The following is a 57,500-nucleotide window of genomic DNA, read 5'->3' on the forward strand; positions in this document are numbered from 1 at the left end:
GTAGACTATAATCTAGCCTGTAATCTAAACAAAAACCAAGACCAATTGAAATAATTGGTTATTACTCAATTAGACACTCCAAGTAATATGCCCTGAATTTAATTACTTTTTTACCCAGCGCAGTCTATAGTCTGAACCAAGACTATATTTTGCGCTGTAGAATAGAGTATTCTCTTCAATCCAAAACTTCTTTTCATTGGCGAATTATACACTACAAGAAATTGCAATTGGCAATTGGTTAGTTAGTTAGTTAATTAGTTAGTTAGTTAGTTAGTAGTTAGTTAGTTAGTTAGTTAGTTAGTTAGTTAGTTAGTTAGTAGTTAGTTAGTTAGTTAGTTAGTTAGGTAGTTAGTAGTTAGTTAGTTAGTTAGTTAGTTAGTTAGTTAGTTAGTTAGTTAGTTTAGTAGTAGTTAGTTAGTTAGTAGTAGTTAGTTAGTTAGTTAGTTAGTTAGTTAGTTAGTTAGTTAGTAGTTAGTTAGTAGTTAGTTAGTTAGTAGTTATAGTTAGTTAGTTAGTTAGTTAGTTAGTTAGTTCGTTAGTTAGTTAGTTAGTTAGTTAGTTAGTTAGTTAGTTAGTTAGTTAGTTAGTTAGTAGTTAGTTAGTTAGTTAGTAGTTAGTTAGTTAGTTAGTTAGTTAGTTAGTTAGTTAGTTAGTTAGTTAGTAGTTAGTTAGTTAGTTAGTTAGTTAGTTAGTTAGTTAGTTAGTTAGTTAGTTAGTTAGTTAGTAGTTAGTTAGTTAGTTAGTTAGTTAGTTAGTTAGTTAGTTAGTTAGTAGTTAGTTAGTTAGATTTAGTTAGTTAGTTAGTTAGTTAGTTAGTAGTTAGTTAGTTAGTTAGTTAGTTAGTTAGTTAGTTAGTTAGTTAGTTAGTTAGTTAGTTAGTTAGTGGTAGTTAGTTAGTTAGTTAGTTAGTTATGTTAGTTAGTTAGTTAGTTAGTTAGTTAGTTAGTTAGTTAGTTAGTTAGTTAGTTAGTTAGTTAGTTAGTTAGTTAGTTAGTTAGTTAGTTAGTTAGTTAGTTAGTTAGTTAGTTAGTTAGTTAGTTAGTTAGTTAGTTAGTTAGTTAGTTAGTTAGTTAGTTAGTTAGTTAGTTAGTTAGTTAGTTAGTTAGTTAGTTAGTTAGTTAGTAGTTAGTTAGTTAGTTAGTTAGTTAGTTAGTAGTTAGTTAGTTAGTAGTTAGTTAGTAGTTAGTTAGTTAGTTAGTTAGTTAGTTAGTTAGTTAGTTAGTTAGTTAGTTAGTTAGTTAGTTAGTTAGTTAGTTAGTTAGTTAGTTAGTTAGTTAGTTAGTTAGTTAGTTAGTTAGTTAGTTAGTTAGTTAGTTAGTTAGTTAGTTAGTTAGTTAGTTAGTTAGTTAGTAGTTAGTTAGTAGTTAGTTAGTTAGTAGTTAGTTAGTTAGTTAGTTAGTTAGTTAGTTAGTTAGTTAGTTAGTTAGTTAGTTAGTTAGTTAGTTAGTTAGTTAGTTAGTTAGTTAGTTAGTTAGGTAGTTAGTTAGTTAGTTAGTTAGTTAGTTAGTTAGTTAGTTAGTTAAGTTAGTTAGTAGTTAGTTAGTTAGTTAGTAGTTAGTTAGTAGTTAGTTAGTTAGTTAGTTAGTTAGTTAGTTAGTTAGTTAGTTAGTTAGTTAGTTAGTTAGTCGTTAGTTAGTTAGTTAGTTAGTTAGTTAGTTAGTTAGTTAGTTAGTTAGTTAGTTAGTTAGTTAGTAGTTAGTTAGTTAGTTAGTTAGTAGTTAGTAGTTAGTTAGTTAGTTAGTAGTTAGTTAGTAGTTAGTTAGTTAGTTAGTTAGTTAGTTAGTTAGTTAGTTAGTTAGTTAGTTAGTTAGTTAGTAGTTAGTTAGTTAGTTAGTTAGTTAGTTAGTTAGTTAGTTAGTTAGTTAGTTAGTAGTTGGTAGTTGGTTAGTTTGTTGTATTGCTACTGTAGAGTATTCTCCTCAATTCCGTTATATCCTTCAATTACTTGATCATATCCTTCTTCATTTAACAATTAAAAATAACACAGACTATAAATATTTAATAATACCAACCACATTTATAAATAAACAACATACACACTCAAAGGCAGATACACCAAAACTTACATATGTATGTACATTCATATCAAATCCATAAAATTTAATGAGCGTAAAACAAAGAAGGAAAACTAAATAGTAAATTTTCCAGAAATCTCGTTTCTTTTTAGTTTCCTTCCTTGAAATCTATTCCAGTTTTTAAAGGATGAAATAAGTTTACGCTATTTTACCAATTAATGACACGTGCATTTATTGGAATTAAGAAAACAAACTACTATGCTACCCACATAATGGGAAAGTAACAAAACCAATGCACTGAACTGAATACGAGTACAATTGGGAAAGATGAAGGTAATTAGAGAATAAAGTATAAGAAATGAAACAAAGAACTTATTGTTTGATTAAAATGATAATACAAGCACGCAAAAGAAAGAGTGGAACAATTAAAATGGATTTTTTTAACATTTGTATTAGTGGGTAAGTGTTAGTGTTTATCAGTGATGGGCGACACGTATAAAACACCGGTAAAGTAAAATGCTTAACAGTTACTGACTAAATTTGTATTTCCTCAAATTTTCACGCTTTTTATATATTTGCAATAAGTACCCATGACTGGTTTATATATTTAGTTTAAAAATAGTTTATGTTAGATTTTCCAAGCCAAATATTTTATATGTATGTATGTATTAATGGTGTGTGTGTTTTGGTTATATATTTTCACTTCGTTTGATTTGGGGTATTAACTTTAAGAAATTAATCTTTTTAATGAGTTTATAAGATCAAGAAATGAAATAATCCCCAAAAAGGAAATAATTCTGTGTACAAATTATACTTAAGAATTTAAATTTTAAACCGTTTGGAATGCAATTAAATAAAATGAGTTTAATTTTAATTTAACTTTTGACTATTACACTAGAAAAACAAACAAATGAAAATATTATATAGAAATGTTCCTATAATATAATAAGATGATGAAAGGTGATAAGAGTTATTTGCTATAATGTTTCAGGTTCCGATTTTCAGCTACTTCGAAAGATTCTCCATTTCAATAATGATGGATGCACTAATTGAATTAATCAATTGAACCTCAAATCCCTCTCTTTGAGAACTTGAAAGTAAGTTTGAAATACAAATTTGTAAATCAGTCAGACATGTAAAAAAAGGAGTGTCCAGAGATACCATTTTTGGTTTGATGTAAAATAAATGCTACTGAAATCCATGTTAGCTTGTTGATAACTCCATGCCAAATCAACATATGATTTAGAACACAGTAGGAGGTAATGAGTAAAACTCAAATCCTCTCATTACCCAAAAAGGAAGACGCTAAGAGTTGTACAATACAAAACGAAGAGAGATTCTGTACTATCGATAGAAAATATTATTTCGCCAATTCTCTCATGATAGTGAACCTCTACCTACCATAATCATATTGCCTGAAGGCCTATCGGAAGAGTTTTATTTTTTAAATTGTACTAACTTGTTCCTAGTAGTCCAGGGAAAGAGTTTTCTTTTTTAAAATTATACTAAGTCATTTCGGATAGACCATTAAATTTTACTTTCTCCAACTTCAACAGAATAAGTGTTACTATGTGAGTAGATTGGTTTACAGAGTCGAACCTAATAGCCTGAAAAAGAGCTTGCAAAGCAACAGTGGTAGCTTCTTCGCAATCAGCGATCGACGTAACCCGGATTACATTATCGCTCAGTTCAATTATGATCTGGTGTATAAGAAGATGATTTAAGTGTTCTGGGGAATGTTTATGGAAAACGTTAGGTCGCATATGTGTCCTGCTCAAAAATTGTATCTGTCATTCTTTCGAAACAAGTCGGCGATCTTATAGGAAAACTGTGGGACAAAACTGAATGTTGTGTCTTAGAAATCGTTCAGTTAATTTAATTATAAAGCTCAAAAACAGGTTGCACCCGAACTAAAAAACCACCACAAATTCTTGACAAGTCTAGGGAGAAGGGAGGATGAGGATGAAAGTGATCACATTCCAAAAGAAATGTCTGCTGGAATACTCGGTCGCTCAGGAAGATTCCATATAAAATAGAACTGCCTTTTTCGAATATGATCAACAAGACATTACTTCGTAGAGCATGCCATAAGCTTTTTAATAAGGACATACGACTGGACAACTTGTTAGCATACAAATAGATTAAAAAAAATTTTCTTCTTCAGCGGTAAATCGTGTCTTCGTCGTTTCAAGTTGCATACAATCAATCTAAAAATTACTTGAGGCATTATTCAACTCACACTTCTTCAGCAAATTACCTCTCAGAGAGAAACATGCTGAGAATCTCTTAGATACTCTCACCCCTTTTATATTATTTTGATATTAACCACTTGATTTTATCGTGTGTAAAAATACAGCATATGAGGATGACTTAGCTATGACTACAAATTACTATCATCTACAAATGCCTTCAAACATCTCTGAAACATTACATTCAATGAAGTGGTAGTGCTATCTTATAGACGTGAAACTAAGACTCTCTAAGACTCTCTAACAGTGTCAAAGTATATTATGTCCAAGCGAGAGTTCTAAGAATAGCTCCCACAAAGGCGTTGTATGTTATGCTCTAATAGATCTTTTAGTCAAACAATTGATCATCTGCTCCAAATTCTGATAAACTTTAACTATTTAATGGAATACCCCCCAGGGGAAATAATGTGCTACCATTTACATCTTTTAACTACTGATGGTCAAATGTATCCACGGCCTTTCCTTGGAATGATTTGACAAGGGATCGAACCTAATAAATCTTTAAGCTAAACAATTGATCATCTGCTCTACATTCAGATAAAATTTAACTATTTAATAAAATGGCCCCAGGGGAAATGATGTGCTACCACTTACTTCTATTAACTGCTGATGGTCAAATGTATCCTCGGCATTTCCTCGGAATGATTTGACATGGTATCGAACTAGAGAACAGAAACAACGTAGAGTTTTGAGGTTAATTTCTTACCGGTTATTGTAAATATCCCTTCAGGATGCACGTGGTGGCTGTGGTTTAAATCCAAATTTGAGGGAAGAGAGACAGATGCACGGTAAAGACTATAATTCGGGATAAGTTCGGTGCTATTGCTGAGACAACAGGTAGTCCACAGAAGAGTCACTGTGGGATTAAGCGTTGGCAATGAGTAGGTGTTAAGTGCTTATGATGCGGGATATATATACGGTTATACGGTCCTTACCCACCCGTATACCTAGAGTGAGTGTATTGGATGTTGTTCTCTATCTGTGTGTCGAATGAATTTGTGCTGGGTTGAATGGTGATTGGAGGAAGGTATTTTATACTTACAAGTGGTACCATTGAATTTTAGTTTATTTTCCAGGTATGTTCAGAGTTTACACTTCTTCCGGGGGTCATACGAAAAACATTGATCTTATGCCTTCCTTCAAAAGGCTGAAAATGGATCAAAAGCAATGAATGGAATGGCCACTGAAAATGTATTAACCATGGTAAGCTTATAATGACTCTTGCCAAAATTATCTGAATAGGGATGAAGAATAGACGGTGGAACATATTATCTGCTACTGTCCAGCCCTAGAAACGGCTTGAGACCGAACAAAGGGTTTAAACTACTTAAACGATCTATATGATCTTATTTGAGAATCGGTCAAAAAGGATGGGAACTTCAAATTCTCACTAAGCTGGTTGTAATCATCTATCAATCTTCTATCTTCTCTATATATATATATATATATATATATATATATATATATATATATATATATATAAATGAATGTGTGTTTGTTTGTTTGTATGTTTGAACGTTATAGACTACTAAACGGCTGATCCGATTTTCTTCAAATTTTCACAGCGTATGTCTGCATGTCTGGAATAGGTAAAGGGCTACTTTTTATTTTGGAATTCCAAGTGGGCGGGGTGCCACGCCCATATTAAGAAAATATGATATGCGTATATTTGAGATAATATAACAGTTGGAGTCCTCAAATTTTGTAGGAGCCACTTTAGTGTCAATATTATTATTTAGGACAAAAAGTAGGCGGTCTAGCATTAGGGGCGTGGCACTTCTCATATATATCAAATACAAAAATTCGTTTATCTTAGAAACTATTACAGTTAGAATCTTCAAATTTTGTACTTATAACTTTAACATCCATTTAAACATTTTGGGTAATAAATTGGCGGACTACCCATGAGGGGAGCGGCACCTCCCATATTAATTAAATACAAAAATTCGTTTATCTGGGAAACTAATGGAACTAAATTCTTCAAAATTTGCACGAAGAATTTAAATATTCATCTGAACATTTTGGACGAAAAAAAGCGGTTTTTTATCTAGGGGGGCTTCTATGTGAATTAAATAGAAAAATTCGTATATCTGAGAAACTATTAGAGCTAAAATCTTCAAATTTTACTTGAAGACTTTTGACATTCATCTGAACATTTAGAGTATAACGGGCGGACTTTCAAAGGGGAACCTTGCACCTCCCATATGAATTAAATATAAAATTTCGTTTATATGGGAAACTAATAGAACTTTATTCTTAAAATTTTGCACAAATTATTTTAATATTCATCTAAAAGTTTTGGGGAAAAAGTGCGGGCTTTCATTTGGGGAGCTTGAAGCCCTCACTGAGAAACTATTAGAGCTAGAATTTTAAAATTTTACATGAAGAACTTTGATATTCATGGGAACATTTAGAGAATAACGGTCGGACCTTCAATGTGTGGTTTGGCACCACATATATGAATTAATTACAAAATTTCGTGTATCTTGGAAACTCTTATATTCTTCAAATTTTTCATAGATAGATAGAAACAGCCGATAGATAGAAACAGGCGAACTTGCTTGACATCTCTTATATGTAACATATTGTAAATCTGGAAAAGTATTGTAGTTAGAATCTTCAAAATCGTTAAGTGGGTTTTTTATTTATATGCTTTTAGGGTAGCAAAGCACACTGGGTATAGCTAGTCATAATATATACATACGTTTCTACTCACTGATGTGTTCAACGTTTCTACTTTCTTCCTTTTCTTCTATCACTCTTTCCACTATCTCTATTTTTCTCTTTCTTACAGTTATCTATTCTTGTAAAGAGATCAACCCAAGTAATGCTGCATCAGCTGATCGATAAGAAACAACTTGTTAAAACCTTATTTAACCATTTGCAATAAAAACTACTGTTTTTGTATTATTTCTTAACACAGCTTTATTATTGTTTTATTAATTACTTCTTTTTTTCATATTTAATTTTTTTTTTTCTGTTCATTTTTCAATATATAACTAAATATCATTATTATTTATAATTTATGTTAAATACATTATTTATTAATATGTTCGGTCTAAAATTTAATTTAATCATTATTATTATTATTATTTCATTGATAAAAACTACTTTAGATAAAGAAGTTTTTATTTTGTGTGTTTTTGTTGTTGTTGTTTTGTCTTTAAATACAGTTTCTGCTTAGATATAAAACAATTTATCTTTTGAGTTAGTTTTATTAAAATATTTATTCAAGTATAAACTATTGAATTTTGGTTTTAATTAATCTACAAGTATGTTTTAATTCATTTATTATTAATCTGTTGCTGTTGTATGTATTTTCTAAATAGATTTTTTTATATGTTTAGGTATATATGTATGTATGTTTTGGAGATTTTTGTTTTGTTTTATTAAAAATAATTTATTTACAATTAACAATTAATTTAATGTTTAATAATAATTAAATACTTAATATTTTATAAATTCTTAAGTTTTAATAAATTTATTACCAATTAGTAATAATGTATTTTTTTATTTTTTTTTATAAATAGTTTTAAATTTAAAAATTAGTGGCATTTTATTTAAAGTATTTTAGTTTTATTTTTATTTTTTTTAATTTTTAACTACATTTTAGAGTCTTTTTTTTGTTAGAGTTACCTAATTATAAAATTATTTCTATATATTAGAGATTTATTTAGTTATTATAATAATTATTATAAAATTATCTATATACAATAGGTGTTTTTTCTATATTTAATTAGGATATGATTTATTATTTCCAGGAAATTTATTTTGTTTTTGTCATAGAAAAATTTATTTAATTAAGTAACTACTTATGTACAATTTAATTAAAAACTCATTAGTTAGAGGGATTTAAAAAAAATATTGTATTTTAGATTATTTGTTGGTTGGTTTTTATTAGTTGTTGGTGTAAATAAATAATTTGATAATTAAATGGCAGTTAAATTGTTTAGTTTTTTTCGAACAGAAAATATAGTTTAATAGCTATTGAAAATATAGTAAAAATTATTGAATTTGGACGTTCTGTTTAGAGATTGTCTATATGTGTTATATGTGTTGTTAGAATATACATACATATGTATTGAAACGGATACGGATATGGTAGTGGGATTAGGAAAATGATATGGTATTAAAAATTAAATGTTATCATTCACTTTCCAGCACAGGCAATCATTCAATAGTGTTCAAAAATCTTTTAAAATTTGTCTAAATTTATATGTTTCTAAATGAATTTTGCAAAAATTGCAATACACTCTTAATCAAAGTTTTAGATTGATTTATGAGAAGGATACCTAGCACCAGGACATGGACATTAATCGGATTCTCATACGAATATTTGCTTGGTAATTATTACCAATACAAAGCTATTTAATTATAACATCCAACACCATCAGTATAGGAGCAAATATGAACCGATCCCGATAAAATGAACTGGATAGATTTATATTTCTATAATATTTTTGTCTGTACTAAATTTCATTACAATAACAGTGAATTACGGATATTCAAGTCACTTTGTGAAGGGGGCTTTGAATGGGGGCTAGGGACAAATGGGGTCCGACCATTTCGAAATTAGCAAAGGTCATCAAGGCTTATATAAAACTGAGAGATACAATTATCTATATATATATAAAATTCTAACGTTACTGACTCACTGACTGATTCATCATCGCACAGCCTAAACGGTTGAAGCTAAAGAGCTGAAATTTGGACACGAGATTGGTCTCCCACCAAAAAGATCCACTAAGACGGTATGTTTAGAAATTCGAATGTTTAGGGGATAAAAAAGGGTAAAAACGGATAACCTCTTATCTCCTAAACAAGGAAAGATACAAAAACAGTTTAAAGCTTATTGTCGGTTATTTGAAAAATAAACGGACAGGTGTCTGGTACTTTTTCAAATTCGGCCCCTATAGTAAATAAACTGATAAAAACTGTATTTAGGTACTTTTTTGCACCCCATGTATCCTTTAAAACTTCATAATTTAACGAAAAAATAAAAATAATAATTTAGTACTTTTTGGATATTCGGTCGTTTAAGGGCTGAAAATTTTACCTATTTTTGATACTTTTTGAAAAAAAAAACATTGTTTCCTATGTATTGATTTGTACATGTAATTCTTCGGAATAAGATGTTTATTACTTCAATGGGGGAGAAATAAGTACCAAAAGGTGGAAAAAAGGGAAAATTGATTTTATTCAAACTCATTGACCAATTTTAGTAAAATTGGAGAAATTGGTAATTTAGTAACACTAAATATGCCAACTAGGAACTCCGGCACAAAGGAATATTTTTGTTTTTTTAGTTTTTTAACTGGTACTTTTGAGTTTTCTATAATATTGAACCTAGAAATATGAAATTAAGCATGTAGAGCCCGGAGTAAATGAGAATCTATAAAAGGGGAGTTTTTTGTACTTTTTTGTCCTTCGACTGGTACTTTTCGTTCTTCAAAATGTTGTTTTTGAATTTTCTATAATATTGAACTTAGAAACTTGAAATTAAACACGGAACATATAAAAGGGGACTTTTTGGTACTTTTTCGCTCTTCAAAAGGTACTTTTCCTATTTTCTATAATATTGCATCTAGAAGCATGTAGAGTCCGGATTAAGTGAGAACCTTTAAAAGGCGGACTTTTTGGTACTTTTTCGTTCTTCAAACGGTACTTCCGAATTTTTTTAAATATTGATTCTAGAAACATGAAATCTCTAAAAGGGGACTTTTTGATATTGCAGATATACGATCAAGGTAGCGAAGTACACTGGTATAGCTAGTATTATATATAATTATGAGCTCAAAAGCTCTTTTCGGGGGGGGGGGGGGGTGTTCTGTTGTATGAGGGTTAGGTGAAATAATGGACCTATTTTAACCATTTTCTAAAGGATTCCTTAGGTCAAAAGAAACGTGCACATCAAATTATCTTAATAAATTCCTATCTGTACTTTGATAACAACGTTTACATGGACACACGGACAGTCGGTCGGACGGACATCGTTAAATCGACTCAGAAAGTGATTCTGAGTCAATGGGTAACTTTAAGGTAAGTATAGTACTAATATTTTAGTGCGTTACAAACATCAGCACAAACGCATAACACCCTTCCCACTAAAGAAGCATTTCTGAGGAGTTATTTTAACAAGTTTTTGTCCTAAGAGTACTAGTCCTATTTAGCGATATTGCAAGATCATTCAAATAATCTATACAAGACAAATAATTCAAAAATACAAAAACTCCAGTCGAGCAATAGTTCAACATTTGGAAGAGTGAGAGAGAACGAAATGCAAAGCCCATAAACATGGTAAAAAGAAACCTGCTGAGGTATTGTAGAACACAATAGTAACAAATGAATCCAACTATGAAATAAGTATTAATATGTAGTCCGACTTGGACGACCATATTATATGAGATATAAAACTGCCGTTGTATAGGGGTTACGTAAAACAATGTACCGATTTTAATAATTTTCAATAAGCTTCGTTCTTGGAGAACGTGACACATTTTTAAAATTATCTTTAAAATTGCGATCTGTACGGTGCGCACAAAGTTTGCGTCGACACACAGACGGATGGACATAGATTAATCGACTCAAAATGATTCTCATCCGATTGGAATACATTAAGATGTATGTAGGACCATCCCCATTATTTGGGTATAAGGTTTAAAAATATGTTGAGGGATTATGAATCTACTATGCATTGGTATCACTAAGTAGTATAAACTAGTCTTTTAAAGTACTTTTTTATGGGCCTCGGTGTTATTTTGGCAAACAAAGTGATAATCTTCTCAGGCCCACATCTTACTCTCTGAGGGAAAGTTGCAGCTCTTGTCATAAAGAACAAAAATTGCGAACATACATATAAAATCCAAAAATCTTCATCTTCAAGATCAAATTCGCAAAAAACTTTAAAAATTCGATTTGTTACGTGTTAAATATATAGTGTTTGTAGTCTTTCTCTAAGGCGTATACTTAATATTCGCAATAGCAATAATTCATTAACACGTATACGTAGAGGTGTCGTTAATAACAACAGTGCAATTTTACATTGCAAAAGCTAACACTTGAAATGAAGTGATTAAAATTCGATTTTTTTTACGTGTTAAAAAATATTTCTAGTGCTTCTCTATGGCGTATACTTAATATTTGTAATATCAATAATTCACGTATACGTACAGGTGTTGTTAATAAAAACACTGCAACTTTACAATGCAAAACTTTCCACTTGAAATAAAGTGATTAAGATGATGTTTCTTTGATTTTATATGTTCAAAATTTTGAACAAACTTGCGAAAATGATCACTTTTGTGCAAAATTAAAACCGAGTCCCCAAATCTTTGGGGCCCATAAAAAAGTGCATAACTTTGAACAAAACTGGGAGACACAGGTGATCTTTTTTATCACATAGTGGTTCATCGGCTGTGTGTCTGGCATTATTTAGCACTTTCATAAGCTTGCGACGCTGGTTTCATTGTTCATTCATCCTTCCTACAACTGAAACTGAAATTTTTCTAACGCAGTGACCAATTTGGACCCATGTACACCATGGCAAGAATTGTTTCTTGTCATGGAATCTGTGTAAACGACCCTATCTATGCCCATCTTTTTAAAGCCTATGTTTCCTATGCTTAGCTTATGGCTTAGACCACTATGACAACAGGAAATTCTTATGAATGTCTTAAAATGACTCTCATTAACCTTAAAGGTTAGTCCTATCGAATATGGAAGGACTTTTCGTAATACCTAGTAAAGAGATTATTACTAGGTATTACAAAAGCCTGAATATCAGCTTCCATTCATTGGCCATTGACATAGTTATATTAAAGGAAGAGAATGAAATAGAATTCCACCAGATCCAGGAATAATCGGCATTAACTGTCCAAAAGCATAGATTACTCTTTTATTTCCATGGTCTCTTTTGTTTCTAACTATAACTCTTTCTATTTTGTCGCTTACGCCATTGGTTTACAATTACTGAGTCCTTGAACTTCAGAACATATTAATGAATGGTATTTATGCCTTCGCTTTTATTAAATCCGCATTTCATTTTCACACTTAAGAAAGATTGTATTAGAGCATTTTTATAAAATTCTATTCTATCCTCCCTAGTCCACTAGACATTATTTGGTAAGTTACAAAAACTAAATTCCTTAAAATTTAAATTAATACCATTTAATTTTTATTACTACCATTTAAATAATCGCTGATAAGCAACCAATCCACTAAAAGTGATAAAAACTGTCTGCCTAAAGAATAAAAATAAAATAAATTTAGCAAGAAATTAAAATTTTTGCGAGAAAAAAAAAAACAAAATAAATTTGTTTAAACAAAAAATCGTTTAATTTTTGTTTTCATTCCATAAAATAAAACTTTAATGATCAATTTTTGTCATACAGAGAAATCTTGTCAATGTCACAGACACTCTGACATACACACGCACAAACATACACAAATCTTAACATAGTTACATACATACAAACAAGTTATTTACACACATGCACTCAGTGTCGCATACTGGGACACATACACTTATCCAGAGAGACATACATTAAAGAAAAACATACTTAAACATAAAAAACATTTTAACACACAAGCACTCTCTCGCTCTCCTCTCACACTTTCAATTATCCAATGACAGTTACACTTTTTTTTGGAAAACTTGTTCGTTTATTTTTTACAAGAGTGCTTTTTTTTCTCTTTGAGGGAGTGAAATGGGGAGGGCTTTTCTTTTCATTTAAGTTGTTTTGTTTCACATTTTCTTTTGCTTTGTTTTTGTTCATGTTTCTGCAAACAATATTTCACATAAGCGCCTAAAAATGAACATACTATTGCTGCTGCTGCCACTGCGGATGGTGCAGCAGTGTCAGTTTTACTACAGCTGCTGGTAAAAATAAATTTAAAATTACAATGTGGAACAACTCAGACACAACTTTCGGGCACACGCTGTGTCATTAAACAATCCTTAATGGCCATGATGTTAATGTTATCGTCCAGGTCAGTGGATGAATTACACGATGTTGTTGTTGTCGATGGTGCTGCCGATGGCAGTGAATGTGAACCCAAAAGTAGGCCAACACCAGTTGTAGAACCCGGTGTACTGCCACTACCACCACTCAGAGCAGAAGTTGTTTGCGATGTTAACATCATGGTTGAGGGCGAAGGATGACCCGTATAATGGCCATGATTGCCACGACTACCCAACGTATTGTGATGATGCAATGTACTGTGATGAAGGTTAACACGACCTATGCTGCCGCCGCCCATCATGCCACCCACAACATTGCTGGCATTTGCATTTGCCGACGATGACGATGCAGCGGAGGGAGAGCAGGTGGCTGAGGTATGATGTAAACTTGACATGGCTGTGCCACTGCTGCTGTTAATGAGACTATTTAATATGTAGCCACCACCCGTCCCAAGACCGGGTGGTAGTGTACCAACACCGCTGGAGTGCAGTTGTTGCTGCAAGTGAGTGGTGGCTGCTATAGTTGATGTTGAAGCTAAAGATGTAGGTGAACCTATTATGTTGCCTACATCATGCATTAAACCAACACCACCACCTCCACTAGAGCCTGCAGCTCCAGTACGTGATATTGTTGTTGCAGTTGCATGTAGCAATGCTGTACCGGATGTTGTAGCTGCCGATGCTGTTGTTGCTGTTGGTGACATCATTGAGGCAGATGCCAAAAGATGGGTGCGTGCGTTGATTTGATTAAATTGCATGGGTATACTAACTGCAGTCTCACTACCAACTCCACCATTACCACCCGTAGGATTCTGTTGCATCATGTTTGTTTCGTAACTTTTGGTATGTTGCTGCTATTTAATAAAGATTCCCGCACCCAAAAAAATAAAATTGAGAATAGCACCAGGACATCAGCAAATGGTCGTAAGTAGTAATTGTAATTGTTGTTGTTGTTTTTATTACAAGAGTTGATGGCGATGATGATAATAATGATGTTGTTGTTGATTTCGATGGTAACCATGTTTTTGTATGCCAAATAATGTGCCATTTATTCCATTTACAGACAACGGCAAGCATTCAATCCAACCATGATTTCATATTGTTAAATTCATAAAAATTACGAAAAACGAGGAAGGAAGCATGAAAATAAGAGAAAAAGAAAAAAGAAATTTCGTTAAGGTTTTGTTTTTTTCTTTCAGTGTTCAACATTTTTACGTAAAACAAATTTGCTAATTTTTGTCTTTTGACTTTATGTCCTTTATTTCTGTTCGTTTCCTGTGAAATGTGTATAATTATAAACGAAATGCATTTGTATGATGAGTATGTGAAAGTTAACTTTTTATAATGTTTAAAATTAAGTTTGAGTTAAGGAAATGGCATATGGTGAATAATGTTGAATGAGTAACATTTACTCATGGTATTCAGAACAAAGGCTTATTTCTGTTTTCTGCTAGATTCGCTGCAAATTTTATATAGATATTTTATTGAAAATATATTAATTTATTTTGGAAATCTGTTTCTAACAATTTTTTTTTTTTAAATTTTAGAAAATTTGCCAAAAAAAATGAAAAAAATTTCTTAAACAAAGATATTTTCAAAAAACTTTGTACTAAAAGCAACATTTTCAGGGGAGGGGCTTGGAGCCCCATATGAATTAAATACAAAATTTGTATATCTGAGAAACTAACTGATAATCTTAAAATTTTACATGAACAACTTTGACATTCATGTGAACATTTAGAGAATAACGGGCAGACTTTCAGTGGGCGACTTGGCACCTCCCGTATGAATTCAATTCAAAATTTCGTAGATCTGGGAAACTATCAGATTGTTCAAATTTTTTCGTAGATTACACTCTTTATTAGCGTATGGAAAAATTGTCGAACTTGCAATAATTACCGTGGTATATCCCATATGTAACAAATTGTCCCATACAAAAATAGAAATTTTCCGAAAAATTTTCTATAAAAATAGAAATTTTCCGAAAAATTTTCTATAAAAATAGAAATTTTCCGAAAAATTTTCTATAAAAATAGAAATTTTCCGAAAAATTTTCTATAAAAATAGAAATTTTCCGAAAAATTTTCTATAAAAATAGAAATTTTCCGAAAAATTTTCTATAAAATAGAAATTTTCCGAAAAATTTTCTATAAAAATAGAAATTTTCCGAAAAATTTTCTATAAAAATAGAAATTTTCCGAAAAATTTTCTATAAAAATAGAAATTTTCCGAAAAATTTTCTATAAAAATAGAAATTTTCCGAAAAATTTTCTATAAAAATAGAAATTTTCCGAAAAATTTTCTATAAAAATAGAAATTTTCCGAGAAATTTTCTATAAAAATAGAAATTTTCCGAAAAATTTTCTATAAAAATAGAAATTTTCCGAAAAATTTTCTATAAAAATAGAAATTTTCCGAAAATTTTCTATAAAAATAGAAATTTTCCGAAAAATTTTCTATAAAAATAGAAATTTTCCGAGAAATTTCTATAAAAATAGAAATTTTCCGAAAAATTTTCTATAAAAAATTTTCTATAAAAATAGAAATTTTCCGAAAATTTTCTATAAAAATAGAATTTTCCGAAAAATTTTCTATAAAAATAGAAATTTTCCGAAAATTTTCTATAAAAATAGAAATTTTCCGAAAATTTTCTTATAAAAATAGAAATTTTCCGAAAATTTTCTATAAAAATAGAAATTTTCGGAAAATTTTCTATAAAAATAGAAATTTTCGGAAAATTTTCTATAAAAAATAGAAATTTTCGGAAAATTTTCTATAAAAATAGAAATTTTCGGAAAATTTTCTATAAAAATAGAAATTTTCGGAAAATTTTTCTATAAAAATAGAAATTTTCGGAAAATTTTCTATAAAAATAGAAATTTTCGGAAAATTTTCTATAAAAATAGAAATTTTCGGAAAATTTTCTATAAAAATAGAAATTTTCGGAAAATTTTCTATAAAAATAGAAATTTTCGGAAAATTTTCTATAAAAATAGAAATTTTCGGAAAAATTTCTATAAAAATAGAAATTTTCCGAAAATTTTCTATAAAAATAGAAATTTTCCGAAAATTTTCTATAAAAATAGAAATTTTCGGAAAATTTTCTATAAAAATAGAAATTTTCGGAAAATTTTCTATAAAAATAGAAATTTTCGGAAAATTTTCTATAAAAATAGAAATTTTCGGAAAATTTTCTATAAAAATAGAAATTTTCGGAAAATTTTCTATAAAAATAGGAATTTTCGGAAAATTTTCTATAAAAATAGAAATTTTCGGAAAATTTTCTATAAAAATAGGAATTTTCGGAAAATTTTCTATAAAAATAGAAATTTTCCGAAAATTTTCTATAAAAATAGAAATTTTCCGAAAAAGAGAGAAATGTTTCGAAAATTTTCTATAAAAAAATGTTTCGAAAATTGTCTATATATAGCGAAATTTTTCAAAAATTTTCTATATAAAAAGAAAAATTTTCCGAAAGTTTTCTATATAAAAATAGTAATTTGAAGAAATTATAATTTCTTTTAAAACTATACTTTTTGTTAATGGAAATTATGCTTTCATTAAGATTAAGTAATACAGCCTGTTATCTTAAGTGAGTAAAAAGGTTGTATACGTTATACTTTAAATTTCGTATTGCTCATACGTAAGAAATTGTAGTACTTCATACTTAAATCGTTTGGAGTTTTTCAAGTTGTATGTATTTATATAGCTTTGTGTATTTTCTCAGTTTTTTGTTAAATTCTCTTTATTTCATATATTTTCAGCCAATTAATACATATCTAATTGATCAGAAAGAAATATCTACACTAGCTATAAAACTCACAAATATTTATCATATTCATGGAAAAAATATTGAAAAATTACTACAAAATCATGTTTACATCATAAAATACTTAATAAAAAACATTTCCATTATTACTTTGTCTAATATTCCTTCAAAAATAGACAAAAAAAAAAAAAAAAAACAATGAATTTTCCTAAAAATATGCAATAAATTGGCAAACAATCACTTGAAACTTTTATATGAATGAAAACGTATATATGAATAGCATTTATTTTGCATCACATATCAATGAATGATAAGTAAAAATCTATTATTGTTTTTGCTCTTGCCATAGTATTGGTCGCAATAATAAAAAATTAAGAAAAAACAACAAAAATGTTGAGTGAAAGCAAACGAAAACAAATAAAAATTCATATAGATTTGATATTTTTCAATTATACTTACATTCGTACTCGGTGACCATTTCGATGTTGATGTAAAGTGATGGTTAACACTACCATTTGTAGCAGTATTTGGAATGCCATTTCCAACACCAACACCACCGCTGCCACTAACGCCACCAATACTGGCATTAGCTGAACTGGTAGAACTGCCACTTCCTACACTGCCAACTGTATATATATGAGAAAGTATTTTTTTGGTGGGATAAAAACAATGAACGAATGACGTAGATGAGAATGATTTTTTGGGTTTTTTTGGTTGAAATAAAAATGTGTGATGGGGTTTGAGAATGATTGGTTTGTGATGGAAATTTATTAAATTTTTGTGTTGTAATGCAAACGAATGCAACAAACAATATAGCGAACATATAAACGTGCAACATAACATGTATTGAGCACAAATTTTAGAAGATTTGATTTTTGGTTTTTAGAAGGGCCAACAAAAAAGAGGCCAAATATAGTATGTATATGAATACATGATTTTAGTATTTGTTGGTATATAGTTATATGGATTTTATATTGTGTTTTTCGTCCCGTATTTTCATTTTCATTTCAGTTATAGGTTTTTCAAAAAATCAAAAAAGAAATCATTGAGCGTATGTGTGAAGTAACCGACCATTCAAACAGACCAACCAACCAATCGACCATACGACCAAGCCAAACAGTAGCAATGGTTTGAAATTTGTCAGTATTGGTTGGAATTGGTTAAAATTGTTTAAATTGGTTTACAAACAAAATTGAATTTTTGTTGTTGTTTTTGTTTTAATTTTAATACCAGCAAACATTGATATATACAAATGTTTTATGCCAAATGCAAACAAATACGCGCGCAAAAAAAAACATAGAAATTTAGCAGGAAGCGGTGTTTATTGATTTTTGGGCGGATATTTTTTTTTATATATATTTCGTTTATTTGAAAATATGGTAAAATTTGTTTGATTAAAATTTTTATTTGTTGTGGCCATATGGTATTACGAGCATGTGTAGGAAAGAAAAAGAAAAAAAGAGAGCAAGAGATAGAAATAAAAATTAATTAGTAAATTTAGTGTCATTTGTTGTTAGCGTATAAATTTTATTTGATGCACGTACCGTATTGTGATGGTATAACATCTGGGTCACGTTCATCTTCTACCAGATCTTCGGAGGATTTTGATTTAATATCTGTATGCTGCCAACGAGGTTTTTCAATGCCGCCCTATACAAAAAGAAGATATAAAATATTAATTTTATAACTAATAATAAATATATATAAAAGTATAAAAATTGGATAAAAATAGATTTTTATTAGTATAATAATACTTTTATGTGGCTGACAAATTTTTAGCATAATTTGTTAAAAGGACATTTTGTTGGCAACAGGAATTGAATTATTTCCTTGTCTTAAAATGAATAGAAAATTCCTTAACATTTTGTATAAAAATAAAGTTTTTAGAATATTTTTAAAAATTTTCCTTTAAAGAAGAAAAGTTTTCCAAACAAGCAATAGAATTTTGTAAAAGTTTTCTATATAAAGCAAATCTTGTAAATATTTAGGTTAACTTAGATTCAAAAGGCAGACACTTCTGATCAAGAGTATATCATAGGTATTAGTTATTGTTTCTAGATTTCAACCTCCTGATTTCATTAGTTAATTAATGAATATGTTCAAGACTTATCCCAGATAGGTCCTCCATAAAGAATGGCAGTGTCAGATCAACCACCTGATTTCATGATTAAGACTTATCCCTGATAGCTCTTCTATAGCAGAAATAAAGAGAGTATCAAATTAATACTCTCTATTGTAGAGTAAATAGGATATAGTATTCCCTTTGACTTAACTACAAGAGCATGTCTTCCGACATAGCACAAAGTCTGGTGATTACTTATAACAGTAGTATTATTTGTTCAGTGCAGAGTTGAATATGTTCATGTTAGGTTAGGTTGATAGGAGGATGTATCTACATCAAATCCGAAGAAATACACCTAGGCCTCTATCGGGCCTGTTGTGCGCTCCTTTTCATGGAAAACGTTTGTTGGTAAAAACAAAAACCTTATATAGTATTTACTAAATGTATTATCGTCCGATGTTCAGTAAGAATTTTCCAATCAGTGTTCGTAAGGGATATTATATCCGGAATAATATCACTTTCAAGATATTTGAATCTAATTTTGGCGATAGCCTGACAATGGCAAAGAAAGTGCTCCAGATTTTCAATGTCCTCTCTACATGCTCTATATTCGTCTGAATCCACATGTCCAATTTTGTGTAGGTGTGCCCGTAATCCTGTGTGTCCACTCAGAATACGTAATATCATACTCCGCTTGACCAAGACATTCTATCTGGGATCAGTGTTTTAAGTTTTCCGACATATTTTGTCTGGTATGCGATTGTGTTCATGTAGTTAGATTTGAAGGAGCTTCTTACAATTTGTAAGAATGATATCGTATAGTTACTATCTAATCTCATCGTTCATCATCAGTTCATTAACCATAGAGCTAACACGGTACTTATTGTAACTTGGGACTCATACTCGCGACATGACAGATTGTCTCAATATCTGGTATAGAGATACCAAATATTCTTTTATAACACTAAAAGGACACTCGATAAATTTCTAATAGTAACTTTACACTCAGTCTTTCAGTCTTGGTCTCTATGTGATGGTAGAAGGTCTCATAGTTTGTTGGAGCTTTTAAGAATTAGGCTGCATCTAGTGGTGGTCACATTAGCGGGGACTATGCTAGAAGACTGAATCCTCCATACAACGATTTCTGAAGAAGTTGAAGATATAATCTATATATATATATATAAAAATGAATGTGAGTTTGTTTGTATGTTAGTATGTTTGAACGTTATAGACTACAAAACTGCTGAACCGATTTTCTTGAAATTTTCACAGCGTATTCCTGTATGTCTGGAATAGATAATAGGCTACTTTTTATTTTGAAATTTCAAGTGAGCGAGGTGCCACGCCCATATTAAGAAAATATTAAATCCGTATATTTGAGATAATATAACAGTTAGAGTCCTCAAATTTTGTCAGAGCCACTTTAGAGTCAATATAATTATTTAGGACAAAAAGTAGGCGGACTAGCATTAGGGGGCGTGGCACCTCCCATATAAATTAAAAACAAAAATTCGTTTATCTTAGAAACAATTACAGTTAGAATCTTAAAATTTTGCACAAATAACTTTAACATCCATGTTAACATTTTGGGAAATAAATTGGCGGGCTACCCATGAGGGGAGCGGCACCTCCCATATTAATTAAATGCAAAAATTCGTTTATCTGGGAAACTAATAGAACTAAATTCTTCAACTTTTGCACTAAGAACTTAAATATTTGTCTAAGCATTTTGGATGAAAAAGATCGGACTTCTATCTGGGGGGGCTTGGAGTCCCCATATGAATTAAATAGAAAAATTCGTATATCTGAGAAACTATTAGAGCTAGAATCTTAAAATTTTACTTGAAGAACTTTGACATTCATCTAAACAATTATGGTATAACGGGCGGACTTTCAATGGGGGACTTGGTACCTCCCATATTAATTAAATACAAAATTACGTTTATCTGGGTAACTAATAGAACTAGATTCTTCAAATTTTGCACAAATTACTTTAATATTCATCTAAACATTTTGGAGAAAAAAGGGCGGGCTTTTATCTTGGGGGCTTGAAACCCCCACATGAATTTAATAGAAAAATTCTTATATCTGAGAAACTATTAGATGTAGAATCTTTAAATATTACATGAAGTACTTTAACATTAATGTGAACTAAGGTGACAATCTATATATTTCTAATAGCAGCTTTGCCATCAGTCTGTTAGACTTTGTCTCTATATGATGGTAGAAGGTCTCATAGTTTGTTGCTGCTTTCAAGAGTTAGGCTAAGACTATTGGTAGCTATACTGACAGAACACTGTAAAATAAGTGCGCAAGCTAGAATACTGAATCCTACATACAACGATTTCTGTTGAATATTTCTTTTGTCATTGCCCCGCAGTCTCGGATATCAGAACAGTTTGGCGCTTTCATGAGTTAGACAGTGACTGTTGGTAGCTATACTGAGAGGGCGCTGTAATGCTAGAAGACTGAATCTTCCATACAATGACTTATGTAGAAGTTTCCATAACGAATACGAGAAGTATAATATTGAACATTTCCTATGTGACTTTCCGGCGCTTTGATCTTTCAGAACTGCTACTTTTGGTAGTCCTACATTGTACAGTGGATCTATCTAGGATTGATATGAATAGGATAGAATCCTTTGTATGTATCTATGGTTTAACTGCGTGTTAAAGACGGATATGTAAATGGGTTGAGTCGCGGTCCAATTCAGGACCACGGCAGTCGACTCTCTTGTCGACTGCCTCAACAACCTAACCTCTAAATACATATATATGTACATATATACCTCGATATGTCATAAAACTTTAGTCAATTCGCTGCTCGTTTTATGAAGAACAATAGTTAGTTTGAAAAATAATCTAGTCCTGAAGAAGCCAAGTCAAGTTATTTTGCATAGTTTTCAGTGTGACTCCATTCAACTTCGACTCCACTCATAATGGCACTTATTATCCCAATACTCAATATTGTTAATGTGTTTGACAGTCGTCACTCAGTCCATAAGAAGAAGGTTACCACTGGGTACAACATCATTAAAATCGCAAAATGCAACAATGGAATACACTCTGTGTGATAGAGAGCCTTCAATATATCCAAAAAATATAGCATGAAGATTTGTATTAACAAATTTGCTTTTGGTATTGGCATGACGCGAATTTGAGTTAAGTTCCCTAGTAGTGTAGTTTATCATAAATCTACACCAATAACCCTTTCCTAAGTTTTAAGTGGGAAAGATTTCAGACTAATTTAAAAAAAATCTCATAAATTGAGAATAAATAAATAGAAAAATTTCGAAGCGTTTTATGGTTTTCACATCAATTTAATTTTATATAACTTCCATTAATTCCACTTACTCCCATTCCACTTATTTTAACAAATTAAATTTCCAAAGGTGTTTTTCCCTCGTTATATTTTCATTATAAAACTCATTAGTACAATATGAAATGAAACGCTATAATAATTTCATATTTACGTGTTTATTTTTATAAACCTCATATTTTTAAAGTCATAATTTTCATTTGTGCACTGCTGTCAATCATGTATGATTTAAAAATAAAATATTCATATGTATACAATAACTCCCTTTGACCATATATGTCCTTCACAACAAAACACTCAAACACATATGTATTGGAATTTCTAAATCAACAAGTAAACATACAAGCAATCTGTAAATGTGTATGTTTATATGTGTTTTACATACGCTACAGATTGTAGATATAAATAACAGAAAATATATATTGTTACTGTAATACATACCTTATATACATCACCCGTTTGTGCCACGACAGCTGTGGCTGTTGCTTTTGTACCATGCTGACGATTGCGACGTAAATTGTGTAAAAATGTCATCATGAATATTTTCAAAGCTATAGCCAAACTAATAATAACAATTGTAAGGACACTCCCCACGATAACGGGTGACAACGTCAAGGATACATCATCATCTATAGAGTTTTTTGTTTGTAGTTGTTATTATTATTGTTTTTAATATGAAAACAAATACATATGTAAGTATACATATATGGGTGCGGGATCATCATAAAGGGAAGAGACAATAGTAGTAAAAAGGAAGAGAGAGAAAAAAATTAAATTGAATTGTATGATTCAACATGAAAAAGTATAAGAGTTTACATATGATATGTTATTGTTGCTGCTGTTGTTGTTTTTTCTTTATTGTTGCTGCTGTCATTGTATAAAACCATTATAATGGCAGGTTTGTGTCAGTCAGTCATTCACTCACTGAGACTGTTTTTGTGTTTGTGTGTACTATAAGCCTTTACTCGTCATAGATGTTTGACATGTTGTGGTTTTAATATTGCACAATGGCGTGTTTTCAATTGTTAGAAAAAAGGACAATTTTATAGTAATATATTAGAGTATGAAAACTTTTTTTTTTAATTCATGTTTTTAACCAGTTCCAATTTCAATAGTTGTTTTTACATATACGTATGAGTAATATACAATTAGTGTCATATTGGAATATTACTCATACGCCTAATTAAGAGAAAGATAAAACGATTTCACAGTTTATAGTTCGAAAATCAAATGATATACATACATATGTATAACATAAAGTAATTTTTCCCGTATACGTATGAGTAATATGTAATTAAAACCATTTTTGCATAATACTCATACGCATAATTAAGAGAAAAGTGAATATATTATTTTATAGTTCATAGACCAGTATATAAATACATATTTAAATTAGTGCATAGACTAGACAAAATTTTGGTCCACGGACTAGTTAGTAGACCACTCCAAAGGGTATTCAAAATACTATTTTGTATAGTATTCCTTGAGTAGTACATAATAACTAATCTAGTAGACTTATCTAAAGACTTGTACACAGACTACGTCATAGACTAGCCCATAGACTAGCTCACAGACCAGTCCACAGACTACTCCACATACCACTCCACAGACTCCTACACAGACTAGTCTACAGACTACTTTACAAACTAGTCCATAGACTAATCCATAGACTACGCAAGAGATTAGTCTTTCCGCCATTTTTAATTTTTTGGTCTTAATTTTCCAAGTCTTCTCCAGAAAAACTCTCAATAACTAACCGATATTTTTTTAAATTCTCCTCCCCATTGTGCACACTTGAGTTTACATTGAAATTTACTGTTTGTTATTGTAGCGATTTTTTAATATTTTTCACACAACATACATACACCGTCAATCATAAAACCACTTTTTTTATTAACCCACACATCCCCACCTACACAAACTTACGTTTACAAATAATTGAGCATACAAACACAGTTATACACTCACTCCTTCTCCGACACAAAGCAAACAAACCTTTATAAAATGTAAATGGGTGTGTGTGTGTTTGTATTTGTTTGTTCATTTGTAACTTGTTTACATTTGTTTTTGTATATAACCATTGTTTGTCGATATTGTAGTTGTTGTTGCTGTTGTTTTGACATCGTTATATTTTGCATCACAATCAATAAAAACAATCATAAATCATAGGAAGGTTGTCAACGTTTGTTTTTTTGTATTGGTTCTCTCCTCTTGTTTTTATTAATATTTTGTTGTTGTAGCTTTTGTCTTTTTGCTATTTTGCGTGTCACCGTTTTGTTTGTACGTGCGAAATTTAATCCATTTCAAATTGTATCCTTCACTCTTTTACCCACTTTATAACAACATACGCAATTTTTCCTCCAGCTGGCATATAAACATACATATGTACCTCTGGATATGTACCTACATATGTATGTATTTTCACCATAGGTGTTCAATTTAGTTTTTGTTGCCGTAATGCTGAGTGTTTTTTCGTCATATGAAAAATATGTTTGTTTTTGTGCTTATACATGTTTTGTTGACATATGAAGCCATTAGTATAGGAGTTATATAGGAGTAGCAATAAAGGTTCAGCCGAAATTTGTATGTATAGTATGTGGAACTACAGCGCCAAGTTGTTGAAATACAAACATACGCGGTAAACATGTAAATTATAACCACAAAGTTCAGTTACTATATATGGCCTAACAAACACATATTCATATGTATGTATGCAACAGCACATGCACCATCTTGACATACATATTTCATATTGGGTTTTACGGCTAAAAATTGGTGCACAATAAGAAAATGTTTAATATTGCATATTGAATTTTAACAAAATATTTGGTTTACATTTTTATGATTCCGCCGCCGAACTACTGTTTAGCTTAAAGCTTTAAAAGCTTTTTTATTATTAAACAATACATTTTGCTAATACAAGCAGCTGTTATAAACATTTACTTATTTAGAAATAAAAAAATATTCTTTTAAACATTTTATACAATTTATTGTTTAAAATTTTGCCTAAAGGTCATCAATTGTTATTGATATTAATGTATTTGTCGACTACACTTATTTATAATGTTATTGAGAGATTATTAATATATTTGGTTAAGTATGAAAAAAATATATATATTTTCTTAAATAAGAAAAAAATAATAATAATAATAAGATGGTTTGAGCAACAAAGAAATTTTGGATGTTTTTGGTTTATTTGTATCTATATATATCAACTGATATATTATTATGAAATGGTTATTTCAAAAAAGTGCTCTTTTGTTAAAACTAGCAATTTCATGAGAGAAGATTTGAAATATTGATTTTGTCTTCAAATATTGCCTATAAAGTTTGCTTTGTATTGAAAATGGTAAATAGCATACAATGGGTTTTTATGTACCAATACTACTCCATGAAGATTGTTATCAATCTCTACAAGTTCTAGAAAGATCATTGAAAAGAATATCTATCGAAAAAGCAGACACCACCTCACTTTAAATGGCTAAAATGTTTGTATTTCTATTTACTTCCAATCCACCCTTTCGTATAAGTAATATTTTATATATGTGTATTTCCAAAAAAATATTACGTATACGTATACAGAATTTTTATCATGTCAAAACGAATTGAGACTTAAAGTTTCATTTTTTCAAAATCAATTTCATATACACAGCATGAGTTCTTATAAATGCTTAATATATGTTGATTTTGCAATGCTTTAACTTAAAGGTCAATGAAGGCTTAAAATTAAGATTTCTCAAAAATCTTTCTAAGAATATTTTCAATATTTTTTCTTTTATTTTAAAAATAGTCTTAAATTCCAAAAATTATTACATGTTTCCTGCTCTTTCCTTGATTACATGTGTAACCTTAACCCTTGTACAAATTTAAATTTATTTCCGTTTTACAAAGCACACAACAATCCTTATCAAAAATCTAAATCCTACAATTTATCGTATTTTTACTAACAAATCTTATCACATACAACATGTCCTGCTCAACAATTTAAATATGTTGAAATTTAGTTTTTTTTACATTTAAGTTGCTTTAATATTTATTTTTGCTTTAGTATTCGTTTTGCTGATTGCCAAATGCTTGCGGCAAAATAGAAAACTAAATGTATATTTGCAAATAACCCCAAAAAGAGAAATGTAAACAAACATGACGATAGAGAATGTAAAAGAGAAAGATGCAAGGTTTAAAGTAGGAAAAAAAATTGATGAAAAACTACACCCAAATCAATCTTGTTTTACCTAATGGCTTATTTTACAAACACAAAATTCTTTTTAAATGCCAACTTAAATATGCATATATGAAAAAATACGTGGGTAGAGTGATAAGTTATAGTATAGTTATATAACTAACTAACTAACTAACTAACTAACTAACTAACTAACTAACTAACTAACTAACTAACTACTAACTAACTAACTAACTAACTAACTAACTAACTACTAACTAACTAACTAACTAACTAACTAACTAACTAACTAACTAACTAACTAACTACTAACTAACTAACTAACTAACTAACTAACTAACTAACTAACTAACTAACTAACTAACTAACTAACTAACTAACTAACTAACTAACTAACTAACTAACTAACTAACTAACAAACTAACAAACTAACAAACTAACAAACTAACAAACTAACTAACTAACTACACTAACTACTAACTAACTAACTAACTAACTAACTAACTAACTAACTAACTAACTAACTAACTAACTAACTAACTAACTAACTAACTAACTAACTAACTAACTAACTAACTAACTAACTACTAACTAACTAACTACAACTAACTAACTAACTAACTAACTAACTAACTAACTAACTAACTAACTAACTAACTAACTAACTAACTAACTAACTAACTAACTAACTAACTAACTAACTAACTAACTAACTACTAACTAACTAACTAACTAACTAACTAACTAACTAACTAACTAACTAACTAACTAACTACTAACTAACTAACTACTAACTAACTACTAACTAACTAACTAACTACTAACTAACTAACTAACTAACTAACTACTAACTAACTAACTAACTAACTAACTAACTACTAACTAACTAACTAACTAACTAACTAACTAACTAACTAACTAACTAACTAACTACTAACTACTAACTAACTAACTAACTAACTAACTAACTAACTAACTAACTAACTAACTAACTAACTAACTAACTAACTAACTAACTAACTAACTAACTACTAACTAACTAACTAACTAACTAACTAACTAACTAACTAACTAACTAACTAACTAACTAACTAACTAACTAACTAACTAACTAACTAACTAACTAACTAACTAACTAACTAACTAACTAACTAACTAACTAACTAACTAACTAACTAACTAACTAACTAACTAACTAACTAACTAACTAACTAACTAACTAACTAACTAACTAACTAACTACTAACTACTAACTAACTACACTAACTAACTAACTAACTAACTAACTAACTAACTAACTAACTAACTAAACTAACTAACTACTAACAACTAACTAACTAACTAACTAACTAACTAACTAACTAACTACTAACTAACTAACTAACTACTAACTACTAACTAACTAACTAACTAACTAACTACTACTAACTAACTAACTAACTAACTAACTAACTAACTACTAACTAACTAACTAACTAACTAACTAACTAACTAACTAACTAACTAACTACTAACTACTAACTAACAAAACTACTAACTAACTAACTAACTAACTAACTAACCTAACTAACTAACTAACTAACTAACTAACTAACTACTAACTAACTAACTACTAACTAACTAACTACTAACTAACTACTAACTAACTAACTAACTAACTAACTAACTACTAACTACTAACTAACTAACTAACTAACTAACTAACTAACTAACTAACTACTAACTAACTAACTAACTAACTAACTAACTAACTAACTAACTAACTAACTAACTAACTAACTAACTAACTAACTACTAACTACTAACTAACTAACTAACTAACTAACTAACTAACTAACTAACTAACTAACTAACTAACTAACTAACTACTAACTAACTAACTAACTAACTAACTACTAACTAACTAACTACTCCTAACTACTAACTAACTAACTAACTAACTAACTACTAACTAACACTAACTAACTAACTAACTAACTAACTAACTAACTAACTACTACTAACTACTAACTAACTAACTACACTACTAACTAACTAACTAACTAACTAACTAACTAACTAACTACTAACTAACTAACTAACTACTACTAACTAACTAACTAACTAACTAACTAACTACTAACTAACTAACTAACTAACTAACTAACTAACTAACTAACTAACTAACTAACTAACTAACTAACTAACTACTAACAACTAACTAACTAACTAACTAACTAACTAACTAACTAACTCACTACAAACTAACTAACTAACTAACTAACTAACTAGCTAACTAACTACTAACTAACTAACTAACTAACTAACTAACTAACTAACTAACTAACAAAATAACTAACTAACTAACTAACTAACTAACTAACTAACTAACTAACTAACTAACTAACTAACTCACTCACTAACTAACTAACTAACTTGATGAATACCTCTACAGCCAAACGTTTTGTAGATACAGCTTAAGCACATCATAATGATCACATTCACTTCAGTTTATCACTAAGCTATCGTTAGTGTTCAACTTTAAATAATGATTTAAAGCTAAACTTCCCGTGTATCAGGCTTCCTTGGCACACAGTTTAAGAGCAAATATTATCTTAAGGAGTTTTGAAATTTGCAAAAATCTTTGACCCAAACCATACCACACAGTCCACGTAACACTTATGAATGAATCACTGTAATGACAACAACTTAAAGGTAGTAAAGAATATGGAGAAAAAAGTCCGCAAAAAAAAAAAAAAACAAAAATAAACATGTTGCCGCAAGCAAAACAGAAACAAAATCAACAGCTAAGGAAAAGAAAAACGAAAGTAGAAAAAAAAATTTTTTTTGCCAAGATACCAACTAAAAACAAACATTTCTGTAGGATATCAGGTGCTTAGTAATGTTTTCTTTTAGCTATAACAACACGAACGAACAGCAATAACAACAGCCAACCACATTACTCAAAAACACCTGTCGAATCTAACATGTCATCAGGTAATCAATCATTGTCTCGTGGCTCAAGAACGTATACAAAGTTACAAAAAGAAAAATCCAAGAAAAAAATCACTTGCGTACATACATAAGTATAATCAGAAAGCTGACATTATAATGATGAAAATTACTGGAAAAAATGTATGTATGTGTATGGAAACACCTTAAGGCATTAGACGCCATAAAAAGTAAAAGCAAAAACATGTGATGACAGTTGGTGATACAAGAGGCAGCAGCAATATTTTAACATAAAATTTAGATTTCATCATTAAGAGTTTTTTACTTTCTACTTACCATTCTTAAAGGCTGTAGAACCAATAATGAAATCAGCTATGGGATAAGCAGGACTACGTCCTTTTTGATTGAAGGCATAGATGCGCAACTTTAATGAATTATTTTCTTGTGTCATTAACGATGTCAATGAATCTAAATTTTCCAAAGAAAATTGCGGCTCCTCGGGATTTGTAACGTTAAATCTGTAAGAAAAATAAAAATGTATAAAGATTAAAACAGTTTCCTGTATTACATCCTTTTCACACTTTTTCATATTTTAAACTCAGATAAATTCATGATTTTATCATCATTTTAACATCAAATCAATTTCCCTTTAGATGTAAATTCTGTTTGAATTTATTCTTATTATCTTTTCTGTTTTATAAGGAAGTTGTTGCTGCCGTTTTTTTGATATTTTCTTAGAGTCCTGCATAATATTTTTATGATTATGATTTCTATTTTATACAAGCTTAAAAAAACTTTATTATTTTGGGTTTGATTTTTATTTAAATTTTCTTTTTTACTGCTTCTGTGTTCAGTAAAATTTAACGATTCTGCCTTATTTTACCATCGACCACCAAAAGATTATCAATTCAAATTTTATTTGTATTTTATGGTTAGAGTGTTAGGTGGTGTCAAACATCCGGTTACTGAAACAGTGGATTGCAGTGCAGTGAAAAATATCAAAACAAACACCTCTAACATTTACCCTATACATACATCCTCTACTATGATCCCCTAACATAACAGAAGAATTCAGAGAATATAATTCAACACCTACTTATTTAGTTCTTCTGTCCCACTGTATCTGCTAACCAAAAAACTAACAACATAAACATAATCAATAAATATTAAATATTTTTTCTAACTTTTTAAGATTTTTCTTTTTCACCATTTTCCCTTTTCAAACATAATTTTGCTTTCACCAAACCACAAGTAGTATTTGAAAAACACTTTAAATACAATAACTACGATTCATTTGTGGTAATGGTTTGTATTAAAATAACATTTATATGATGATATTTTGTTGTTGTTGGTTTTCTCCTTTTTTATTTATTTATCATTCAAGAGGGTTTCATTTATTTTATAGTTTTTGTTCTGTAATTTGATAAGCAGAGCAAAAACGAGAAAAACGAACATCGAAAATATTTATAATCAAAATGAGATTATTGTTTTTATTATCTTATGAATATTTTTGGTTAAATTTTAAAAAAGGGTGTTTTTAAAACATCACTGGAGGAATTTTTAGAGTTTGGTTTGGATTCTCATAATAAACTTTAGAAATTATTGAAAATGATTATATAGAAAATTCTATAGTCATAGATTTATAGTCAAGACAATAGACAAGTTTATAGTCAAGAATATAGACAGGTCTATGTCTATAGTCAAGACTACAGACTGGTCTATAGTCACGACTACAGACTGGTCTAAAGTCAAGACTATAGACAGGTTTATAGTCAAGGCCATATACAGGTCTATAGTCCAGACTATAGACTGGTCTATAGTCAAGACAGGTCTATAGTAGATTATAGATATACGGTCAAGGTCTATAGGCAAGACCACATATAGGGTTACAGTCATGACCACAGACAGGTCTATAATCAAGGCTATGGACAGTTCTATAGTCAAGACTATAGTATAGAAAGTTCTATAGTGCAGACCATAGACAGGTATATACTCAAGACTATAGACAGGTCTTTAGTCAAGATTATAGAGAGTTCTATAGTCAAGACTTAAGCTATTTCTATATTTAAGACTGTAGACAGTTCTTTAGTTAAGACTTTAGACACTTCTACAGTCAAGACTATAGGCAGTCTAAAGTCAAGACTATAAAAAGTTCTATAGTAAAGACTAGAAGACTAGTTCTATTGCCAACACTATAGACAGTTCTATATTCAACACTATAGACAGTTCTATAGTCAAGACCATAGATAGGTCTGTAGTCAAGACCATAGACAGTTCTTTAGGTAAGACCCTGGACAGGTCTATAGGCCTGTGTATGGTACACAGACCTATAGCCAAGACCATAGACATAGTCTAGATTATAGACAGGTCTACGGACATGACCATAGACAGGTTTATAGACAAGACTATAGATAGTTCTATAGTCAAGACTATAGATAGTTCTATAGTCAAGACTACAGACAGTTTTATAGTCAAGACTATAGACAGTTCTATAGTCAAGACTATAGACTTTTCTATAGCCAAGACTATAATCACGACTATAGATAGTTCTATAGAAAAGACTACAGTTAGGACTATTGATGGTGCTATAGTCAAGACTATAGACAGTTCTATAGTCAAGACCACAGACAGTTTTATAGTCAAGACTATAGACAGTTTTATAGTCAAAACTATAGACAGTTCTATAGTAAAGACTATAGACAGTTCTATAGCCAAGGCTACAATCAGGACTATTGATGGTTCTATAGTCAAGACTATAGACATTTCCATATTCAAGACCACAGACAGTTTTATGGTCAAGACTATAGACAGTTCTATAGTCAAGATTATATACAGTTCTATAGCCAAGACTATAGACAGTTCTACAGTTCAGACTATAGACAGTTCCATAGTCAAGACTGTAGACATTTCTATAGTCAAGACTGTAGACAGTTCTATAGGCAAGACCATAGACAGTTCTATAGTCAATACTATAGATAGTTTTATAGGCAATACCATATACAGGTCTTTAGTTAACACCCTAGACAGGTCTATAGTCAAGACTATAGGCAGGTCTATAGTCAAGGCTATAGGTAGGTCTATAGTCAATACTATAGGCAGGTCTATAGTCAAGTCTAGAGATATTTAGTCAAGACTAGAAAGATAGATAGTTCTATAGTCAAGACTATAGACAGTTCTATAGCCAAGACTATAGATAGTTCTTTAGTCAAGATTATAGACAGTTCTATAGTTAAGACTATAAACAGTTCTATAGTCAAGATTATAGACAGTTCTATAGCCAAGACTATAGACAGTTCTATATTCCAGACTATAGACAGTTCTATAGTCAAGACTGTAGACAGTTCTATAGTCAATACTATAGATAGTACTATAGACAGTTCTATAGTCAAGACTGTAGACAGTTCTATAGTCAATACTATAGATAGTTCTATAGTCAAGACCATAGACAGGTTTTTAGTCAACACACTACAGAGGTCTATAGTCAAGAATATAGACATGTCTTTAGTCAAGGCAGATCTATATTCAGGACTATAGGCAGGTCTATAGTCAAGACTATAAACAGGTCTACATACTATACCATAGACAGGACTATAGCCAAAACTATAGACATTATATATTCAAAATCAGATTTTGACGCTATGAACTGGTATGGCTATGAAGATAAGACTGGTTATTGCTCTTTAAAAATGATGATTTATGAATATTAACTAAATTATAGTTCAGAGAGGATATACCCTGGAGAATGAGCACACAAACATTTATAAGTCCTTTAGAGTCCTTTTAGATACTGACACCTGTCAATTCATGTTAGATATTCCTTTACCTTGTCTTATTGTTGACTGCATATTTATAAACATTTTGTTTACAAATATTCTTAAAAAGCATACAAAATACACGTGTGTAAACCATATACCCTCCCCTATTAAATTTACATTTTATTAAACTAAATTTTCCATATTTACTTACAACAAAATCAATACATTTACAAATAAATATATTCGCATAAATGTAAGCATCTTTGTTTTAACATTTAATTTACATAAGAATTGTTTTCGAAATACTTGTGTCAAAGTTAAGTTTTAGCATAAATATTTATTTGACTTTTTCTTTAAAGAGGATGACATTTTTGCCGAAAAGATTTATGTGTAAATTCTGTAGGAGAGTAAACAATAAAATATTGTTAAGGTTGTGAAAAAAACCAGTGATAGGTATAGATTTCAGATAGATATGAAAAGTATGCTAAAAAGTGTGGTTTTTGTTGTTTAGTCTAAGAGTAGACTAGGTTAGTCCGTTGGCAGGTATATGAACCAATTTAGGGTATTTTTCGTTTTCAAACTGATGACTGAAAATTGTAAGAACTCGGGTATTTGGTCTACTATAAACAATACAAATTTTAAATAAGTTCAAATTTAAAGAAAAATGAACTTAAAAGCAATAAAAAATATAATTTAATTTAAATACATTTCCACTTAATATTATAAATGATACTTCAATGCTAATACTTATGCAAAATATTTCCTTATTTTTAATATAAAAGTTATATATTACTATCTCTCACTAAACTGACAGTATCATTGCCTTGACAATAAGACAAATTCCATTATATCATTATACACTTAATACAACAAAAAAAAAAAAAAACACTACTTAAGATATTCATTGTTTACCCATGCCCGCAAACTTACATTTCCCTCCACAATTTGACACTAATGTCTTGATAAATTGAAAAAATAACTTTAATAACTAACTACCTTTAAACATTAATGCTGCATATAAAACGGCGGTGACATATAAATATTTTATATAGTATATTAAGAAATTGAAAGAAAATATTTGTACTTCAACAACGACATACTTATAAATTTATTCTTGCTAAATCAACTAATGATGGTAAAAAGGATACTGGCGCTTTTTCGTTTTTTTGTCTCCTTTTCGTATATTTTTGGTTTTTCTTACATGACTGACAAAATTCCCAAGACTGATAATAAAGCAACCACCAAAACAAGAATGAAGGGAATATAAAATTTAAGGTATAGTAGGTGACATAGACGAATTGTTTATACCCTAGTAAAATTTTACAAGTTTTCCTATAGTTACCTAAAAGTATGCCGCATATTTCTAACAACACTTTGCTATATAGTTTTCTTTTTTTAAGGGTTTAATGGAATTTTTCTGCAAAGGTTCTTTTTTGGTTGCAACACATAAACAACGCCATGTTAAACGTTATAAATCCTTCATCACAAATTTTGTTTTTTCATCAGAATTTTTTGTCACAAGAAAAACTGACAAAAAGGTATTTATAGACAAATAAACTCAAGGATACATAAATTGTTGGTTAAAGAATGCTTGAACCGAAAAAAAAAATCCAACAGTAGACAAAAACAAAAAAAATATATTAATAGAGACAAAAACGCTAAAATTAACAACCTTTTCCATTAAAATAACAACGTTGCCAGAACAAACAAAAAAAAATTGCGAGAAAGAGAAAAACTGTATATGAACAGAATAACAACAAAATGATAAGGGTTCTAAAGGAAAAACTTAAGAACGAGTAGAGCATTTAAAGCCACTTGAGATTTTACTTAAGAGTTTTTATAGTTGCTATATATGCTAAGGATATTCACTATACAATTATACATACTAACAAACATATAGTATACCTTAAGCACTTGTACTAACTTATATACACTCATTTAGTTATATAAACTTTTTCTCACATTCACCCTCACACACTTTCTCGTGCTTATCCTACATGACAATTGAGCAGTTGAGAGTGGCTGCTTGGTTGAGTATGAGCATGTATGTATGTTGAAAAAATGTTTGTTTATTTAGGAAAATATTGTAAAAATGTTACATACTGTTAACCGTTGTACTGTTGCTGCTCATAAATCATTCAACATTTGAAATAAAATTTAGAAAAAAATTAAATTGTGAAAACAGAACTGAACCGAAGTTAAGGACAACAGGAACATACATTTGAAGCTGGTTTATGCTTTAATTTGTGTGAGTTTCTTTTTTACAAGGAATACATAGAAAAAGTAGTTTCTTTATGGAAAAAAAAACTCAGGAAAAACTTGATCAGAGAGCATCATTATCTCTTAATACTAAACTAGAGGCTGTTCTATATACATATAATAGACAACCCGTTCTATAGAAGAGCTTTAGTTGCTTAAGCTACTATAGAAAATTTTTAGTTGAATAACCTAATACAGTCCTTATTACAGAACAGCTTTGCTTGATCTACAACTAGAGACTTTTTCGAGTTTTGATACTTGCAACTTTTATATAGAAGAGCTTTTATTGATCTTGGAACTAAAGCTTTTCCTTAAGAAAAGCTTTAATTGCTACAGCATTTCTATGTAAAAACTATACTTGATCTAGAAACTAAATTTGTTTCCTACAGAAAAGTTTTAAATGCTTTAGCATATAGAGTAACTTCTTTAGAAGAGCATTTGTTTATGCAAGGTTTAGTTGCATAATCTACTACTGTCCTTTCTTTAGTTGATTTGATATGGCAACTACAGGCTTTTCCATAAAAGAGCTTTTGTTGATCTAGAAACTAAAGTTTTTTCCTACAGAAAAGCTTCAAATACTTTAGCATATAGAGTATCTTCTTTAGAAGAGCATTAGTTTAAGCAAGCTTTAGTTGCATAAGCTACTACAATCCTTTCTTTAGAAGAGCTTTTAGATAGAAGAACTTTTGTTGATCTAGGAACTAAAGTTTTTTCTACAGAAAAGCTTTAAATACTTTACTATATAGAGTACCTTAAGTTACTAAAGATGCGAGAGCCTTTTCAATAGAATTTTATTTGATCTAGCAACTAAAGTCTTTCTTATATAAGAGCTTTTGTTACTCTAGTAACTAGGCTCTTTCTATAGAATTGCGTTATATAAAGTAGCAGCTAAAGGCTTTTCTATAGAAGACCTTTTCTTGCTCTAGAAACTAGAGCTTTTTCCACAGAAAATCTTTATTTTGCATCTATATATTTTTTGGAAGCCAAACTTGAGATCTGCACGCTTTTGCAATTAAAATCTATTTTTAAAAGAGGTGTAGTTGCTTAAAGAACTGTGATCTGTTCTATTTTACCTGGAGTCTCTTATAGAGAAGAGTATTAGATACTAAAGTAAATGCTGTCTTTTGTATATGTAGCATTAGCTGCTACAGCTACTAGAGTCTTAACTGAAAGAACTTTAGTTGCTAGAGCAACTCGAGTATCTTCTATAGAAGAGCTTTAATTTCATGAACAACTGGAAAATCTTATTTACACAGAAAAAATTATCAGTAGTTTATTTTCAATTTACATGTTTTTCTCTTTCTTTAGTTTTAATTTAAGCAATTTTTTATTTGTCTTAATTATCTCGTTGTTTAAAACCTAAGTTTACAAATTTGATTAAATTTTTAATTGATTCAATTAGTTTTTTAATTGATTGAAAAAAATTTTCTGGCCAACTTTTCTATTTTAGTTTTTTTTTTAAATATTTTATTTTGATTTCTTATGCTAACAATGTTTATAATTCTTAAATAGTCAACACGATTTTAGGCATATAATATTCAAGTTTCCTGACAATTTATAAAACACTTTATATTTTCAAATTTGATAAAAAAGTGATATTTTTTGTAAATGCTCAACGCATTGTTAAAGGTCAAGCATTCCTTTAACATTGTGAGTAATCAGTTAATAATTTGATTGCTTTAATCATTAACTTAATTGGTTTTTAATACATTTTCTACCAAACAAACTAATTCATTTGATTAATAAATTAATAAAAATTAGATTTTATTTTTATTAAATATTTAATTTATACAATTAATGAATTAATCAATTTTAAATTTTGTCTCAATTATTGATATTAATTGTTCTGATTAATTCGTTATTTGGAAAAAAAAGTATTTTTTTAATTTTTTTACAAATTTGATAATTGATATCATCATTTTGGTGATAGGTGCAAAACTTGCTTGATACAATTATTTTGATAATTGAAACATATTTTTAGTTTTTTCTGTGTAGGAAAGCTTCCTTTGCTAATGGCTAAATTTTCTTCTATAGATAAGCTTAAGATACTAGAATAACTAAAGTTTCTTCACTAGTTGATCTTAAGATACTTGAGTAACTTGAGTCTCGCTGCAAAAATTATTTGGGTTATCCCCAAAACTACTCACCTATAAACATTATTGGTAGTCCTGTAATGCAGGATTTAGCAGTCCTATATAATGCAGGCATAGATCATGTTTATTTTCTGATAACAACATGGTCCATAGCCTGCATTACATTGAATCATATTCCGGATCATGTACTACCATAATTTAAGCAAGAGAGTAGTTTTGGGATTACTCTGATGTAATGCATGGATGGATTACGAGGTCCTCATCTAGAACATCACAATATTAAATAGAGTATGTTCTTTCCATATATTTGAATTAGTTTTGAACCACTTCTTGTCCTTTGATGCTTACTCTTTACACGCATATAAGGAGTAGTCGCAATTTTTGTAGGGCTCTTCCCCAGAGGAGATTTAATTGCTAGAGCTCTCTAGTATATGAGACTCTTCTGTAGAAGAGCTTTAGGAACTAGAATAAACGGAGTCTCTTCTCTTTAGTAGCTTTATTTGAAATTAGAGTATCTTCTATAGAAAGCTTTCATGAGCGACTGGAATATCTTATTTAGAAGAGCTTCAAGTTGCTCAACAAAAATATTGTTTCTTCTTTAGAGAAACTTAGAATTTCTTTAATATCGGCTACATTATCTTCTCTAGAAGAGCTTCATTGTTATATCAACTGAAAGCTCTCCCAAAGCTTTATACTTTATACATATGTATGTGCACTTGCTACTTTAGCACTGCACCAATATACATAAATTCAAGATTGTTTCTTTTCCCTATACCCTGACAAGTACAAACCGATACCAACTGTTATCTAATACTTATGGTTGGCCACAGAAAATCATGCGTGTGTGAATACCGAATACCAAGAAACCAACGAAAATGAAAAAGAGACCTTAAAAAAAACAAACTACCCTACATATGTATGTATACCAGACAATACCAAAGACATCTAAATACATATACAGACAGCAAAGCATATAGTTACAAACATGTGTAGACATGTTATGCGAATAGCTAGGCAGACATACGGACTGGCAGTTAGACAAACAAATATAGGATATCTTTGGAATTCATTAAAATGCTTACCTTGTGATTCCGGTGCGTGTTGAGAAAATTTCCAAAACAAATATTTGTGGAAGACCACCATCGTAGCCGGGTATGCATTGGATGTCAACACTTAACTCGGTGCGATTGAAAATTGTACAATTACTAACAGTGTTAGGTAGAGCTGGATGATATCGTTGGAAATGAGCGATAGAATGAAAGAAAGAATTATGTTTTATTTGCCAAGTTGTATGTGTGTGTGTGAGTGGTAAATAGACGTCGTAGTTGTCAGAGATGTAGTTGTAGTTGAAATAAAGTTAGTTGTAGTTTTTTCGTTGTTTATTATCATATCCCAAGTTGAAATTGTAACAGCCAACGAACAGTTGAAAGTCAGTAACAGTGTTTACATAAATTGTATTAAGCATGACAGGATTTTGCGTTGTTGGAAACAATGTTGTATCCATAACACAAGTACAATTTGTGTTAAGCAAACAGCAAAATTTGAAGAATGAAATCCACAGCATCAGTAGGGAAAGAAAATAAAGTCCATGTATTTTCAATCATCATCATCATCATCATTGTTATCAATTTGGAAAACATCATTACGATTTTGATTTTTTAGGAAAAAAATAAAGAAAAAAAGACAAATATTTAGTTGATTTTATAAATAAACTGTCGATGACACATGTCATCGATGTGTTGACTTTTGTCATACAGACAGACATACACAACACGCTTACAAATACATAGACTCACTTATACTTTTCAAAATATTTAAAACATATTTCTTGATTTAAGTATTTGGTTAGTAGTTGTAAAACACACGTGTATGTTGAGATATTCGTGGGTGTAAGACCCATGTAGGTTGCTAGATTAACCCATTAAAAGAGGATATAATCAGCTGAGACATTAATTGACTATTGCTCATTCTTTAGCATTATTTTTATTAGATATAAAATTTTTCGAAATGAAAAAAGAAAATTTCGTCTCTTAATGGGTTAATTTTAAATAAATAATTCAATATTAATGGTCTGACAAATTCACTTTTCTTTGAACCAAATTTTTTTTTAAATTTTTTTCATGTACATTCATACCCATTTCACATTTCCAATACTTACCGGCTAAAACAACTTGAAATAGACAAGGTTGATTTTGAGTGCCCACTTCATTCGAAGCCCAGCATGATAGAGTACCATAGTCCTATTTATGTAATAAAAAGTAAAATAATAATAGTATCATTCTTTGTTATAGAAAATACTTAACAATAATATTTTCCACTTACTTGATCTGTTACGGGTGTATACTTCAGAATGCTACGACTACCATTTACACTGAAACGTTCACTGCCCACATCAAGGGTTTCACCAGAATTATTGAATTTCCAGCGAAAAGTTCTAAAAAAAAAGTTGCGAAATAAACAAACAAAATGTTAAAATAAATTATGGCCAAAGAATTGAAAAGTGAAATTTTATTTTGTTATATAAAATTCAGTTTTTGTGTATGTATAGGTGATGGTGGTTATGTTTTTAATTGTCAGTTTCAGAATACAGTGAGTACTAAAAAGGGGAAATTTTCTTGAAGTTTTTTGGAAAGTTTATAGAAAGATTATATTTTTTTATTGCTTATATACACTTAATTTACTCTGACTAACACCACAGTCTCCCTTTCCCTCGTGACATTCTTTGTTGGTGAAACTCTTTCAACTTGGTGTTATTGCAAACCGGTTTCATACAGATTATAACAATACCTTGTCTGGACTATAAGCTGAGGGACCTATTACACTCATCGGAGTCATTCCTTGGAGTTGAACAGATAACCTCATAATCTGTAACTTTTTGAGTCGGTAGCCCAACTGATTCGTCCTGTACCAACTTTCTGAGGTCCTTTGAGAGGTTCACGTAGAACCTTTGGTTTAAAGAGAATGTTGGTTAAAAGGTTAGTACTTCGGTATAAGTCTTTCGGAGCTGCATGCGCCTGAACAGATATTTATGGGTGATTTAAATGCACCGCAACATGAGGGTTTTCCACCAAAGACTCTATATTAGATGAATACCTACTAAATTGGAACGTTATTGCCTCCAGAGTTATATGGAGTTTTTACCAATACATCTAGACTTGTCTGGACTATTCCTTGCGGTCTGAACATATCACCTCATAATTTGTAACTCGTCTGAGGTCTTTTGGAGGTTCACGAAGAAGCTTTGGTTTAAAGAGGATAATGATTAATAAAGTGCTATGTACATCAAGATAAATTTTTCGGAGTTGTTGCCGCCACAACAGATGTCAATGGGTAATTTTCATTGGATTTAAATAGGAAACTCTGAAGTAGGAGCTTGCTTTCTCCAACGTCTAAGAATTGTCAGATTAACTCTTAGTAATAGCCTCTCATTTTGTGGATGATCTTTATACAAGATCCTGTAGTAAGTGATTGCTTTTTCGAAATCGAAGAATTGTCAGGTTAACACTTAGTAGCTGTCTGTCATTGTCAAGAAGCTGAAAGTTTGGAAAATTCTACATAGTGTTCTCCCAGTCGAGGATTATTAACACAGATTGCCTTAATATTCCGGAGAATTATTCGGAGATATGTTACCCAATTTGGTTTAGGTTTTCGTTTATACTTCGGGGCAATTATTAGATTCAATTATTGTATTATAATTTCTATTCCATGTTGATTTTTTGTAGCTACTGTTGCCGATACAAGAGTGCCATCTCGGTAGTGTGGTTGAACGAATTTAAGAGGTTGAGGAATACATAAATGTGCGTCCTTTGTGGATTGTAATGCATCTTTTTGTGGCATAATGCTGAGCCGCTTCTGACGTAAGATCATAAGTTGGGTCTGATCGGATGTTGGGCTACCCCTTCTCTCTCTGCAATGGTATTACTGTGGTAACATATTAAATAGCTCTAGTACCTTAGCGAAGTCCTTGTACATGGACAGGCAATAAACGTGTACTACAATGCATTACATTTGAAAAGTTACAAAAGAGCTTTGTTCAGTCAATCCTAGCTCTCTCTATGATTGAAAAAGTACCACCTTGGGATAGCGCTATATGCCACGAAGAAGTCATTCTCATGTCTGAGATTTAACTCTCTTCATGAAAATGTGCAAGAGGAACTTCAACGAACAACGCCCAAGGATTGCTAACTAAGCAACGCCGACTTTACACATGTCGCTGCTATAACAATAACAACTCTACCCAGTTAAGGTCCAACTATTTAATGATAATATTTTGCTGAATACACTTCAGAGAACTTTTAGACTTCTTTATTTAATTCCTGTACTTTGAAACACTTATTCTTCCCATTTCCAAGAACCAAGAATTTAACAGATTTAAACTTGGCTGGTTTTACGTTTCAGAAGAGTATTCCAATTTTGGTCTGAACTTTTTCAAAAATGATATTACTACAGATTAATATGCAGTTGTCTTGAAACAATACGTCTTGAACTGAATAGTGCGACATAATTGAGTGCGATTAGTGAGTTCTTGAAGTTGCTGATATATTCTCATACTCAGAATTTGGAGCATGAGAATATATCCGTTTACAAAGTTCGAACATTTATTTCTCAAATTACTCCTAATAAAGTTAATCATTAACACTTAACTCCCGCAACAACTTTTCCCAATAACATTAAAACCACATGCCAATTAATAGCTCAATATGAAATTTTAAATTTTCTTTAACAATTATCGTTTAATGATCCATAAACATGTTAAAGGAAAAATGTAAATCTTTAAATTTTCACTCACTGTTAACATTTCAGTGTTGTTATATCTACACCAAAAGGTTTGTTTGTGAATAAGAGTCTTTGTATGTATTGCTCCTTTTGTTGGTTTATTGTTTAAGATGTTAAGAGCATAAGAAAGGAGAAAAAAAAAACTAGTATTGAGAAAAATAGGAAGTGGAAGTGTTGTCTTAACATTCAATTTCAAAAAGTTCAATTAAAAGCATTTTCTTGCTGCCTGAATTAGTTCTTTGTGCTGCTGTTGTGGCTCGTCTTCATCTTCTTATACAGCATTTCCGTTTAAATTGTGTTTGTGTTGTATTCCGTCTTGTTTATTTTAAAAGGGTTTGAGTGAATGTGTTATGTGTGTGTGTATGTACGTAGCTTGATTTTGTAGTTTTAAATTAAATTTATTTTTTCTCTTCAAGTCTTAAAGTTGTGCTGCAAGCAAAACTTTAAATGAATACTAACAAAAAACCGGGAAGAAAAAGAATTTAATAATCAAAATCAGAAAAGTTCAAAGTAAAAATTTAAGACTACGCTGTGTTGGTAATGAAATAAGCTATACCCTGCAGTTCGGAAAGGGCTAAGTTGGCGTTTTAAATTTCACTTAAATAACTAATGTTAAATTGATTTTATAATAGATTACTTCTGGTGAGTAGTAAGGTACAGTATAGTAGAAATGTTTTAAATTAACTTCTCCCTAGATTAGTGGGAACTACAAAATAGTCTATTGACTATTCCTTTAGAACTGCTGGTTTGTATTTGGGGTTATGTATTTGTATATGTGTTTATGTATGAATTTTTCTGAAGTTTATTGTGAAAAACTGGAAGTATATTAGTGTATACGTAAATAACTGTTATAGTAGTTGGTTTATTTCTTACAAATATGTTAAGAATTTGTACAAAAATGTTTAAGTGAATTCAGTTTCAAAAGTTTAAGGGATTTTAAATTTAATTTGTAGATTTAACTCAAGATTGAATGTAGTAAATTTATCTTTTAATTGAAGTTTTTTGTAGTACAAATTTTCCATGAAACTTTTATTAAAGTAAACTAGGGAAAATCAATTTTTGAAATCAAATCATTTCTTAATTGAGGTTTAAAAATCAAAATAAAGTGATTAAGAAAATAATGGATATATATAGATTGTTGATAAAATTTTCTGTTTAACTAAAATATTAAATTCTTATTGAGATACTCTTTAAAAAAATATTTTTATTAACTTTTCAGCGTATGTAAAAGAAATCTTAAACTTAATGTACAACATTATGCATGTACGTACTTGACTAGCAAATACTCATGAAAATGACACAAGCTATAAACTCAAACAGACAAACATGTCTGACACAATCAAAAACGTTACCTATTATTTGATTTCTACCATCTAAAAGCAATATTTAGAGAGATGTCTCAAAATGATGCTGAAGCTAATAATGTTCGATGATGTTAATGATAATTATGTTAGTAATAATTTTCTTGAGTAAAATTGCATTTCAGACATGTGTAAAATCAACTATGATAGATTGATTTGCATGCTAAATTAAACAGTTTAAATTACTTTGAATTTGTATGACTATAACGGTAACAAAAGTAAATATCGTACAAAATTTGGAACAAACATATGTGTATTCAGTTGCACACATAGAGACACAAAGACGAGGATTTATCGAAGCACACATAATAAGGAGTAACAATAAAGATAACGCAAGCAGAATAGGTTCAAAAGCAGATGGCAGTAGGGATGTTTAATGATTGCAATACAATGTACCAAACAAAAGAAATAAAAAAGTACTTTAATCCATTTTGATTTAAAGCTAATTTTAAAAACCTTAAAGAAAAATATCACTATTAAATAACATTTTCCAAATCTAAGTATAATATTTCAGTTATTTTCGTAAAATATAACAGAACTGAACTAGAACTGAACTAGAAATGAACTAGAACTGAACTAGGACCAAACTAGAACTGAACTAGAACTGAACTAGAACTGAACTAGAACTGAACTAGAACTGAACTAGAACTGAACTAGAACTGAACTAGAACTGAACTAGAACTGAACTAGAACTGAACTAGAACTGAACTAGAACTGAACTGGAACTGAACTAGAACTGAACTAGAACTGAACTAGAACTGAACTAGAACTGAACTAGAACTGAACTGGAACTGAACTAGAACTGAACTAGAACTGAACTAGAACTGAACTAGAATTGAATTAGAACTAAACTAGAACTGAAACTAGAACTGAACTAGAACTGAACTAGAACTGATCTAGAACTGAACTAGAACTGAACTAGAACTGAACTAGAACTGAACTAGAACTGAACTAGAACTGAACTAGAATTGAATTAGAACTAAACTAGAACTGAACTAGACTGAACTAGAACTGAACTAGAACTGAACTACTGAACTAGAACTGAACTAGAACTGAACTAGAAACTGAACTAGAACTGAACTAGAACTGAACTAGAACTGAACTAGAACTGAACTAGAACTGAACGAGAACTGGAACTAGAACTGAACTAGAACTGACTAGAACTGAACTAGAACTGAATAGAACTGAACTAGAACTGAACTAGAACTGACTAGAACTGAGACTAGAACGAACTAGAAACTGAACTAGAACTGAACTAGAACTGAACTAGAACTGAACTAGAACTGAACTAGAACTGAACTAGAACTGAACTAGAACTGAACTAGAACTGAACTAGAACTGAACTAGAACTGAACTAGAACTGAACTAGAACTGAACTAGAACTGAACTAGAACTGAACTAGAACTGAACTAGAACTGAACTAGAACTGAACTAGAACTGACTAGAACTGAACTAGAACTGAACTAGAACTGAACTAGAACTGAACTAGAACTGAACTAGAACTGAACTAGAACTGAACTAGAACTGAACTAGAACTGAACTAGACACTGGAACCTGAACTGAACTAGAACTGAACTAGAACTGAACTAGAACTGACCTAGAACTGAACTAGAACTGAACTAGAACTGAACTAGAACTGAACTAGAACTGAACTAGAACTGAACTAGAACTGAACTAGAACTGAACTAGAACTGACTAGAACTGAACTAGAACTGAACTAGAACTGAACAGAACTGAACTAGAACTGAACTAGAACTGAACTAGAACTGAACTAGAACTGAACTAGAACTGAACTAGAACTGAACTAGAACTGAACTAGAACTGAACTAGAACTGAACTAGAACTGAACTAGAACTGAACTAGAACTGAACTAGAACTGAACTAGAACTGAACTAGAACTGAACTAGAAACTGAACTAGAACTGAAATGGAACTGACTAGAACTGAACTAGAACTGAACTAGACTGAACTAACTGAACTAGAACTGAACTAGAACTGAACTAGAACTGAACTAGAACTGAACTAGAACTGAACTAGAACTGAACTAGAACTGAACTAGAACTGAACTAGAACTGAACTAGAACTGAACTAGAACTGAACTAGAACTGAACTAGAACTGAACTAGAACTGAACTAGAACTGAACTAGAACTGAACTAGAACTGAACTAGAACTGAACTAGAACTGAACTAGAACTGAACTAGAACTGAACTAGAACTGAACTAGAACTGAACTAGAACTGAACTAGAACTGAACTAGAACTGAACTAGAACTGACTAGAACTGAACTGAACTGAGAACTGAACTAGAACTGAACTAGAACTGAACTAGAACTGAACTAGAACTGAACTAGAACTGAACTAGAACTGAACTAGAACTGAACTAGAACTGAACTAGAACTGAACTAGAACTGAACTAGAACTGAACTAGAACTGAACTAGAACTGAACTAGAACTGAACTAGAACTGAACTAGAACTGAACTAGAACTGAACTAGAACTGAACTAGAACTGAACTAGAACTGAACTAGAACTGAACTAGAACTGAACTAGAACTGAACTAGAAAACTAAAACTGAACTAGAACTGAACTAGAACTGAACTAGAACTGAACTAGAACTGAACTGAACTGAACTAGAACTGAACTAGAACTGAACTAGAACTGAACTAGAACTGAACTAGAACTGAACTAGAACTGAACTAGAACTGAACTAGAACACTAGAACTGAACTAGAACTGAACTAGAACTGAACTAGAACTGAACTAGAACTGAACTAGAACTGAACTAGAACTGAACTAGAACTGAACTAGAACTGAACTAGAACTGAACTAGAACTGAACTAGAACTGAACTAGAACTGAACTAGAACTGAACTAGAACTGAACTAGAACTGAACTAGAACTGAACTAGAACTGAACTAGAACTGAACTAGAACTGAACTAGAACTGAACTAGAACTGAACTAGAACTGAACTAGAACTGAACTAGAACTGAACTAGAACTGAACTAGAACTGAACTAGAACTGAACTAGAACTGAACTAGAACTGAACTAGAACTGAACTAGAACTGAACTAGAACTGAACTAGAACTGAACTAGAACTGAACTAGAACTGAACTAGAACTGAACTAGAACTGAACTAGAACTGAACTAGAACTGAACTAGAACTGAACTAGAACTGAACTAGAACTGAACTAGAACTGAACTAGAACTGAACTAGAACTGAACTAGAACTGAACTAGAACTGAACTAGAACTGAACTAGAAGAACTGACTAGAACTGAACTAGAACTGAACTAGAACTGAACTAGAACTGAACTAGAACTGAACTAGAACTGAACTAGAACTGAACTAGAACTGAACTAGAACTGAACTAGAACTGAACTAAACTGAACTAGAACTGAACTAGAACTGAACTAGAACTGAACTAGAACTGAACTAGAACTGAACTAGAACTGAACTAGAACTGAACTAGAACTGAACTAGAACTGAACTAGAACTGAACTAGAACTGAACTAGAACTGAACTAGAACTGAACTAGAACTGAACTAGAACTGAACTAGAACTGAACTAGAACTGAACTAGAACTGAACTAGAACTGAACTAGAACTGAACTAGAACTGAACTAGAACTGAACTAGAACTGAACTAGAACTGAACTAGAACTGAACTAGAACTGAACTGAACTGAACTAGAACTGAACTAGAACTGAACTAGAAACTGAACTAGAACTGAACTAGAACTGAACTAGAACTGAACTAGAACTGAACTAGAACTGAACTAGAACTGAACTAGAACTGAACTAGAACTGAACTAGAACTGAACTAGAACTGAACTAGAACTGAACTAGAACTGAACTAGAACTGAACTAGAATGAACTAGAACTGAACTAGAACTGAACTAGAACTGAACTAGAACTGAACTAGAACTGAACTAGAACTGAACTAGAACTGAACTAGAACTGAACTAGAACTGAACTAGAACTGAACTAGAACTGAACTAGAACTGAACTAGAACTGAACTAGAACTGAACTAGAACTGAACTAGAACTGAACTAGAACTGAACTAGAACTGAACTAGAACTGAACTAGAACTGAACTAGAACTGAACTAGAACTGAACTAGAACTGAACTAGAACTGAACTAGAACTGAACTAGAACTGAACTAGAACTGAACTAGAACTGAACTAGAACTGAACTAGAACTGAACTAGACTGAACTAGAACTGAACTACTGAACTAGACTGAACTAGAACTGAACTAGAACTGAACTAGACCGAACTAGAACTGAACTAGAACTGAACTAGAACTGAACTAGAACTGAACTAGAACTGAACTAGAACTGAACTAGAACTGAACTAGAACTGAACTAGAACTGAACTAGAACTGAACTAGAACTGAACTAGAACTGAACTAGAACTGAACTAGAACTGAACTAGAACTGAACTAGAACTGAACTAGAACTGAAATAGATCTAACGTGAGGAAGTATGCACACGTTTTTCAGCAATACTATTTAAATTATACCATATATCACATTGAAGATTCCCATTTAGTACTTAAAGTCATCTCTGCTACGGACTTAATTTCAAAGAGACTAACTGAAAGTGAAAATTTATTATCAACCTACTTTACTCATCAACACACTCATTTGGTTTATAAACAAGATCTGCATTTTTCGATGTGAGTTGTATTCTACTAGTGATTTTCAATTGCCGTTGCTATGATATTGTTGTCTGTATGTAGAAATAACTGACTGGCTTTAGTTGGGTAGATGGATGGATGGTTGGTTATTTGAATGTGCATGAAATATGCCACAAAAGTGGCTCATACGTATCATTAGTATGTTTTATTTGCAACACAATTCACTCATCTTCAAAATGTCTTCAAAAATGACATATATCCTAGCAAATACTAACAAGAATAGCAGCAATATCCTTGTATGTGTGTAGAAAGAGAAACGTACAGTGGCTGCTGTTCTACTAAACCAAGTAGTCTGTTATAAGTAATTTGAAAATTATTTACAAAGGTGTATTAGTATATACACCCACACACATACATACTTATGGTTATAATAATATTTGTCTGCTTGTATGTAATAGCAACCTTCATATGCATTTAATATTCAGTATTTGTTTTATTACTCCATTTTAGCATCTGTGAGCAAACACCTGTACATAATGATTTGTTTTATGTACATCACCTGTTCGTGTTAATTTACAATACACAAATAAACTTATGAAATTTTAAAGTGAATTTCTAATATAGAATTTATATGTATTTCCAATGTGCAGGATGAACGTTAGCTAACTGTGGACTACGAGTTCAGTTGATATAAGATCATACGCTTGTTTGTTATATATTCAGAATTATATCTATGTTATCTATATTTACATGGAAATGTTGTAAAGTAATGACTTTACATAAAACTAATTTGTTTGTGCAATAATGTATGTATAAATGTATGTGTAATATTGCTAGAAATGTAAAAATAATTTAGCTTTGGAAAAATGTATTCTTATTTAAGATTAAAGAGGAAAAATCGATAATGCAAGGAGAAAAAAACCAAAAAACTGTTAGAGATTATGAATGCATAGCTGTTTTCTTGTTGCTATTATTTAAATACAAATAAAGTATTACTTGGTAATGTTATCAGAAGGCGGAAAATCGATTTTCTCTCATGCGTTGCTAAGTACTTATGAACTTGTAACATCAGTGACCGTTTGGCCCTGACTGATTAATTTAACAAGGTGGGCCTAATGTCATTATATGAGGACCCAATAGGATTTATTTGTTGACTCGAACTAGGCTCTAGACCATAAGCATTTAACCAAGATATTGCTCCAGCGATTTTGTATATAGAACTTAGTATTTGAGGATTAAGATTATGATGAAGTAATTAATTCATTACTTTTTTCTTTGATACCATATACTCATTGAATTCCCTACATTTCTCCTCTTTACTTTCAACACTATTCTATAAAATATTATAAATAAAATGAAAAATATTTTTTCAATGAAAAATATACATTTAATAGATTTTCTAAAAGGAAATTAATATTTTACTTTTCTGTTTACTTAAACAAATATTAATATTTAAAATGGATTCTATTTTCCACAACGGAAAAAAACGCGGGATATTACAGCATAAAACATTTTCCTAACAAACATTATTCATCTTTTTTTTAAATTTTTAATAATAATTGTAAAGAAAACGATGGCATTGATGTTGATAAATTAATTTTACTGTTTATAGAGAAAAAATTTAGACAAGATGAAAAGAGCTTTTTTCAAAAAATATTTAGCAAGTTAGTTAAGAATACTAAAGTCTTCAAGCTGTGTTATTTTAAGACTTTTGAACAAATATTTAAAGCAAATGTTAAATGAATTTTTAACTCTAAAACGGAAATTGGAAATGGTCAGTTTTTAATAACTGTTACTGACAACAAATTTAAAAATTTTACATTTTTTAAACAACAATGATTTAGATCATTTCTTCTTTCCCTCATACTTCTCGTAACCAAATCCTATTTTAAAATATGCAACCTTTCATATTTCTTTTGCTCGTTAAGAAAACCATAACAAATTTAAAATTTCCAAAATAATATTTAACCAACACTTTTGATATTCATCAATAACAACATAACGTAATAGCAACTAAAGAAAAGGAAAACCTTCGTTAAACGACCCTTATTTGCAAAGAAATCACTTTAAAGAAATCTTTAAGATTTTCAATAATAAAACTAATTTTAAAAATTCTTAACGAATTTCAAATACCCCACATTATTTCAAAATGTGCTGCCTGTTTTAGAAACTTACATATAGTTCGAAAAGTCTACGTACATAAACGATGAATCCCAATTTGCTGGGTTATAGGGTATAAAACAAAATACACACACTTTGACATATTCTTCACCAACTTTTAAAAAACACGTCATCTTCTTTATGTCTTTTATAAAAGAAGTAAAAGCAAGAAACACAAAAAATTTTGTTAATGTTTGTATTTCTTCGTTTCTTCGTTTAAATTTTATTCTTTTTATTTAAATTCCTTGCTTTTATGTTGATGAAAATCTTTTGCAACATTAATCAAATGTTTCCTGTTTTTTTGCAGGAAGTTTAACAAGCGTTGATGCTTTAAGTATGTGTGTTTATGAATTGTGTGGTTGTGGTGGGGTGACAATCAGTCCCATTTTTTGCTTTAAACATTTAACCATTTTCACATTAAGATACCTAGAAATATTCGTTTCTAAAAAATATTATCGCGAAAGCTCACACTCAAACTCTAGTAGAAATTCGTTACCCCTCCAGCCACAACCACAAACATTTGAATGTAAAACCAAATGATATTTTAAAGGAGTGAATCTGAATTAGATTTAAACTAGAACTGAAATAGGGCTGAGTTAGAACTGAACTAGTCCAGAACTAGAAGTGAACTAGAACTGAACTAGAACTGAACTAGAACTGAACTAAACTGAACTAGAACTGATTTAGATTTAAACTAGTATGTATTAGAACTGTACTAGAACTGAACTAGAACTGAACTAGAACTGAACTAGAACTGACTAGAACTAAACTAGAACTGAACTAGACTGAACTAGAACTGAACTAGAACTGAACTAGAACTGAACTAGAACTGAACTAGAACTGAACTAGAACTGAACTAGAACTGAACTAGAACTGAACTAGAACTGAACTAGAACTGAACTAGAACTGAACTACTGAACTAGACTGTACTAGAACTGAACTAGAACTGAACTAGAACTGAACTAGAACCTGAACTAGAACTGAACTAGAACTGAACTAGAACTGAACTAGAACTGAACTAGAACTGAACTAGAACTGAACTAGAACTGAACTAGAACTGAACTAGAACTGAACTAGAACTGAACTAGAAACTGAACTTAGATTAACTAGAACTTAGAACTGAACTAGAACTGACTAGAACTGAACTAGAACTGAACTAGAACTGAACTAGAACTGAACTAGAACTGAACTAGAACTGAACTAGAACTGAACTAGAACTGAACTAGAACTGAACTAGAACTGAACTAAACTGAACTGAAACTGAACTAGAACTGAACTAAAGAACTGAACTAGAACTGAACTAGAACTAACTAGAACTGAACTAGAACTGAACTAGAACTGAACTAGAACTGAACTAGAACTGAACTAGAACTGAACTAGAACTGAACTAGAACTGAACTAGAACTGAACTAGAACTAGAAATGAACTAGAACTGAACTAGAACTGAACTAGAACTGAACTAGAACTGAACTAGAACTGAACTAGAACTGAACTAGAACTGAACTAGAACTGAAACTAGAACTGAACTAGAACTGAACTAGAAATGAACTAGAACTGAACTAGAACTGAACTAGAACTGAACTAGAACTGAACTAGAACTGAACTAGAACTGAACTAGAACTGAACTAGAACTGAACTAGAACTGACTAGAACTGAACTAGAACTGAACTAGAACTGAACTAGAACTGAACTAGAACTGAACTAAACTGAACTAGAACTGAACTAGAACTGAACTAGAACTGAACTAGAACTGAACTAGAACTGAACTAGAACTGAACTAGAACTGAACTAGAACTGAACTAGAACTGAACTAGAACTGAACTAGAACTGAACTAGAAACTGAACTAGAACTGAACTAGAACTGAACTAGAAACTGAACTAGAACTGAACTAGAACTGAACTAGAACTGAACTAGAACTGAACTAGAACTGAACTAGAACTGAACTAGAACTGAACTAGAACTGAACTAGAACTGAACTAGAACTGAACTAGAACTGAACTAGAACTGAACTAGAACTGAACTAGAACTGAACTAGAACTGAACTAGAACTGAACTAGAACTGAACTAGAACTGAACTAGAACTGAACTAGAACTGAACTAGAACTGAACTAGAACTGAACTAGAACTTAACTAGAACTGAACTAGAACTGAACTAGAACTGAACTAGAACTGAACTAGAACTGAACTAGAACTGAACTAGAACTGAACTAGAACTGAACTAGAACTGAACTAGAACTGAACTAGAACTGAACTAGAACTGAACTAGAACTGAACTAGAACTGAACTAGAACTGAACTAGAACTGAACTAGAACTGAACTAGAACTGAACTAGAACTGAACTAGAACTGAACTAGAACTGAACTAGAACTGAACTAGAACTGAACTAGAACTGAACTAGAACTGAACTAGAACTTAACTAGAACTAAACTGAAACTAAACTAGAACTGAACTAGATCTGAACTGGAGCTATAAATAGTCTATAGTATTTTTATTGTGTTCATTGACTTACTCTTAAGTGAGAAGTTTAAGAAAGAAATCATTGATTTACTTTACTGTAAATATGATACAAGTATAATATGTCTGTATGTGTATATAAAACTGTAATTGTGTGTCTTCATCAATTATGTGTATGCATGTATGTATATTTACTTAATGTTAAACAAAATTTTGAAAGTGACAAAATACCTGGGTGGTGGATCCGCTTGTATTTCACACGCAACTTCGACAGTTTCATCCTTTGAGGCGCCAATTAAGATGACACGATCTAAATGTTTGCAAATTGGTGTGTCTGGAAAATTAAAGGAAACAAGAAAAGCATATAAATAAATGTTAAACCATAAAATATAAACAGGTTAAATATATATAAATTAACAAAGCTATAGTATAGGCAATGTTTTTCATACAAATGTGTATGTAAATATATATAAATACTTTCCCTACGTATGTAAATATGTATAAATAATACTTTACAAGAAGATTTTAAAGTATGTGGTAAAATGACAGCTATCAAACAATACCTTTACATATACGAAATTTATATTTATTATTCTATACACTTTTATGTTTAACTAAGAGTTTGAGTGTTTATATTTTAGTCTGTGTGTTAATTAACATTATTTATTAATTTAAATTTTTGCCTGAAAACATTTACTAATGAAGTCTCTTTTGTGTTTTTCAATTATTAATTTTCTCTTTAGGAAAATAGCTGCGTTACATAAAACATTGTTGATCTAACTATAAATTTAATCACTCAAATATTTACATCCTACACAACTGTACTGTAGTTGGATATTATGCATTTGTATTGAATATGTAATATATAAAAGCAAAATCTAATTTAATAAGAATCAATTTTTTAGAATTTTTCCTTCACTATCTATAGACCAGAAAATGATCTATAGTTAATAATAGAGACTATAGATAAGCTTATAGTCATCACTAGTCTATAGTTATGATTAGAATCTAGTCCTTAGTTACTACTAAATACCATAGCTAAGCTTATAGTTGCTACTATTTATGAATTCCTAGTTATGACTATAGACCAGTCTATAGTTACGACTATAGACCAGTCTATAGTTACGACTATACACCAGTCAATAGTTACGACTATAGGCCAGTCTGTAGTTACCACTATAGACCAAGTCTGTAGTTACGACTATAGACCCGTCTATAGTTACGACTATAGACCAGTCTATAGTTACGACTATAGACCAGTCTATTGTTACGACTATAGACCCGCCTATAGTTACGACTATAGACCAGTCTATAGTTACGACTATAGATCAGTCTATAGTTACGACTATAGATTAGTCCACAGTTACGACTAGCTAATAATTACGACTATAGAGCAGTCTATAGTTACGACTATAGATCAGTCTATAGTTACGACTAGTCTATAATTACGACTATAGACCAGTCTATAATTACGACTATAGACCAGTCTATAGTTATGACTATAGACCAGTCTATAGTTATGACTATAGACCAGTCTATAGTTATGACTATAGACCAGTCTATAGTTGTGACTATAGACCAGTCTATATTTACGACTTTAGACCAATCTATAATTACGACTATAGACCAGTCTATAGTTACGACTATAGACCAGTCTATAGTAACGAATATAGACCAGTCTATAGTTACGACTATAGATCAGTCAATAGTTGCGACTATAGACCAGTCTACAGTTACGACTATAGACCAGTCTATAGTTACGACTACAAACCAGTCTGTTGTTACGACTATAGACCAGTCTATAGCTACGACTATAGACCAGTCTATAGCTACGACTATAGACTAGTCTATAGCTACGACTATAGACCAGTCTATAGCTACGACTATAGACCAGTCTATAGTTACGACTATAGACCAGTCTATAGTTACGATTATAGACCAGTCTATAGTTACGACTATAGACCAGTCTATAGTTACGACTATGGACCAGTCTATAGTTACGACTATAGACCAGTCTATAGTTACGACTATGGACAAATCTATAGTTATGACTTCAGACCAGTCTACAGTTGTATAGTTACGACTATAGACCAGTCTATAATTACGACTATAGTCCAGTCTATATTTACGACTATAGAAGAGTCTAGAATTATGACTATAGACTATTCTATAGTTGCGACTATAGACCAGTCTATAGTTACGACTATAGACCATTCTAAAGTTAGGACTATTGACCATTAGTTAGTTACAACTATTGAAATGAAAGTATCTCTTGTATTCGTTTGAATAAAATTTATTAAATCAGTGGGAACTTAAAATCATCACTGCGTATGATTATTATTTATTTCATTATAGACCACTAGGCGTATGATTATTTTGTAATCTTTGAACTCATGCTATAAAAGAAACAATTTGCAAATACAAGAAATTTTATATGTTTTTATTTTAAATCTATTGAATTTATAATATAAAATACAACAACTTAACATACATCTATTTAAGTTTATTACATTCATTTATATGTCAAATATATTCCTTAGTTTTTTTTCAACATATCTATCCAACACTTAATACAAATTGTTGACAAGAGAAATTATAAAAGCAACATATCATTTCCATTTGACATATTGTTTAACAACTTTCAAATAAAAATACAACAAAACAAATAATACATTTTATACTTGTTTTATAACACATACATAAAACGGAAGAGAAACAAAAAAAAATAATCATAAAAAAACAAACATTAAAACAAAATAAATGGGAATTTAAAGTTAAAAGTAGCACTATCTTGAACTTACACACACACTTAGAAACATAAAACAAAACTCTCTCATACTGTCAAAAATAAATATAAATTTACTACTTAAGTTGATACTAACACTCACACTAACATACATATATACATCTGTATAAATAAAGAAAAACATAAACAAAAGTCAATGACATTTGTATAATACTTATAAACGCATACACACAGTAACCAAACATACATAAATACTAACAAAATATGTTGGCATATGGGTGCTAGTAAATGATATGAAAACATTTGGTATCCAACACACTCACAGGTTAAATATATACACATATATATACGTATCTACCCAAACACTCTTACATGTATGTATTTAAGAAGTAGGTCTATAATAAATCATCATCTTTTAAAATAAAACATAACACATAGAGAAAAAAACTAAACAGGATATATAAAACATATTTCTCTATAAATATCAAAAATGTAAGAAAAAACCAGAAAAAAAACTAAAATTATATTTCAACTAAAAATAGTTTAAAACAAAAATTACCATAAAATTGGGGGAGAGGGGTGTTTTTGAGAAGACAGAGTGAATATGTGCAAAAAATTTCTACTGACATACTTGCTTTTGTCTATAGTTAAACCAAAGTGAAAAAGTCTTGCTGATGAATTTGCATTTTTATAAACAAAGACTAGTATGTGGTAGAAATTCACCAAAAAAGGCACCCTAAAGTAGTTTTAAATTCCTTTGCATTTGTCTGTATTACTTCAGTTATTTAAATGAATATTAGTAGAGTTGCAGTAGTCCTTTAGGGAGTGTGCATAAAAGAATTTTACGACGGTTAATTGACATATTTATGTGCTGATGTTTTCAATAGTGCACAAAATTATATTTTTTTAAATCTTCAAAAGGGAAATTTTATAGAAACTGTTTCTTAAAGAAAAATTTTATATAAAATTTTCTAACATATAAATTTTTTAAAAAAAAAAAGATAATTCTACTGAAAATTTTCTAAAAATAGAATATATCATAGTACAATCTAAAAACAAAATTTCGTCTAAAAATTTCGAAAAAAATGTTATGAGAGAGAATTTAAATAACGATTTTGTATCAAAAGAAAGACGTTGTTATTTGAACATATTCTAACAAGAAAATGTGGTCGAAATTTTTCTAACAAGAAAATATTGTCGAAATTTTTTTATTGGAAAAGCTCTGATTTAAAACTTTCTAAAAGAAGAAAAATTTCTAACAAGAGAGAATTTTATTAAAAATTTAGTTTTAAAGGAAGATGTTATCAAAAAATGTCTACAAACTTCTCTCAAAGATTTAGTTAGAAGATCATTGAAGCAAGATTTTTTCAAAATCTTTTTATGAAAATTTGAAATAAGGCAATGGGTCGAAATTTGTTTACCAAGAAAGCTCGATTTAAAGTTTCTAAAAGAAGAAACAATTTATAATTAAAATAGCTAGTTTACATTTAAAAAATTAGTTTTTAAAGGAAGAGTTTATCAAAAAACTTGTTTAGGTAAGTTAGTTAGTTGTTAGTTCGTTAGTTAGATTTAGTTCGTTAGTTATTTAGTTTAGTTAGTTAGTTAGTTCGTTCGTCGTTCGTTGTTCGTTCGTTCGTTAGTTCGTTTGTTTTTCGTTATGTTACGTGTCATTCGTTAGTTCGTTAGTTAGTTCGTTTCGTTAGTTCGTTCGTTTCGTTTCGTTCGTTCGTTCGTTCGTTAGTTCGTTTCGTTCGTTGTTTTCGTTTCGTTCGTTCGTTC

At 30.4% G+C, this 57,500-nt stretch overlaps 1 protein-coding gene across 1 annotated transcript; it reads right to left on the bottom strand.

Moving 5' to 3' along the window:
• Positions 1 to 10,115: 10,115 nt before the first annotated feature.
• LOC119613555 lies at positions 10,116 to 53,309 on the bottom strand (the record flags this gene model as incomplete). Its single annotated transcript, XM_037969574.1, has 9 exons — positions 10,116 to 14,077; positions 17,452 to 17,618; positions 18,537 to 18,642; positions 22,817 to 23,004; positions 29,823 to 30,004; positions 38,676 to 38,817; positions 39,752 to 39,833; positions 39,916 to 40,027; positions 53,207 to 53,309. Coding segments are annotated over 9 exons (1,982 nt in total), but the record flags the coding sequence as incomplete, so codon positions are not given.
• Positions 53,310 to 57,500: the final 4,191 nt, after the last annotated feature.

The sequence above is a fragment of the Lucilia sericata genome, unplaced genomic scaffold, assembly GCF_015586225.1.
Source record: "Lucilia sericata isolate MDLA Ls3-8-SP2 unplaced genomic scaffold, ASM1558622v1 Contig002189F_arrow, whole genome shotgun sequence".
Lineage (NCBI taxonomy): Eukaryota > Metazoa > Arthropoda > Insecta > Diptera > Calliphoridae > Lucilia > Lucilia sericata.